Raw genomic sequence first — 72,089 nt, 5'->3', positions numbered from 1 at the left:
TATATATATATATATATATATATATATATATATATTATATATATATATATATATATAATATATACACACAGACATCGTACTCTGCACGTACAGCTTCTGCTAACCAATCACTCTTATCACGTGGCAATATCACAACACAATGACGTTACAATATTGAGTAGGTCAAACATCGTTATTTGGTACCCTAGAATATCCTTTTTTGAGGCCTCTACACAAAGTAAGCATACATCTCTTTATCAAACCTATCCTAGATTGCTTTCTCACGTTCATTTTCAAGGCTTTTTCAAGTTTTTTCCAGAACATCTCTTCTTCTTTGTCTGAACCGTTCTTAGGCCACTGGATGTAGTTGATTAGCCCCACAATTCGCTTGATCACTTTCGAATCGTTTACAAGTTTGATGTCCCCTTTCACAATCGGAATCAATCTCTGTCTTCTGTTGATCCAGTTGTCAAGGGCGATCCGTGCTTCATGCTCACACATTCCACTCTCAAGAAAATTTGGGGAAATCACAAGAATGGACGAGCGGCTTGTTTCGAAGCAGTCCTCGATGTTGTCAAAAATGGCTGATGAATAACATACAAAAACACAAGAGGAATTACGAATCATAACGTGACCTTTAACCAATTTTAAAAGATGTGTGTATGATCGAGCAGAAAATTTTCGAAGGTAAATGTATTTGCGCGCTGGGATGCAACCTGTCTTTTTCTCATCCACGGAAAAATGTACCCCGTTTATTATTTATAGTAACAGAGATAAAATTAGTATTTGTGTCAAAATAAATTCATCTATTACAAACGGTGAAATATGCAGTAGGATTAGTCTCAGAGAGTCGCTGAACATACCTTTGCCACCTATAAAGTCTCGGTGATGCAACAACAGTCTGTATGTCCCATTTCCTTCGAGATGCTCTGCTATAGTTTCGGCGAAGTCTACATCTCTACTGCTGAACAATACAAAGGCGTCGCAGTCCTTGCCATCTGTTAAAATATTGGCCATTACACTTAGGTTTCTAAGGGCTTTACGCATGCTCATGGATTCACCTTTAAATGGTAGTGGGACCTGTACCCTTTTAAACACGGATCCCTATTCATTATTGACAATTTGTTTACCTATTTTCCAGCGATTTGAAGACAAAGAGAGACTATGGACTCTGCCCATCGCGCAATTATGCTTCATTCTAATAATTCAAATGATTTGGGGTTTTGCCTACTCTCATCATCTTATTCTTCAGTTCAAGTAGTCTCTACCATAAGTGTACGATCACAATGTCGACAAACTTGTTGCAGTATAATACGCAAATATGTCGCGAATTAGGCTGGGCAATATCGGTAAAGAACCTCTTACCATTACTATAGTCAGCATCCATATCACCTGTTAATACTGTGTACAGTTGGAGCCTGTATCGGTATCCAAGACAGAAAAATAATGGAAGAAGAACAAACATACATGTGCAAAGAACTAGTATCCCGATGATAAGACTAGTTCGTGACGGGCTTCCATCTGTCAAGAAGAAACACATTATATGATAGAAATAAGAATTAATGAACTATTGGTAATTATATTTGCAGCTTCATCGAGGGTAAAGAAATAAGTAAATAAATAAAAAAATAAAAAAATGAACAATAAGAAATAAATAATAGATAAATAAATTAGTAAACAATAATAAATGAACTATTGATGATTATATTTGCAGCTTCATCGAGGGTAAATAAATAAATAATTGATAAATAAATTAGTAAATAAATAAATGAATAATAAATAGGTAAATAAATAACTTAAGAAATCCACACTTTACATGTTATAAAATGGTAATACATACATAGGACGTTGACTTTAAACGTACAATATGCAGTATTTTTAGCCGAGTCTAATGCTGTGTATTGTACCACTGTTGTCCCTATTTGGAAAACATCGCCTGGTGTGTAGTTGCTGTATAGAGTCACATTTTCCGAGTTGTCCTTCACTGTTGGTACTATCCATGTCACGTTAGTTGCCTTCAAGTTCCCGTCATCCTTTACGAAATTCGTCATATCTTGCGGGCATTCTTTGAAAATTGGTGGCGTTGTGTCTGAATGAATAACGAAACATATTTGCGTAGTCGGATGCTAGCTATGTCCTCAATTCTTATCAGTCTGACGATTTTAGAATGTATAAAAAATGTAAAACCTTGATATTTGTAAATGTGAAAGAAATATCTTCGACGTATAACAGAGCATAATCGGTAGTTTATTTAAACAGTGCATATTTTAACAACGGAACCTTCAATGAACTCGGAAAATAAATCTCAGCCAGCTATAGAGCTGTTAACTATGCAAATGAATAAGAAGCGCTTCCTACCGTACCTATTTCACAGTGTTTCCCAGAAAAGCCTGGATAGCAGACACAACCTCGGTATCGATGACAAGAGGCAGACCATGCAGGTGCACAGTCACACGAAATGTTGCAGTATTGTCCGAAAACATTTTCAGGGCACTCTGTTGAAAAATGGTGTGATTATTCTTCTGTTAAAATGTGAAAATCACCATTTTTGATGCCTTCCAAAGACCTGAATGCGTGTACGAGTCACAAGAACAGTAAAGCAAATATTTTCTAGCAAGTGCACCTCAAACAACTAAATAAAAAGGGAATAACTTGTCAAGTGTTTCGTACAGCTTAATTATAACCTTAGCACACTGGTTTTACTTAACATCCTCAAGGCAGTAAACCGTTTGCCCTTCCGACTTTGGGCAGCTAGTTACCTGCCCTTGGGCATATAGTCCCCTGCTCGGGCTGTAATATATGTTTCATAATAGTTTTGTAGGATATGAGACACATACTTGTCGTAACGGTTGCAGTGGCAACAAATAAGTTGTTGTATTCATCTGTTGCTTCACATTTATAGTGACCAGCCGTCTTCTCAGTGACACCCCTCTCTGTTTGCAGGATAGATATCCTAGGAAAAAAATTGCATGTGCGTATGAAAAGGTCAAGTCAGTTGATTGTATCACGTGACAAGCAAGCAGCAAATGTTGAAGATTATCATAATTAGTCCAATGTAGAATTGAAGAATCATATTAGAGAGTTACCGTATAAACAGATAAAAGTGTAGAAAAAATATTATCATTGCAACCATTAGTAAATGAGTTCTAAACAGATCCATGCAGATAAATGTACAAATAAATGAATTGATAATTTAAAAAATCAAACCGGAGAATCCACGGCAAAAAATTAAAATTACTTAAAATCCGTTGCCCTGTCATCTTTGCCGGTATAATGAGTCCCACAATAGTTACATAAACCAGCTAAGACTTAATCTAAACACCTCTGCTAAAGTCTTACATCAGTAGAATTCAAACGTACATACCCGAGCATACGTTCTTCCACATTGAATCCATCCTTTGTAAAGTTTAGAGTGTGATGATTTAAGTATTCTCCATTAAGCGACCACGAGATCCTGGACTTCCACTCGTCGTTTTCACTTGGCAATATGATGTTATGAGTTGTACACGTTAAAATTAGGAGTGAACCATACACAAGTTGCTGTTGTTTGGGATGAATCTCGATGCAAGATGTGGCTATATAAAAAAACAAATAACTAACTAACGAACAGTATATATATATATATATATATATATATATATATATATATATATATATATATATATATATATATATATATATATATATCAAACACCTAATACCTGATCATGAGGGCTATAACGCCCGTCTATTACCCCGAGGGGCCGTGTGTTACCAGAACACATTGCTATTCCCGAGGCCGTAGGCCGAGGAGTATAGCGATGTGTTTCTGGTAACACACGGCCACGAGGGGGAATGAACGGGCTCTATAGCCCGAAAAAAGACCAGGTTATAGGTGTTTTATAACACACCACACGCTCATGTTGTATTATGTTATAGTTGTTAATGTGTTTTGATATTTTGCACCGCAACAATCCATTGTCACTGTGACAAGTTTACTTGGCGATATTTCCACAGTGCTTACATTTGTACATGCTACCACTTTCTTTCAAAAAAATATCCTAAGCATACCTAGCAACAATCCTTGATTGCTCTTGAATCTTTTGTCGGAGAGCTGTTCAAGTCAAACGCTGTTGGAATGTTGGAAAATGTTGGAAAATCTGTTTTAGAGAGAGGCTCGTCGCTCATCCCGGACGCACATTACGTTCTACACACCTGCCATTGTCGCAAAGTAGCAGACGACACTACGGTCACGTGACCGGACACTTTTCCAAATTTGGTCTGAACAGAGTGTATTTCTTTCCAGTCACAAAATTACCCGCCACATGTTCATAAAACAATCAAATAAAGTATCCTTTCTCTTTAACCGTTTAAAACCAGAAGACAAATAATTCTTGAAAATGCACTTGCCCTCTGCTATGTAGATATGTACATGCATGTATGTGTTGATGGGAGGATGGATGCTTCTCGGTATGTTCTCGTACACTGGTACATGTATGAGAGAGAGAGAGAGAGAGAGAGAGAGAGAGACAGAGAGACAGAGAGACAGACAGACAGACAGACAGACAGACAGACAGACAAAGGGAGACAAAGAGCGAGAGAGTCAGTATGTCTGGCCTATCTGTCCGTCTGTCTGCAGGCCTTTCTGTCTTTGCTTACTTACGGATATCACAAGCAGGTCCTTGCCATCCGGATTTGCACTTACAAGCGCCATTGAAAACATTGCATCTTGCATCATTTTTGCAAATGCAAGGTTTGTTGCAGCGAAAGCCATACTTTCCGTCTGGACAACCTAAAAAATAATAAAATGTATTGTGTGTAATCATTTTTACTACATTTTACGATTTGACCTCAAAGTTAACGTTATTAGCGTGTATGGCCGAATGTTTTATGCATTTCAATATTTTTCAAAATTTTTGAAATTTTGGCCTTGAGATTGACAAAATACTTAAGCTTGAAAATGCTTCGATGATTCTAAATACAGAATAAAATGAAGGGCTCGAACAGAAAAGAGATGACATGAAAGTTGCTGTCAGTTTATAACTATAGTGATTTTTCTTACCTATGTAGTCTATCCATCCCTCACCGGAGGATACTTGTTGTTTTCTAACTTGCAATGTCCACTTTATTGGCACTGAAAGTAATTTTGTGTTGATGTTGTTGAACACTGTTTTTAACAATGCATACGGTCCACTATGCGTCACGTGGATTGGGTTGAACCATTCCTCGTCATACAAGGAATCAGATGGAAACTGTGCCTGTAAAGACAACATATCATTTAAAAACACGATTGGAACTAATTTGGGATAATTTGATGGTGAAGTAATGCAGATTTAATCTACAAATGTAATCTCATCTGCTTTTCTTTTTACATTATACACTTGTTTTTTATGACTAATTTGCAATATTGCAATATTCAGCTAAATGGCACCTAACACTTTTGAGAAATTTGAAAAATTTTAAAATCCAATTATCCTGAATTAGTTCGAAAAGTGTTTTAATATATTGCCACAATTTAGATACCTCATGTGGCAAGTCTATATGGTATGACAAAAGAATATTGTAAACATTTGTGAGTCCCAATATCGATCCTTGAGGTGCATTCTACCTTTTAACGATGACTATACTTAGAGGAGAGAACTTTGAATTAAAAACGCATATATTTGCATGGACAGGAAACATATATCTCAAGTTATTGAACGTCGTAATCTTTGCTGTAGCTGACTTAAAATATTTTGTAATTCTCAAAATTAAAATCACGTACTTCATCTTAGTTGCAAGCATGCATACAAACTGACAATTCTTTTCAGGCTATGAAGTAATTCAAACATACATTAGAGCGTATGATAAAAGAATACCTTTTCATGATAAAGGCTGAACGCTACTTCAAGGTTGCCAACGCCTAATACCTTCAATTCGTAATCAGATCCTCTAAGGTCGAGATTTAAGGACGAATACCAGACATGGATGGGGCAATATATAGTCAGCTTACCTTGAAATTAAAACAACAAAAAACGAAAAAAAAACAAAAACAAAAGGATTACAGCACTTTGCTACACAGTTTTCTAAATTAAGTTGTTGTAATGACTTTACTCATCTGACTTTTCTAAACAACGGGGGTTTGCAAAATCTTGATATTTTTCGATGTTTTTTAAATGATGTTAACACTCACGTTGTAAGTCGACAAATAGAACTACTTTTCCTTACATACATAAACTTGTGGTAGAACGCATTTTGAGTTCTCTCTCGGCGTGGTTGTAAGATTCTTTTGGACGCCAACGAATCCCCTTTGGACCGGTAAGGGGAAATGGAAATTCCTATTACTATTACAGTCAGACATCCAAATACTTTAGAAAACCTAGGAAAGTATGTTTTTCATTCTTTCAAAAAGCGCCAGAATCTTCTTGATGAACATAGTTAATGTTTTTGATAAAAGAAAAAAAATGATTTTTGTTTATGTGAGATATCATCTCAAGTGACTATATGTTCTTTTATAAACTGTAAAGATACATTGTACATAAAGGCAAATTGCCTGTAGGAGTGAATAAATATCAGTTACAAAAAAAAGAATCCCCTTTGGACCGGTGAGTACAAACTTTTTTCCAGTCACATGATTTGACTTTTCTGCCACGTTTTCCCTCTCTGCTGTTTCCAATTATTCACCGCAAATTTTGTTTATCGTTATTGTGAGCTGTGGACTGTGGTATTTTGCACAGTGACTGCTGATTCCAATTTTTATTGACTCATTGATTTAGCGTATATGCCTTAATTTCACAGCCTTCAGGCTAGCTTACCAATCGCTTAGCGTTAATTTCTCGGGCATACGCTCCAATGTAGGTTCACCACGATCAACTCACCATATGCATCGTATTGTTATGATATCGATCAGCCAACAGACTTGAGGCAAGTCTGCACTACTTTTCTAAATGAGTCGAAGTCACTATTGCAGCATTGACTAAATTCAATGAATATCCACTGCATCAAACCTGTATAATTATGTGAATATTTACAAGGAGCATACGGTGATTCAATCAATTTGTATTCTTATTGCTTCAGTCCGCATTTGAAAAGTTGCAATATTGTAAAAACTTACATTGATCATTATTGATGTCTCCCTTGAATTCGCCTCATAAAAATGCGGAATTACGACCTCTAACGGCACCTTTGAATGCCCATAAAAGAAGGCAATAAATGTAGGTATTTCCTGGTAAAAACAAAAACAAATCATTAATTATATGATCTGTTATGAGAGAGAGAGAGAGAGAGAGAGAGAGAGAGAGAGAGAGAGAGAGAGAGAGAGAGGTTACCCGATATGGCCTGTTTCTGTTTTGTTTCAACGTCACATACCCATGCCCCGAATTTAACAAATGATGGGAAAACCTTCAATTCCGGGGGGTACCTTTTATTCCGCCACCCGCATATGTTTTGAAAAATTGTACTATCAATGCATGCTTCATTGGTAACAATACGAAGCCTTGCCACACACGTCAACATCAAGCGCGACAATTGTTCCTAGTGTCGATGAACACCAAGAAAATGATCATTGGAGACAAAAAAAGGTTAGCTTTAAAGGACAATTTAATGGTGCAATATGTTATTACACACATAACCAATCTCTACTCTTGGGCGTCGGCTTCGAAAATAAGTCGATGTCGATTTCACACGACCGTAATATAGAGGGAGAGAGGCGGCCATTTTGTTTGTTTAAATTGAGATTTGCAATATGAACAGGTGTCGTTTGTGCGATGCCACTGTCACTCTATGCGCTGATTATCTGTTGGAGTAGACTGCATGACGTGCCGTTTGGATGGTTGGAATATACGGTTGAATGTTTGCTATAGCTTGTTAAAAATGACAAGAACATCATTTGAATAACCAAGGGATTGCATCACAAGATTTAACTTCATATTGAGTCACCAGACGTAATCTTGTTCGATTCTCGAATCCCTTCAATTTTTTGTCGGGAACATTGCATCGTGAGACTCCATCCAAACTTTTGGTCGGGAACATCGCATCCTATAGAGAGAGAGAAGGCGGCCATTCTGTAAGTAGTTTACTTGGTCTACTTTCAAGTTGCAAATGTAGCATGAGTTTGGAAACTCTCTCCGAAACTATTGACTATTCTTCCTTGCTGTTCTCCCTAAAATTGTAATTCCATCGGTGGCGAGTAGTGGGAAAGGCAGGCATCAGAAGATATGTTAGCTTAATTCTTCCCTCCATTTCGCTCCACCGGGTTAAGTTCTTGACAAACTGTGAGCACGGAGACAGCCAAATTCATGCAAAACACATTCCCACCCTATAGCGTCCTAGCAAGATACATCGAACTTTTACTGTCGTAAGGTCCACCTCTGTAGTCTACGGACTGCATATTTATGCCTTCAGAAGGCGCATCTCTATATCAACCTGCCCCCCCCCCCTTCTTCGCTTGTCTAATCGAGAACGCGATGCATTAGTGTTAGTTACAGGCCCATAATCAGGCCGTAGCCAATGTTAACATCTGGTCCGGTAGACTTGCGTGTATTTTGAAGTACGCGAGATCCTTGTATTTCAGTCAATTGTGCACTGTTCACGGCAGCAGGAAATCTTTCACTTTCATGTTTGCCGTTAGGTATAAATCCTCTCTGCCATCCAGTAGTATAGCGTTATCAAACTGCGAGCAAAACCGTTCCACTTCGCTTGGTTACATTGTGTCGGAGATATACAAGTATGTGTTCATACTGGTGGCGTGGCCGATGCACAGTGACATGCACATGCATCATACCACGTGGCAAATTGATATGCACCTGGATCAGTGCAGTCAGTTTGTTGCCCAATGAGAAAGCTGTATTAAACTATCTATTGTGTCAGAATTTCACTCCCTAATGACACCAGGTGTTTTAAGGCGCAATGCAAATTAATCACTCTGATAGCACCGCACAACTAGGTCATGATAGATTTTCAAATATCCTCTTTTTTCGTAGTATAAGTAGGTAACTGTACAGGTTCTTTTGTGTTTACAATTCTAAACCGCACGGCTTTAGCTGGCAAGTTTGTAAACCGCACTCGGCCTTCGGCCTCGTGCGGTTTACAACATGCCAGCTAAAGCCGTGAGGTTTAGAATTGTAAACCCACTCGAACCCGTACAATTACCAATACTTATGTTGAGTCATCTACATCATCAGATGGCTGAATACCTTTATCATTGCGCTTAGCCAATCAGTGACAAGTAGTCGTTTTATTTTGCCAAAGAGGGAAGAAAGGTCGTAGAAGCGCGACATTGCCGCACCGTGTTCAAGTTGTACGGGAATCAGCAGGGGTTTTCTTTATGCATGTGGGGAGCTTGGAAGTTTTCAAGTTTGCTGGAAGGTGAAGTTTCAATTGTAGCAGACAGCAGGTGGGGACAAATGTCACGTTCCCTCCAAACTTATTTTAAAAAATCCTTTTAACATAGAATATTTACATCTCGTATAGAAAACTAGGTCTCTTACGATACTATGACTTAAAAGAATGTCCAGTTGGTTACCTCTGAAAGGACTGCATTATAGATGAAGAAATACTTAAATAGAACTTCAATTTCTGTTTTCATACGCTCCTCGTTCAGACATGCACTCATAGCCTTCTCCGTACAATTTACAGTCCCATACTTCTGGAATGTTTACAGAATGATACAAGCTCTGGGAGGTACATATACAGTGGAGATAGGCTCTTTTAGGCAAAACATTTATTTGATGATTCCGAATTGGAAATATAACAACCTGTCATGCCACAAAGATAGGCTTCCGTAGAAGAGATTGTATATTCACATTCACATATATTCACATGAGTATGTACTTCTATATGACGTTTGTTTTTGTATGTCTAAAGGTAACACTCACTCCCAAGAGGCATTGGAATTTTGTCAGGGAATTTTCTACATGATCACAAATTATTCACATCGATTTCAGAACTCATCGATAAGTCAACAATTGAGGTTATTACAGACTCATTTCACATTTATTTTAGTCACATAAGCTTATTCATCGTCCGCTTGAACAGCTGGGAGGAGCAGATTTGGCAAAATGATACTTAAATTATATTGCATTCTTTTAAGATGAAAGATTTGAGAATGCTTACCACTTTTCGCAGCCCTCTCGTCGGCATCTCACACGTTTCATTGTAATATGGTGGCCATCCGTCGACTTCTTCAAGTATTATTGTTACAGTGCACAGCGACTGGCTTGTGTTCTGATCATTCCGTGGCATAGGTATAAGTGAAAAAGTAAACGGGGTATATGAAAGGTATTCGGTCACCTGTTTTTTAATAGCCAATCAAGATTTTACGCGGATGGCCGCTTTTAAAAAGGGCGCCTCCACGCGACCAGCCATGGCATACTTAGCAGCGTCGTCTGCATGTTCTTGACGGGTCAAATATGGAGGACGGACAGCTACAGGTGTTACAGGGTAGTACGCTAAGCCCCGCCCCTTTACCATATATGGAATATGCAAATTTACGGTGACCGTGTACCCATAATATTAAGATACTAGCTACTCAATGTGCATCTTGTCGAAAATCTTGCAAACTAGTGTAAAAACGAATTTATTTGTGTTAAGGGTTATCGTGCATGCGCAATAGAGAGGTGCACATGGATCATGGATGTATTTTCTTCACGTGTGACTGCACGTCATGTACAGTAGCTTTTATATGTACGGTACACTGCTCAGCAAACTTTCGGACGTCAAGCGACACTTGTACTAGTGGGGGTGTGAAATTACGAGTAATAAATTTTTAATTTTCTGTTCATCATTTGGGGGAAAAAGCTTAGGCACTGTCACAGCAAGTACCCACACATCTGATTATTCCATAGATTCCACAGCATCATTAGCAGCACCAGCAATGACTTAGCTATGGTTTCAAAAGTGGAAGCTTCTAAAAATATTCTACCTTGGCAAGTCAGTCAATTTATTAAAAATGCAATGATGACATGATTTGTGGTAGCCATATGACGAAATTAACTCTTGTAACGTTTCCCAGATATTTTGTAGCAAAATCATGGACTGTACCGAAAGGGCACACATTGGCATGAATACGGGTACGCCACTACGGTGCCACCAAACAAAAGCCTACGTAGCCATAAGTGCAAAGCGTTGCTGTACGAGAGTATGATTTTCAAAATTAAAAAGTTATAAAAGGTATACCATTATCGACGATGAAAGCGTTTAGAACCTTCGTTCTGATTCAGGAGCCCAGCCAAATTGTGATGTGGTCGTGGATAATTCTTGAAAGCAGGGAAATTTAAGCACAGATTTTAATGAACTAATACAGTAACTCACCTGAACCGTCTCAATTAGGACGGTAAGAATGTATTTTCCATCTATATTACTGTCAAGGTATCCCACGACGGAAATGTCACCCGTGTCCGAGGCCACCTTGAATCGCTCATTCTATAATGACAGACAAGTAGCTGCCTTTGGTTAATAAATGATAATAGGAAGTGACGAAGGACACACATTGTGCGCTGTCTCTGTCTGTCTGTTTTATGTCACTCTTTGTTCTTTCTTGTTGTTTGGTATTTTTTTTCCCTTGTTAGCGAGATACCTGTGAGTTCACCCAAGTAATAAAATATATTCTTTGTTATCCAACTATCGGCAACAGAACACATATTTGTGTGACATTGTTTATATGTGCGCATTCATCCATGCGTGCATGATTATGTCTTTCTCTCTCTGTCTATCTGTCTGTCTGTCTATCTGTATGTATGTATGTATGTATGTATGTATGTATGTATGTATGTATGTATGTATGTATGTATGTATGTATGTATGTATGTATGTATGTATGTGTCTGAATTAAAGAGGTGTATAGTGTAGTAATACTTATGTAAAAATTATTAGTGAGATAAAATTTCCTTACCTTGTTTCCGTCTATTATTGATACATTTTCAAACGTAAGACGTGTTGGACTTGATGTCTCTGTAGGCATGGGCTTTCTTGAAGTTGCATTAGTTGTTTCGTTGCTCTGAATGAATTTTAAAGTAAGCAAATATGAATATACCTTAATAAGTTACTATATCTACGATATAAATAAAAACCTTCGGATCTATAAGTGTTTGATGGCAAATCCACACCTCACATAATAGAGTAACGTAATGACCGTGTCACTTCTCGTCTGCGACTCGTGATGACACGGTCATTACGTCACGACTATTTTCCGAGCTGAACGAAGAAAAATATTAGGGAATAATATACTTATCACATGCACAAGCCAAGAATTGGTTATCATTTACAAAGTAAAAGAACTTTTCAATGACGATTCCGCATTTAAACTTTTGAACAACTTTAGGAATAATATCAATACACCATGTGCAAGTTGTCGATCATTTCAAGTCGGTAGTCGTCCGTTGCGTGAGCTAGGAACACAGCGTTCACGTTCGTGTATGGAGCAAATGCCAGACGACCTCTCGGTCCACACGTACCTTCCGCAAGTTATACACCACTTCAAATATAGCACAGTCTTAGAAATTTACCACAGACAAAGATACGCTATTTTTCGGGAACAAAAATCGAGTGAATCTCGGCGGCGCGAACACTGTGTAACGTCGTGCCTGACCCTGGTTCAATGCTTATAGTCTGGTGCCGAAGCACAAAACCCAAAATTTTGGCCCCACAATAGTTCTTGGTGGTTTCTGTATTTTCAAAGCCTACTGAATCAGGATCTACATGATAGCACCCTGGAACCCTTGGGCATTTTAATAGATTCAAGATGGCCGCCAAGATGGCAGCCAAAACATATAATGGTAATATCTCAGCTCTATGAAATGTTATCAAAATGATTTTGGTGTCATTTGCCAGAAAACAGGGCCAAGGAATTCATTTCTACCATTCCTAACATGTGAAACTGTTAATTTGCATAAAAATCCAGATGGCTGCCAAAAGAACTCCAAAACAGGTAAAATGCCATATCTCAGCTCCATGAAAAGCTGTTGGAGTCATTGTCGTCCCCTTTGCCGGGTAAATGGGCTAAAGAACTAATATCTTTTATTGCCTGACATGTACAACCCTTAATTTGCATAAAAATCCAAGATGGCTGCCAAAATGACCTCCAAAACAGGTAAAATGCCATATCTCAGCTCCATGAGAAGCTGTTGGAGTCATTTTGGTATCCTTTGCCAGGTATATTGGGTCAAGCAATTCATATCTTTCATTGGCTGACATGTACAACCCTTAATTTGCATACAAATTTGCATAAAAATCCAAATACCTGTTTCAGTGTGTAAGGAGTCATATCTCAATACACTATGCCACTGATTATGGTGTCTTTCAGCATGTTTTACGTTTCAAAAAATTGGCATCTCTTCTTATATTTGCTATAAAATCAACCATGAAAATTTGAAATGAATACATACAATCCAAGATTGCTGCTAATTTGGTTTCCACAATAAACATCAAGGTATATCTTAGCTGAGATTGCATACTAGAGACTAGTACATTAACGGTTTATGCTGAAGGATAAGTTTCTTTCGTTATATTTAATGTGAAATATTTCATTTAAAGCCAAAATGACCACCCAATATCAACTATTGGCACACAAATTGATGCCACAAAAACATTGAGTCGTATCTTAACCAACCAAGCATTCTTGAGACCTGTTTTGTTGTGTTTTGTCAGGTTTTATTGGTCGCAGGGTTTTCATTGCTTGTTTTCTGAACTGGAAATAATCTTACTTCTAATGGAGGGATTTATCCCGCATTGCCGTTCTAATGGTTTCCTAAAACTTCACACCGTATTTTAATTTTTCAAGCATCTTTGACACAAGGTTGTAAGTGTTTTGGTCTGTTTGAGAGGTCATGGAATTCACATTTCCATTCTCATAAATTGTCAAACCAACCATTTAAATTAAATTATAATGAATTGTATCTTTCCATACAACATGAATGGTTATTTTATCGTTTGCCAATCAACCACAATAAATGAGCTTCACTTATTCGAGGCGAATTTGTTGAGAATGCATTCGCAGTTGCATAAAAGTGACTTGTTTGGTCATCTTTGAGCCAACCTGAGTCATCTGTCTTGGTTATCTTGCACCAACTTAGTCACTCAGATCATTTTCAGGAGGATCTTTAATATTCTGCCCTTTAAATATATGACCGCAAGTGGGTGTAGCAGAGGCCTTATATGAAATCAATACCTTTATCATTGCAGGCATGGTTTTCTGATTTGACAATGAAGATACTTGTCTCTTGCCACTTTTGACAACAAGGTTTCATGTCATCCGTCAGACGTTGTACCTTAAGCTTTACAACTGTCATGCTACAAACAAGCCTCTAGTTTCTGCTATAGTGTCATTCATAGGCAGCAGGAATACCAACCTCTGGCGTTTGACACAAATCAGAGCACTTTGAGCAGTTTTATTGCATTACAAACACCAATGTTAGCAATGTGTGAGTTGCATCTTTACCAATCAAGCATTCTTAAGACCTATTTTGATGAATATGGTCATGTTTGCGGAATTTGAATCTCTAGTTATCTGACCTGAAAAAACTTTCAAGAACATTACAAAAAAAGGAAGTTCATCTGATAATGCTTCTAATTTTGTCAAAAATATTACATCATGTCTCTATTTACAGAGTAGCTTGCGACACCATTTTTTGTCTTTGGATACATTTGAACGGTCAAATTGCATATAACTGTACAATCCAACATATATATCAAAAGTGAAGTCAAAACATCATCGATGCCCTAAAAAGGGTTGCAAAACAGGCAGTAGCCTTAAATGATCATCTTTGAGATTGATTCTTAATCTTTGCCGCATTTAGGTATCAAGGAACACATTTTTCCCATTAAATGAACTGTTTACGTACCATTTATCATTTGGTGGCACGTTTTATAATACTTATCTGTAACAATGTACCAAAATACTCATTTACAAGTCAGATTCTTGCACAACATCATCTTCATTGCTTTTGTTATTAGCAGGGTCATTTACATTGGCATTTGCTTGTTATAGTATACTCGCAGAAAATACAAATGTCACAGCCAGTTGAGTTAAAGACCGCCTGTAACTCCTGTGGAACATTGAGGGTCACCTGTACATCCATTAGGAATGGATTTATGGACTTCTGAAAGGGCTGGTTAGCTTTCACTAAAAGTTAAAGTGCAAAGTAATTTGACTGATTTTATCTTTCAGCCAACAAAAGTCACATAAATCCGTTTGAGACCTTTGTTCACTATACCGTTCCTTATTTATATGTATAAAGTTAAGTGAAGTAAAGTAAGCCTTTATTGAAGTCGTATCCCAATTGTGATCTTGATCATAAAGTACAATAAAGGTTTTGCAAAATCAACAACAGAAGAGTATTAAAAAGAGATATATGTGTGTGATTCTGAATATCTATATATGCGGATATTACATGTTCATCAATATTTACTTTTATATGTGTGTGCCAGTTGTTATGCTCGTTATTTTTAGAAGCTGTTTTAGTGTGTAGCGGCTCCAATTGCTAGTATGTAGGCCACTGCACCATAACAAGACACAGCATGGGCACCTAGCAGTTGTGGCTCTTTGTCTGCATACATTTTTGGTTGTTGGTATGTTTCTTATATAGTCCAATAAAAGCTTGTACAAGTCATCAAAACAGTACAGGTTAGTCTGCAATCCATCTATTGGAGAAGTGATGTGATAGGAAACACATCAGCACTGTTATGTACTTTTGGTTTCATTCCGAGACACAAGGAAAAATGCACATGCTCATCAGTATAGACCTTTTGATGTCAGGTAGTGGATTAGAACTAGTGATGAAGATTGCTTTCGGAGGAGCAAGGTGTATATATGTTTAATTATAAAAACAACAACAATTCAATTAAATATTGGGTAATTGTACTGCAATTAAACTGTTCAAAGTGCTTTGGATGGGTGTCAAGCGCAAAACATTGGTATTCTTGATGCCCCTACGGATGACCCTATCTCAGAATATATAAAATTGTTTGCAGCATGACGGTTACAAAGCTAAGGGTACAACTTCAGAGGAATAACATGAAATCTTGTCGTCAAAAGTAGCAAAAGACCAGAATCTTTATTGTTAAAAAAATATAATTGATGTGAATGGATGGTTTGACAATTTATATGAGCGAAAATGTGAATTCCATGACCTCTCAAACGGACCCAAGCACATACAACCTTGTGTCGAACATGCTGGAAAATTCAGATACGGTGTAATAATTTAGGAAACCATTATAGCGGCAATGCGGGATAAACCCTCCATTAGAAGTAAGATTTTTCCAGCGAAGGAAACAAGCAATGAAAAACCCTGTGACCAATAAAACCTGACCAAACATAACAAAATAGGTCTCAAGAATGCTTGGTTGGTTAAGATACGACTCAATGTTTTTGTGGCATCCATTGTGTGTGGCCATAGTTGATATTGGGTGGTCATTTTGGCTTTAAATGATGTACCTTGATATATGTGGTGGAAACCAGCTTAGCAGCCATCTTGGTTTGTATGCATCAATTTTAGATTTTCATGGTTGATTTTATAACAAATATACAAAAGAAACCAATTTTCGACCCGTAAAACATGCTGAAAGACACCAAAATCAGTGGCATAGTGTATTGAGATATGACTCCTTACACACTGAAACAGTATTTGGATTTTTATGTAAATTTATATGCAAATTAAGGGTTGTACATGTCAGCCAATGAAAAATATGAATTGCTTGACCCAATATACCTGGGAAAGGAGCCAAAATGACTCCAAAAGCTTCTCATTGAGCTGAGATAAGATGTTTTACCTATTTTTGGAGGTCATTTTGGCAGCCATCTTGGATATTAAGCAGATTAAGGGTTGTACATGTCAGGCAATGAAAGATATGAGTTCCTTAGCCCACTTACCTGGCAAAGGAGACCACAATGACTCAACAGCTTCTCATGGAGCTGTGATATGGAACTTGGCAGCCATCTTGGATATTTATGCAAATTAAGAGCTGAACATGTTGGGCAATAAAAGAAATGAATTCCTCGGCCCTGTTTACCTTGCAAATGACACCGAAATTACTTTGATAACATTTCATAGAGCTGAGATATTACCATTTACATGTTTTGGAGGCCATCTTGGCTGCCATCTTGAATATATTAAAATGCCCAAGGGTGCCAGGGTGGCTTCATGCAGATCCTGATTCAGTAGGCTTTGAAGATACAGAATTTACCAAGAACCATTGTGGGGCCGAAATTTTGGGTTCGACCAAAAATCAGGGTTTTGGGCACCAGACTATTATGGAACCCATGGTAACGGGACCAGCTTTGACTTCATTGTTTCCGCAAATAATTCACGCAATTCCTTAGGAATATACAGGCGGTACACTATTGTGTTTTCATTGCTCGGATTATTATTGTCGTAGTCTATGAAAATATCGATTTCATTACATGACTTTTGGAGGCCTGGACACCGCACTTGAGCCCTTGTTGCAGTGGAAGCTGTATGTCTACTGCATGAAAGCACACAGTGCGTCGAAAGTTCAGGTGTCGACGGGGTCTATTCGAATACAAACCCCCATATCGGCAAAAAAACTAAAACACAAGGACTCAAAATTTGCCTATTGGATGTATTTTGTCAGACTCTAAATCATGACTATTGTTTACGATATTTTCACGTCAGACACATTTTGATCGTGGGAGAAATACCGGCCGCCATGTTGTTTGTTTACATTGACGAGCACACCGAAGATCGATGCAAAAAAAGTTCCGACGGACCAAAATTGATGACATAGACGCGGGTTGTCGTGACGTAGAACGACCTGAGAATAAATCCCGTATTTTTTGTTCGGAGACGACAAACTTGTCTTGTGCATGTGATAAACGAATTTAGCTCTATGCCTTATTACTAACGATGATTTTTCTCACCTGACAATGGGGAAGGGTAAAGATAATGTCACCAACAGGAGTGTTCTGGAACAAAATTTAATCAAATGTTAGATATGGTAACTGGATATCTACGCACCAGAATTACAGTCGACTTAAGGATGTACGATCGGTAAAATTAAAAGTAATGTCATTTCTCTAAATTGTCAATTTTTAGATTCTCCTTTGTAAGTATTATCAAAATGTGTAATAAAATATAGGGGTCACCGCGCTCGTTTGTGAGATAAATGACCATGAATTTTGCCATTTGTGAGAAAAAATGCTGAGTCAGCATTTTTTCACCAATGCATTTTCTATGGACGAAATAATTCAATGCTGTTTATCTCAAAATTTAGCGCGGTGACCATATAATTTTATTTGATCAGTATTATTTATTTCTCTGGACAGAGCTTTGTGCAAATTTTCATGAAAATGACATTAGTAGAAATTGATTTTCCAGCAAATTTCAATGTAATCCTATGGGAAGTGACAAATTCCACGCGCGCGTACCGCTCGTACATCCTTAAGTGGGGCAAAGTGGTATGAAAGGAAAGTAACGGGGTTTGACTGGAAGAAACAGGACAGCATTAACAATGAGTGTGATTATCAAATTTGGAAAGGAAAGATTTAAACAATTTTACAGAACTGTAAAATGCATTATTTTACATCATAAGAAAGTTTTTGTCAAAAACGTTTTCTTGTAGAGAGTGAAATAAATTAATTGTCGGATGGTCCCGTAAAATAGCCGACAAATACTTCAGTATTGCAATCACTTATCTGAACGCTGATGGAAATGTCAGCTGCATAAAATAAAAGGGTGTGGTGTATAGTGTATGATATATCGTTGACAAAATTGTACGACCGGAAAACAATCTTTCTAATCGTATTTTCGTCTCCTTTCTAGTGCCTACAAAATGTACAATTATAAAAAAATGACAATATTTTTCTTTTGAGATAGTAATATCGATCGGATCCAATTTGAAGTCACGACCTATGTTAACTATTCACCTCGTGAAAACATCAGAGAGAAAGCTGTGCTTTGTATCATCGGGAATGATAAGGCAAGGGGGATTGTGCTCCTCTTACCACGTTTACCGGGGGAGGGGGGATTTTAGTTTATTGATGATGAAATGTATGGCTTGTATACTATCGGGAAGATGCATGATTCGTTGTTATTCCGATTACAGGACCATTCCTCACTTTCTGAGTGTTTGGCAAAGGCGAGATAGGGCTTGAACAAATTCGGGAATCCAGTAATCATGCAGCCCACATGAAACGCTGCTGTTGTCCCTTTCTCAAGATCTCTTATGAACAATTGAGTTACATTGTGCATTACTTACAAAGCAAGCGGCATGTATACGTGCTTAGAATGATGGAAAAGAAAACAGTTCATGTTTAAAACACTCGATTTCGTTTACTATCATACGCAGACCTTTAAGAGGCGCAAAATGTAAAGAAATTAATTTACCCTATCACGCTTATTTCAGTGATAGAACAGATGGAAAATGTATATAGAGAGGAATTTTGAATACATACTTACATACATACATACATACATACATACATACATACATACATACATACATACATACATGCGTATGTATGTATGTATGTATGTATGTATGTATGTATGTATGTATGTATGTATGTATGTATGTATGTATGTATTCAAAATTCCCCTCTATATACATTTTCCATCTGTTCTATAAATGAATTAAGCGTGATTGTGTAAATTAATTATTTTACATTTGGCGCCTCGTAGACCTTACCTCGGGAACAATGATTTCATATGAGCATTGGGACTGTGAATAATCGGCAACAACATTTGAATCAGTTTGGTTTCCTCTGAATTCGCATGTTATCTTGAAATCTAGAATTATAGCATAAATAGAAAATGAGTATCTTGACACTTTTAACTACGGACCAGTATTGCATCCTAGAAAACCTTGAACAGATCTGTTGGCGACAAGGATTGATACATCCAGCTAAATATAATCTAAATGTAAATGCCTGGGACAAAAGCTGCAGAAGCGATGTAAAGAGACTAAACGAGGAAAATCCTCGGTATTCTGTGGGTTAGCCGTTCTGAATACAAGCAACTAAGTTCCTTTTTGGTGCTTTAGTTCCTCTTTTTCTCAAAACGCACAAAAAATAGCTTACAAAGCAAAATTACAGTCTTACTAAACATGGTAGGAATCGAATAGTATTATCTAAAGACAAAATTCCAGTCAAACTTACCAATCATAAGCAGTAAGAATAACAGTCCCATCATATTTCGCAGCATTATGGCACTTTGACTGCAGCTTGGCTTGAAGTCGGGGCAAGGTACTGCGCATGCGTGTAATGTGTCGTCAGATCAACATCAGATCTTACAATGTAGAGAAGAGGCGGAAGTGAAAGCGTGTCAGAGTATTATAGTTTGCATTGTGCAGGATTTGTGCTCTTCACCACCGTATAAACTTGAGGTCTCCTCCCTTTATAATTTTTACTGGGCAAAGCGAATTTTGAACTTGTCCTCTGCAGTTAGGCACTACAACTGGGTCAACATGTGACGTGCCTTGAATACAAAGAAAGCGACATTTGTGTCATTCACACAAGCTGGGGAATCCCCGGGACTGTACCCACCATTGCTTTGCATGCAAGAGGATTCAGAGGTTAAGGTGCATCGCCATAAAAGTCATAATGTACAATGGCATTGCTGCGATAATGATGATTTACGTTCGAATGAGAGCCGCTTGGCGAGGGGTCCTTTTGTGTAGATCTCTCTAGTAGCCTGACACGAGATCCCTATTAGCATCGACAACAAATAAACAATCAAAGCAATCGCAAGCAGAAGCGGTGGTTGGATTACTGTAACTATCATTAGCTTATGTCCGAACATTTCTTACGAACCAGATTCCCTGGTCAACAATTGATTTGACAAGGCTGCTGGAGCGCGGGGGGGGGGGGGGGTTTGAATCTAAAAAATGTTCTCTGGCTTGTTCTCTGGCTTGAGTAAAAATGGTAAATGACTTTCAATTATGTTGTATCATAGTATCTTCAATGTACAAAGCAAGTTTCAAGTTACATCAACATTAGTAGAGTAAATATATATATATATATATATATATATATATATATATATATATATATATATATCATATATTATATATATATATATATATATATATATATATATATATATATATATATATATATATATATATATATATATATATATATATATATATATATATCCCTAATTAGGAAAATCCATTAAATATACAAATTAGGAATTAGCTGATTTAAAAATGCTTAATGACTTTCAATAAAATTGTATCACAGTATTTTAATGTACATGGCAAGTTTCGTCAACTTAGGTGGAGTCAATCGAATGTATATCCGTAATAAGACAGTTCATTAAATGTGCAAATTGGTAAAATGCTTAATGATTTTCAATAATATTTTATCATAGAATCTTAAATGTCCAGAGCATGTCTTATCAACTATGGTCAAGATATAAGAGAAATGTATCCCTAATTAGGAAAGTCATTAAACATGCAAATTAGGAATTGACTGAAGTAAAATGCTTCATGATATTCAATAATGTTATATCATAGTATCTTTAATGTACATAGCGAATTTCGTCAACGTTGGTAAAGTCAATTCAGATGTATCCCTAAGTTCATTAAATATGCAAATTAAAAATTAGCTAAAGTAAAAATGCTGAATGATTTTAAATTATGCTATTTCGTAGTATATTTAATGTACATAGCACGTTTCATCAACTTTGGTCAAGTCAATTCAGATATATATGCCTAAATAGGAAAGTTCATTAAATATGCAAATTAGGAGTTCGCTGAGTAAAAATGCTAAATGACTTTCAATAATCTTAAATCATAGCATCTTTAATATACATACCAAGTTTCGTAAATTTTGATCGGGTCAATTCAGATATATGTATCCTCAATTAGGAAAGTTCATTAAATATGCAAATTAGCAATTACCTTTCGTGTCACTCCTTATACCTTTTACGGCGGATATATTCTGCTTTGATCAATATTGTAGCAAATCTAATCAAATCATGTGCAGTCGTTTTCAATGTAAATCAGTTTTTTCTCCTAAATCACTAATTATGCAAATTATCAAAAAGTATGCAAGCCATACCCGCCAAAAACAAATCAGTTCTTGCCATTTGCAAACTGTGACTTTCCATGGTATTTGATTCTGATCTGATGACTTGTTTTTGAGACATCGGGCCAACAGACAGTCAGACACACAGACACACATACATACGGACAGACAGACAGACATTGCTGCGACATTAGTTCACGTGTATGAGCACGTGAGCTAAAAAGGACTATTTAAAATTAATATTTCAGGGCTTTTTATATACCGGTGTACTCACACTATCTGGTTTTGTATCCTTTAATTGAATCGTTACTGTTATGATATTTATTTACTGTATCGACATCGATTGCAGCTTGTAATATATAATCATAGTATGTATGCACAGCCAATATTTATTTTGTATATACAATTCAATTACACATTGCAAGCTCTATTAAGATCTGAAATTTCAAGTTGAAGTTGACACAAAGAAAATAAATGCAATGTACCATTTTCCACAAAAACTTGACATGTAGGACTTCTTTCATGCAATATACTTCTAAAGTACTGATACTTTAAAGTGAAATTAGTTAAATTATGTTTTAAGCTGTATAAAAAGTTACAATTTACACAAAAAGTTGAAATGAACGTCCTTCAAGTATTGGTAGTTGTCATTACATTTTACATTTTCATGTTCCTTTTTCTAAAATTTTAATTTTTGTTCACTCTTTAAAATGTAAAATTTGCAAATTTAAACCCGGACAGATTTCAGAATATAAACTTCTCCGGGACAGGTTTTTAGAGTACGACCCTCCCCTATTCCTCAGGCCCACCCCTAATAATAAATGAAATCTTCCTCGCGTCGAATGTGAGTTTAAATATCGGTCAGAATCGTGAAAGATGGCGGTGCATGCATACAACATGGACATATCTGGTAAAGTAGCACTGGTTACAGGTGGCGCCAATGGCATTGGTAAAGCCATAGTAGAAATGCTGCTACGCAAGGAAGCGAAGGTAAGTGTATTTTTAATAATGAAGTCGCACTGTTCAATCAAGGTTCAAAGTTTAGCTTATGCAATTGCAGTGTCAAGTGAGGTCTCATTACCTACGGCCCATGACCTCACCAGATGGGGTGGCTCCGTAACGGGGAAGCGGATAGAGCTCCGTTTACTGGACAAATTAAAAGCGTGAAAGAGGGACAGGTCAATTACTTGCAAGTCAAGTCAAAGACTGACTGGATTAAAACTCGACCGTTTACTTCTGCACAGTGTCAAAACACTCTGTGAGCATGTAAAATATATATGTCTGTCTAACATTGTATTAGTCTGCGTATTTTTGTCAATCATATGAAAGAGGTGGAAATTCTGTGATACACCAATGGTCATGTATCCCTCGACTACTGTGACAATACTTACACCGTCAAAAATCAGACGATTGCGAATTAGTACTAAATCAACGGCAACGAGAGGTCATAAGTTCTAGGGTCACTAGTGATAAACTACCCAGTTGGCCTTTTGTTAGTAAACAACGGCGTTCCATCAATAAGAGAGAGAGAGAGAGAGAGAGAGAGAGAGAGAGAGAGAGAGAGAGAGAGAGAGAGAGAGAGAGAGAGAGAGAGAGAGAGAGAGAGAGAGAGAGAGAGAGAGAGAGAGAGAGAGAGACAGACAGATAGACAGACAGACAGACAGACAGAAACCGACAGACAGACAGACAGACAGACAGACAGACAGACTGGCCTATCTGTTCGACTGTACATGTCAGATTGCAGGCCATCCGGGTTCGCACTTAAAGGCTCCATTAAAATCATTGCATCTTGCATCGTTTTCGCAAATGCACAGTTTGTTGCAATGAAAGTCGACTATTTTGACAATACCTACACTATCAAAGCCCAGACGATTGCAAATTATTACTTAATCACTGGCAACGAGAGGTCATTTGCTGTAGGGTCACTGTGATAAACTAAGTTGACCTTAGTAAACTGCGGAGTACTCATACCGTTGAACCAACATTCAGTGTGGCGTATCACCGATGTGTGTGTGAGAGAGAGAGAGAGAGAGAGAGAGAGAGAGAGAGAGAGAGAGTTTTGTCTACATTTGGTAATTCAGATGTGAAAATGTGATAAGGAAATATGTTCTAGAGGGATTGATAATCAGCAGCCTAAATAATACATTTTCCGAATCAAAAAATATAAACAGAAACCGTTCATTTGAAACTGTGCAATTTTGGAGTAGATGGCAGGGGCACTACAAGAGGCACTACGTAGACGGATAGGTGTAAAAACATTAGGGCATGCGTTCTTTGCGATTCAAAATGCGTTTGTATAACATGTACGATGTGCGATATCAACTGGAGCATCCTAATTTCTGTCTATTAGAAATGTAACTGTTTTCTCACCTTGAGTTCCGGAATAATATTGTTTTGTAACATGCCCCATGTACACCATACTGTTCTTGTCAGTCTGTCTAAACATTAGATCACTTTGACTCTGTATAAGTAGGAGAGTATTTTTTCTCTAAAGAAATGGAGAGAGAATTATGGTGACACAATGAAATAACCCACGACCGGGAATCTTCATGCTGCTGGCCTTAGCCTGAGTCTGGTGCTGTAGACTAGACAATTAAGTCCTGACACTTCAAGTATATACACGTCGTAGTCCTTGCGCCGTTCTTAAAAAAGCTTGGTGTCGTAACGATCGGAGCACTACAGCGGCAGCAGGAAGAACAATAAAAAATTTTCACTCCATTATCCCTCATAACATGTTGGAGAATCCGGGTGACTAATCTTTATTATGTTTTATCGTATAATTTTCTTTGTTTCTTTCATTTCCATGGTGTATTTTATGTTACACATCGTTGTTTACTTGTGTCCATAGATATGCAAATCGACCTTTGTACGATATCCAATTGCTTGACTTTCACTTAAAACCCTTATAAGCTTTTTTTCTTAAACATTCATTTTTGCTTCGCTCAAAAGTTTTTAAGAAGTGCATCGTCCAACATAAAGATGCTATTTCACGAACTTCAGATCACGCATTTTGGTTACAAATGAGGAATCTTCGATAACCATATTTTGCGAAGATGTTTTGGAACACCGGTGATTGGTCTGTATTTCCTTTGTTATGCTAAAGCCGGCGTGTTTTTCTTGTTAGTGTAATTTATTATACAGCCAAGGGCAGATAATGTGATGGTTAAAAAGGAGACTCCAAAACGGCTACACGCTATTTTATTAATTACACGAGGCCATCGCTGCAAAATGTTTACCCCATACACGTAAGGATTAATTTGGTTAATAGTGATCGATCATGCATATTATAATTTAAGTCACATTTGTTTCAAACTTTATTTAATAGAAATATAGTTTTGTCTAAATCCTCAACTGTGAAGACTGACGTACTATTTTGGAAACGAGTTGGTTTTCTGTATAAAAAATCGTTCCATATCATAATCCTAAATGAGGGGAACAGTAAAATGTCAAAATTCCGCCATATAAAGACCTGTCATCTGAAAATTCTCAAAAGACTACATCTGCACAAGACGCAAAGGTTCAGTGCATTCCCAAATACGTATAAAAATTATTCAAATTGGCGCTAACATCAATGTCGGGTTTTCCTCTTTTGATTTCAATGACGACTAAATGACGTACACACATGACTTTGAAAGTAATAAGTATACATGTTGAGAGCACTTAATGCAAAGCCAGACAATAGTCAATGGTTCTACTCCGGAATAAAAAGGACGCGATGCGTTCTACAGACTCAGTACGCCCAAATAATCACGTGATGCCGGTACAAACAAACCCACATGTGTACAAGCGCGTATGGAAATACACGTACGTCTATGCGCGTTTGCGCACATGGCTTTGTTTGTACCGCGGTCGATTCGAATTCCGGGTTTGGACTATTGGCCCTCTTGCTTTGTCCATTTACAGTTGGAGTCTTTCTATTAGAAATGTAATTTTCTATTTTATTTTTTAATTTACTAATTAAGATAGTATTTTTTATTTGTAATTTCTAATGTAATTGTTAAGTATCTCTTTGATGTTTTCTCAGCTTTAGAGTTGAGGGACAATAGTGTTGGTGTTGTAACATACCTCGGGGGCTAGTATACCTTTTAGTCTGTGTAACGATTCAATCAATTCGACTCTGTATAAGTAGGAAAGAATAGTTTCTCTTAAGAGAGGGAGATAGTATTAAGGTGACACGATAGACGGTACAAGGCTAGAAGTCTTCTTCAGGCCGCCGACCTGAGCCGGAGTCTGCTTCTGTCGACTAGACAATTAAGTCCTGACACTTCAAGTACATCCATGTCGTAGACCTGTGCGGTCTTCAAAAATATCGATATCTTAATGACTTTACAGCTGCAGCAAGAAGGACAATAAAGTATTTTCTCTCCATCTTTACTTGTTAGTGAAAGAAATAACACTATACCATTGACGTCTGATCTTATGTGTAAATAAGAGTTAATAATAAATAATGAGATGACACGTAGTTTTGACAGATTGTTACAACAAGCCTAGTACTCAGACTACGTTTCCAGAACGAAGACCAACTCTTACAGTGCACACACATTTAAAACTAAATGACAATGTGTCAAACGTTATGACTGACGCTATTAACGGTGAACATGTGCATTTTATTAAGACAATGTTTTCTTCAAAAAACTGTATGGTACAATGACCGTCACCATAACCCAGTACAGCTTAATTTTCTTTTAAACAGGAAGTTACAGGACCGTGGGCGCTCAATAGGGACGGATTACTGACGACTGATGACGCAACCATTTGCAAAGATTGGGCGGGAGTTTTTTAATTCGCATACCGTCGCTTTGACTGTATGATTAATTTGAATAATCATGATGGGCTCTTTCGTGACATATGCAAAGAGGGGTCAGATGGTCATACAGGGAACACATTTTGAAACATATGCGTTCTCCGACATAAAACGGAACATTTTTCAGTTTATTTTCGACTCAAGTATAGTCGCTATGTATTCACAGACATCTTATGCAAGATTCAAGGACAATGAACGCCAGAAACATGGGGAAATTATGGGATTTGGGACCAAACACGGCACGCCCAATCATTAGCATGGTTCTTTTACATTAACATAGATTTACGATAATCCGGCTTTTATAGGGGAAGTTCCTGCTAATTATTTTTATAGTAAGGAAGTTTTGTATTGGTAACTGAATGGTTAAAAGTTTGCTTTAGGAAAGTTTGAGTAAAAGTTTAAATCCTTCAGTTTCTAGGTGCCAGCCACCTAATGGACATATTATCTCTCTGTAGGGCGTTGGCATCGTGGACATCGATCCTATCAACGGACAAGAGGTCGCAGCCTCGCTTCAGAAGACTTTTGGGGATGAAAGGGTCGTTTTTGTGAAGTGTGACGTCACCAGTAACGAACAACTAAAATGTGAGTTTGAAGACCTCAGTTGAATTACTCCTCTTTTTTTTCCTCTTTTTTCTGAAGTTACATATAGGTTCCACATAGCTGCAGTATTATATTACATGTTTCTGGACTTAAATATTTCTTTATACCCTTGCAATGTTGCCAACGCTGAAATGATTTTATGAGCATTACCTCGTATATAATCATTTTGATTTTTACAGTAAATATTGGAACGAAATTAATGTTTTTTTACCCCACTACAGCTGCCTTCGAGGACATAAAAAAGAAATTTGGCAGACTCGATATTGTATGCAACAATGCCGGTATCTGCAATGAACACGAACCCGTCAAGACGATTGCTACCAACCTGGTAATTATCAGTTAACTCCCCCCCCCCCCCGATTTGTTCCAGTTGAGCGTTCGTTCCATGGCTTGAGTACCATTCTGGAACCTCAAACTGTTTGCAATAAAATTCCCTTGCAATCTTTACGTTAGAATGACTTAATTTTTTTAAAACCATAATTAACCGCAGCAATAGCATAGACAAACCTTCAGTCTGTAATAAATGGGGCACACATCCCTATAGATGGCGCTGTTACAGAGCATTTTTGTCGAATGGCTTGTTCAAGAAGGTTTTAGGGCAGGATGTTAGAATTGTATGAGAAAAAGAGAAATGTTTCAGAAGATTTATTCAAGGAAAACAATCATCAGATTAACAGAAAGCGAGGCAGTAGCTTCTCCCCTCAAATGTACATGCTTAGAATTACCTCATTCACAATTAAACATCAACGACAGATATAACAAACTTATTGCTGGGTTTTGCTCCTGACACAATTATTCAAAATATAGAATCAGCATAAATGGAACCAGTCAAACTTATGTCAAAACTTTACAATACGACAACCTAAAAAATAATCGAAAACATGCAAGTGGTAACATTTATTCTCGCACATTTGTGAGAGAAATTCCCTAAATCTTCGTTTCGTATGAAATTCTCCTGCCAACTCTTGCCAAGTGGAGATCGTCATGTCTTTATGTTTTTGTGATTGTGCCTCCAAAGCCGTAGTCAATTTGAAAGTTTATCGTTGTTCGTGAAACTAACTTGTCCCATATACCAAAATGGCCAAATGTTTATGAACCGAATGTTGTTGCGGCAATTATAGTACTGCTTTCCAATACATGTTACTTGTAATTTAGATGCTCCAACAGATCATAAAATCTATTTACAAGCCAACTGACCTAAATTACCAATATTGATGAGATTTAATAATTAAATTTACATTTGGAATGTTGGCAAGTTGAACTGTAAGTTTTTCCATATACCTTGTTCATATTATCTATACCAGTGCAATGTCCGATCATATTGCTGTCGATGGAATTTAAATATGGACAAGGATTAATATGTCACTAACGACGTTGCGTTGTTTTACAAGGCTAACACTTTGTATCTAAAGATACTCACAGAAATATCAAAATATTGAAACTTGAAACATTGCAGCTATTGTCCCTCTATTGTTTAATCTTTTAATCCTCAATAATCTGGAGTTCAATTTTATTGAAGATTTGGAAAAGATATTTTAATTAGAAATATTACAAAAGCTACAAATACCTTTCAGATCCCGGTGATCACCGGAACCTATTGGCAGTGGAACTCATGGGACACAAAATGGTGGAAATGGAGGTGTCGTCATCAACACCGGATCTGTTTACGGTAAGAATATTAATACCAAATCCTCACATATGTAATAAAATATACACCATAAAATATACACCATAGCTTTAAATCTTTATTTTTAAGTAATATTGTCTGGAGTGTAATAACCGAGGAGGTGACGACTAAAAAAAACCTTAAACGTCGTTTGTCACAATTCATCGACCATTTATCTCTTTTCTGAACCATGTGTCAGAAGAAATTACATTTTTGACCTGTTTTGCTCTTTTCAGGTATCATTGCCCATAAAAAGCTTCCTGTCTACTCTGCTTCAAAATATGGAGTCGTTGGATTCACAAGGGCTGTTGCTGTATGTAACTTTTTGAATGTATTATATCGCGTTTCTACATTCTTGTATGTCATTTTTAATTTGTTTACATTCCCTCCAGATCAGTAAAGATCATGTGGTCTCCTTACGTTCTTAAATGCAGAGGTGAATTGCATGATAACGCTTTCGTGTGAAAGCAGATGATGCAGAAAAGGCAGTGTCCACAAGTAAACGTACAGTGACAGCAAACGAACCGTGACCAAAAGGCATCAAGCTTGTTTTTGTTCGTGAGAGGACTATGTTAGTGTGGTGTAGGTCTTCTATTTACCTTTGAAAGCATATCTTAGAATAACAGTTTGCTTCAAAACTTCAAATCTCACAAAAATTGGTTATCGATGAAAGTGTGTTTGATTAGTCTTCGACGGCCCATGAAACATTTCAATGAAAGTCTGTGATGGTCAATTGACTTTTACTCAATTAAATCATTTCTTGAGGTCCCCTGAGTACATTAACAAAAGATTTTTCCGTCCTTACTTCGAGAGGTCTGTCTGTACAGTTATTTTCTGAAACTTACAGAGTAACATCAATGTTCGTGATAACATTTCTTTTAAATGTCGATTCTCCGTGCATGCTAACAAAAAAGGAGAGGGAAAACCTGTATTTAAGCATCAACGTCGTTGTTTCAGCTTGAAGCTGGTGGAGTCACACAAACTGGTAGAAGCCACAAAAGCTGCTAGGGCATGAAGCTGTGGTCAAAGTATAAAATGAAATTTCCCCTATTGAGTTAACGCATTGTAGGCATCCATTTTCTAAATTTGATACCGAGTATCTTTAATTCCGAAACTTTCAGATTAATCGCTGATTTTTCAATAAAGTTTCATGCTAGACTGTTTTAGACTAGTTTTTGTTAAGAGATTTTTCAGTTACAAACTTAATGTCGATAATCATAAAATATACCGCAGGATGGTTCATTAAATATTTTCATTGATCTAAAATCCTATAATAGATAGAAAAGTTAACGATAATGCCATTTTGGCAGCTACCAGACATTTGCTAATGGAGTGAAGCTGGTTTGACAGACTATTCAATAGTGAGACTATCATATTACGGTTATTATCAACATTTTAAATCCAAGACTAACTTTAGAATGGCGTTAAAGGTAGTTTGTTACTCGAAAATGAAAGACTTAGACTTTTCTTACAAGCTATCTTCAAAAAACTTAAACAATTCTCTTTCAAGAGACACAAGGTGTACCCGTGTTTGAAATCCAAAATGGCTGCGTTCACTTTGATTTGCTAACGCTATTGGAAAAATAGAATGTCTGATTTTCACAAAGATAAGAGGATGGGAATTTTTTCTCACTCCAAGATCCTCAGAAGGAGTTTAAACGAACGGAGATCAGAAAAGTACACTCAAATTTGAGAGGTCGAAGCACAATCTACCTTAATGACTTGGAAGAAACTATTCGATTCTTTTGCTGTTCTGGAAACTGTCATGTATGGGATTTAATGAATCCCTCATTTGGGTTATACGTAACTCAAAATCTCGAGTTTACTATTATCATCTCCTAGATTACACTTGTAAGTAAATTTTAAGGGGGCGCTGCACCCAACACAGCGTATCTTGCCAAAAAGGACTTTTTGGAAATATTCATTCCACTTTAATTTTTTGTTAACCAAAGATAAAAATATTGGTTTGATTCACCTTTTAGTCTGTCAGGCAGTCGTAAATTGCATGAGAAGTGTTAATTTATGCAAATGTTTGCAAATCACCCGATTTCCTTGCTATTCGTTTCTTTCCATTTTAAGATTTTCAAAGAATTGAACTCTAGTCTGCCAAGGTAAAATTTCTGAAACTTTAAGATTATGTTCTTTAAATGCTATATAACAAATCGACTATTTATTTGGCAATGACATACGTACATTTTGAATAGGAGACATAATAGTTTTGCTAATCATGTTTTAAATCACTTTTTGTGTATCAGACTTTCAACCCATGCAATTTAGACTGAGGATAGGTAATTCAAAGTAAAATAGTCGGCTTTTTCCTTCATATACTCTTGTTGCAAGTGATATATAATTGCATTTCAAAATATTGGATAAAGTTCAATTAATTTTATCATTAATACCAAAATTTAGGTTTCTTACACCAAATATCATTCTTCGAGTAAACTAGATTCTCTGCTTTCTGAAAATGTATAGCATGAGGGGTTTGCTTGCAATCTTTGATAAGAAATATTCTTTGAAAAAACTGTGTTGACAACGTGCCTCTCCACCTTAAATTGAGTCAGCAAATCAGCCACTCCAAGAATTAGGCAAGGGTTACATCTTTTTTTAGAGTCACGGCGTCAAACACTTTTGTTCTGTAGCTCTATACAGCTAGCCATTAAAGTGTTGCATGAAGTGTTCTATAACATGAAAAGTACAGTTGTGTTGAATGGCAGATGTACAAGAATACACGTAACTATCTCAATCCTCTTTAGACCTTGAACGAAATCGATTATCTGCGACAAGTAAAGATGTTTACGAGGGAGGGAAAATGTCATTTTCGATTCTTTATAACCTTGGAAACGGTGACATTTGCTCGTATTTTGTGAAGGCCCAAACAATACTAATTTCTTGTTATACTTTTTTAAACTTTCACATCTGTTTACAGAAAGAACCAAATGTAGAGGAAAATGGCGTACGGGTATCGGCAGTATGTCCAGGGTTGGTTGACACTGGAATGGTTTCCAAGTTTAAAGAACAGCTTCAGGGGAAACCTTTCTCCAGTGAGTTCTTGACGTCGTTTTCTATCCGCAGAAACGCAGAAATTGTCAATGTATCAAGGGAGCTATGACCATAAAAGTTTGATTGTTTCAAAGGTTTCAAATGAAAAGATTCAAAGGACTTTTTTGAACAAGAAAGTGCCATAGTATTTGAACAAAGAAGGATAAGCTATGCAAAGTGCGAGACATCGGCAGTTGTTGAAATGCCTTCTAGCATTTCACAGAGAGCTAATTGTGTTATCTATATACATTTTGTGAAACCACTTGGGAAAAAAACACTTGTTAATCTTCGACCGCAACAGCACTAATAAGAAACTATCAGTAGACAATGCTAATCAGTCCCTGTTACAAAACAGTTTACTATCATTGTATTCTTCTGCACTTCAGTAATGTGCATGCTCACTTTTTCTCGGTATTTTTTGTGTACTATTAAACCCTATTACCTGGTTATGAGGGCTTTAACGCCTGTCTATAACCCCGAGGGGCCGTGCATTACCAGAAACACATCGTTATTCCCCAAGGCCGTAGGCCGAGGGGTATAGCGATGTGTTTCTTATAACGCAAAGCAACGAAGGGTAATAAACGGGCACTGTAGCTTGAATAAAGACCAGGTTATAGGTGTTTTATAACACACCACACGCTCATGTTGTATTATTTTATAGTTTTAATGTGCTTTGATATTTGCACAGCAGCAATCCATTATAAGTTTACTTTGCGATATTTCCACGGCGGTTCACGTTACAGAAGTACATTGTACCACTTTCTTCAAAAACATTATTTTAAGCAAACCTAGCAACATCCTTGGTTGCACTTAAACCTTTTCGTCGATGACATGTTGGAATGGAAAATCCATCTGTTTTAGAGAGAGGCTCGTCGCTCATCCCGGGCGCACATCACGTTCTATTCACCCGCCATTGTTTGAAAGCTTCAGATGACACTACGGTCACGTGACCAGGCACTTTTCAAAATTTAGTTAAAACTTTCCCTAGGGAATAGCTTTTTAAACAATACCCTCTGACGTCCTTTTTGGGGACTAGACGCATCTATTTTCGCGTCACGTGTGACGCATGCTGGCGAATCGCGACACGGAATGAGCATGTGGCCTGTTATAAACACAAGTCCAAGTGTACGAGACCGACTGTCACATTTAATTACTTGCAGACATGCCAATTTGTTATGATATAAACAACACTTCAAAATTTTGATGACTCTTTGTACAAACTCTTATTCCTTATAAATTTATTCATCTCGAAGTATGCAGATGTCCTCGTTTGAAATTACAGGGCTCTATGCTAAAGAATCATTGACATCTCGTGGTCAATTAATGTCAAGTACGGCTAGTTATCAATCGGGTTCGAACTCACAACATAGGGCATCCAGCCGCCTAGTGGAAAGGCAACAGACAAAACCGTTCGGCTAAATCCCCACTCTCAAAAAAGTGGGGTTCAATACCCGACTAAGTTGTTACTATATATATATATATATATATATATATATATATATATATATATATATATATATATATATATATATATATATATATATATATATATATATATATATATATATATATTATATATATATGCATTTAATATGCATGTATGCATGCATGCATGCATGCATACGTGCACACATACATACATACATACATACATACATACATACATACATACATACATACATACATACATACATACATATAGATATAGATATACATGTATATATATGTAATACGTAAAACATACATATATACATACATACATACATACATACATACATACATACATACATACATACATACATACATACATACATACATTCATACATACATACATACATACATACATACATACATACATACATACATACATACATACATACATACATACATACATACATACATACATACATACATACATACATACATACATACATACATACATACATACATACTACATACATATATACATACGTTGGTACGAAAGTACGTTGGTAGGGAGGTATGTACGCAAATACGTATATATTCATTACCGTTTGTGGAAGCTATTATATCATGAATCTCTCATCTGATCTGCACATTTCCGGATAGACCTTGCAATCTCTTGTTGATAGCACCAGCCATAAACTTTAATAAAGGAAGGGGGCGTGTAAAATGTACAATATGTTATTTGTACTTTTCTTATTTCAGACCATCCTACATTGCCGAAGTAGTCGTGAAACTAATCGAGGAGGCAAGGTATAACAGTTGTGTATGCGTAGCGTCCGGGGACAATACGATGACAGCTGTAGAAGAGCCAGACATACCATACGGCAGGATGCTGAACTGGTTTTCTTAATACCGCCATTTTTATCGCTTGCAATTATTATGGCAATTGTAATCTATGTCTCTTAATGTTTTTGTGGTATCGCTTTGCGATATCTTCAGTAAAATATTAAAATCTTCTGCGCTAATTTTCACTTAAAATCAATGACCTGAATCAACATAACCCTAAGCCTCACCCGAGGCGAAAAGTATAACAGTATCAAGTATGATCAGACTAAGAATAATCTAAAATTCTTCGAGTACATCTGCGTTACGTCACACAACCTTGTCCTCAGTCGGCGGTTCTGCGAAGCGAATACATCGTGAATTTACATATTCGACCCAATGTTTGTCGTTGTTGAAGGTTCTACAGGTCGTTATCATTGTTGTCGTAAAAAAAGTAGAAAGTTACCCACTGTGATGGTCTGTGATGTGATTGTATTAGGAAGTAGAGCTTTTGTGATGTAGTTCTTGCCTTTAGAGGTGTAAGAGGTGACGATAATGATAATAGTGATGATGACAAAGAGAGGGGGATAAGAAGAAGAAAGAGAAGGGAAAGATAATCTTATAATGACCATGACGACGACGACACAGAATACGATAATGATGAGGCTATTTTCCGAGATGTTTAGGTTTGTTAATAAAACGCTATATGAATCATATGTTATCATTTTGTGTTGTTTTTTGATGGTGATGACGACGGCGACGAGACGACGACGACGACGACGACGATGATGATGATGATGATGATGATGATGATGATGATGATGATAATAACGATGACAATGATGATGATGATGATGATGATGATGATGATGATGATGATGATGATAATGATTGGACAGGTGAAGGTATCGATAACATTAAGTTGCGTGATCAAACCGGTCATAAAACCAAATTGTCTTCCTGTCGCATCGATGTGTCGTAGGAAAGTCACTCAGCATACCTGCAATATAGAGTTGCAGCTTTTTTATCTTATCTGACACGTCTTCCCATTCGCTAACAAACTCTGTCACTAAAGCTGTGTACACCTCTATAGGCAGAACAAGAAATTGGCCACAGAGTTTTGATCTTGCAGTTGCTTATTAAAAAGCCAAAGTGTCCCGACGGAAAGGGTTAAAATAAAATAAAGAGAAATTTGTATTCTAATATTATAAAAATACAGTTCATTTCTTTTAGCGACAATTTTTGACCAGTGCGTTTCTGTAACCATTTAATGTCATTTCTGACGCTTGTATTTCAGGAAATCAGCGCATGTTTGTGATACAGAATTATATAAGCAGAGATTGTTAATGCTACTGCATGCATGAAGATTATATATATATATATATATCTCAGAGAAATGTGTGAAAATGAGTGACATGAAGTTCAATCAGGAGAAGTAATTAGGTGTCATATTCGGCATGGTTACTCTTTGAAGTTCAGCATAAACGACACCAGCCCTTGGAACAGAAAGGTCGGTATAGTGTACGTATAGCAAAGATAGATGGGGTTAAATGAGTTTATGGCATCATCCAAATATCTAATACGCTGTATTTGTTTTTTTTCTTTACCTGGATTGAAGGAAAATTTCATGGGAATTTTCTGCGGAATCAAAGTTCGTGATCGAATCGATGATAATTACTCCTTGGAACGAACCTTCGCCAATGTAGGCGCGAGGTCATTTCCCGCAAAAAAATTTACTCCAACACATACCGTCAGGGCCTGAATATTCTGTCTCAGGAGAAAAGAGAAAAATAATTATACGGCATAAAATGAATATTTTAAATGGCTGGATTAAGACAGAAACAATAAATCAACAAATGAACGAACGGCCGCGCATGTCTGCCATATATATATATATATATATATATATATATATATATATATATATATATATATATATATATATATATATATATATATATATATATATATATATATATATATATATATATATGGATAGGTATCATATGCTAATTGCCAGAACTGATCAGATTTTGTTTAGTGTGGCTTGCATATTAATGTCGAAGTTGTGCAATATCATTGTTTTCATATAATGGTTCCCTATTGAAACAGTAATGTCAGTGTCGACATATATCAAGAAATACTGCACAAAATTTCAGAAACTTTTCACAGATGACAATCACAGAACATTATATATGATGATGCTGTAAGTATCATGTCAATTATCTGCTCATTTGCATATTTAATGAACATTTGTAACTAGTGACATAGCTCTGAAATTCCTTCACCAAATTTCATTATATCTGCAACAAATATTGATTTTATATATATCTTATTGTACTGAGAAGCATTGGGCAGTGTCAAGTTAATTTAGGTCATTTGTATATTTTATTTCAGTTTTGCAATTAGTCATATAACTCTGAAATAACTGCACTAAATTTGATGAAATCTCCAGCTATTACTGATATAACAGACATCTGACTGTGCTGTAAAGCATTTAGTAGTGTGAAGTTGACTAAGGGTTCATTTACATATCAAATGAAGTTTATTAAGTGTAGGTGTATTAGGTGTATAACTCTGAAATTACGGCACCAAAGTTTGTGAAACCTCCTAAAGATATTGATCTAATAAATATGTTATTGTGCTATGAAACATGGAACAGTGTCAAGTTAATCAAAGTTTCATTTGCATATTAAATGAACTTTATACTTAGTGATATTACTCTAAAGTTACAGCATTAAATTAAATGAAATAATAATAATAATAATAATCTTTATTGCCAGTCGATAAAAGAATCGATAGGAATGTGCCTTGGCGTTGCTAAAATCACTTACAAAAAAACTATCAACATATAAAAGGCATAGCACACTACCACGTACAAATCTAAAATACAGACTTTTAAAAGTTACTACAATCGCACAAAATTCATAAAAACTCAGAATGACATCATTAAAACAATATCTCAAATACGACAGTTTTTAACAGCTTTTGGAAAGAAGCTGTGTAAAAACCGATTAGTTCTACATTGAAAGACCTGAAATGTTTCCCCGAGGGAAGCAGTTTGAAAAAGTGATGTGCCGGATGAGTTATATCATTGATGATTTTCTTTGATCTGCGTAGAAGGCGAACAGAATAAAGTGACTCGACTGACGGTAGTTCACAACCAATAATTTTTGAAGCAGTCTTCACTATTCTTTCAAGACTATTCCTATCCTTCTGTTCTGCATTACCGTACCAGACAGTAATAGAAAATGAAAGAATAGTCTCAATAGTTGCTCTGTAAAAACGAATAAGTACATCCTGACTTAACCCAAATTTCTTAAGCTGTCTTAAGAAATATAGACGTTGTTGCGCTTTCACCACCATGGCATTTATGTGGGTGTCCCATCTCAATGTATTCGTAATTTTTGAGCCTAAAAAGGTAAAAAACTCCACCAATTCTACAAGTTGTTCTTTAATTTCAAGTGAAACTATAGAGCCCGGATTTCTACGAAAGTCGATAATCATTTCTTTGGTTTTCTTGATATTTAGCTCAAGATTGTTATCTGAGCACCAGTCGACCAACCAGGCAACCTCAGAGCGATAGATGGTTTCATTGCCATTTATGATGAGCCCTATAGCTGTAGTGTCATCTGCAAATTTTAGAAACTTTACAGAATCATCATGGGAAACACAATCATTAGTAAACAAAGAGTACAACATCGGTGATAAGACACAGCCTTGAGGTGCACCGGTACTAAGAATAATGGAGTTTGAAATTTTGTCACCAAATTTAACACTTTGTGGTCTCTTCAACAAAAAGTCGAGGAGCCAATGACACAAGGACATATTTAGATTGAATGCTTTGAGTTTCTCAAACAGCTTCTTTGGAACGATCGGATTAAAAGCTGAGCTGTAGTCAATAAAAAGAATTCGTGCGTATGTACCAGGGGATTCCAGATGTTGAAGAATAAAATGCAAACCAAGAGCAACAGCATCATCAGCTGACCTATTTGCCTTATATGCAAATTGGAATGGATCTAGAAATGGACCAGTGACAGATTTAAGATATCTTAATACAAAACGTTCAAAAACTTTCATAATAACAGAAGTCAGGGCTACAGGTCTATAATCGTTCAGACATGAAATTTTCGTTTTCTTTGGGACTGGCACGATTATTGATGATTTGAAACAAGCGGGTACTTTACACTCTTGTACACAGATGGCTGATAAAAGTTGCCATTAACGTATCCATGACCCCCTTTACTTTTCATTACTTCTAGTCACTCAGCAGCCTCTAGGATTTGCAGTTGAATCATATTTTTTCAGATTCAAGAGTTGCGGTACAGTACGTTGTTAGCACTTTTTAGACTACTACTGTTCACACCGTGAATCTTGGCACTATTGACCCTGTTGCCTTTCATGCAAACGTATGGTGACACACTGAAGTGGTGATGATTTATATCGTTGGGTGTACTTCAGGACAGGGTCAACACACTCTGTGGAAATCTGATATCCAATCGTCTGCTATTTGAATCTCTGTACCTCTTTCGAACATATCAGGCTGCATTCACATACCCATCTGGAGAGAAGTATAACAAACTCAAACAAACTCAAAATGCGTTCAAACCTTCCGTCTGACTCTGCTATAATTTTGAAGTCCCTCCCCAAAGGAAGGCAAAATGTGGCTAATACATTGTTTTGTCCAAATTTATAAAATCACTATGCTTGAGAGTCTAAACTATTAACATTTTTCCACTAAAAACAAGCTATATCTCTACCTAAGTGCATGCGTATACAGAAAATTTGATTTTTGTATTTTATCGATAATGTTGATTCACTATACATACTCTCTAAGAAAAGTATGAACAATTTTTTTCAATATAAAACCAGCAATATCTGTGCATTTATAGACGTTGGATAATTGACATAAATGTATTATTAGTGCACATGTGTACAATAAATTTCAACAGAAATTTTATGAAGCACGATGTCAGTTAACTGTGGGCAAAATAAGTTTTTATTATTAAGCAACTAAAAGTTTGGAACTCGTTACCCACAGAAATTAAATCCGCAAGAAACATTAACAAGGTTTAAAATTATATTAAAACAGTTTGTCAAGTGAGATATTCCGTTATATTTTATCTTTTCCTTTTCGATACATTTACTAGTCATTGTCTGATATATGTGGAATTTGGAAGAACCTTATGTGGATTGTCTCTTTATTGCCTTCTTCCGAATCCGTGGTTCACTTCAATTTACTTGGTATCTATTTCATATACTGTAAGTATTGTAAGCCTTTGTTTACTGTAAGTTTCGTGAGCCCCGAAGAATATTACCTTTAAGTAAATCCGTCGCTCATAAAAAGTGCAAATAAATGAATAAATAAATTTAATTTTGGAATTTCACCAAAAATGTTGATTCACTATACACACAGTCTCTGACAAAACTTTACTGTGAATATGTTTTCCGATATGAAAGTAGCAATATCAGTGCTTTTACAGACGTGTGATAATATATATAAATGTAGTCGATTAGAATAGGGTCGTTAAAGGTAGTAGGGGACTCGATCCCAGGGATCGAGTTTGTTCTTGTCTGTAAGAGGATTATGAAGGTGTCATAGCCTTTTATTTCCATTGAAATTGCAATCTAGTAGGTAAATTTTATGGCAAGAAAATCTGATGCCTAAACCATGCCTTTTAGTGCACATTATGTGTACAAGAACTTTGACTTTGGAATTCCATTAAAGATGTTCATCCACGATACATGTAAGTCTATGACAAATATGTGATGATGACGTCTGTTCCTGGTCGTAAGCAGATTATAGTGTACTGTGTTTCTGTTGAAGACATTTCTAGGACGAATTTGCTTTTAAATCAAGCACCAATGTGATCATTTATCCAGACCCTTTTAACAAGTTTTGGTGTTGGGGGAATACAGAATAATATTATTGGAAACAGTCATATACCGGATTGTTATGACGCCCCCTAAGTTCGAACCCTGAGGGACTTTGGTCCTAGCATTTGAAAAGTCGCGACACCTTTATCATGGCAAGCGTGAAGGAAAACCTACGTAATCATTATAATACTCACATTACCTGGACCAAGCCTTCGTTTTATCAGAAACTTCTCGAAGGGAAAATCCATTGTATTTGAGTTTAGCGTCAATCATGGTTGTAGCTAGCATACTAGCCAAAAGGAAAGTGGAAAAGTTCAATCACGCTTACAAAACACAAGCACCCCTGCATGTTAATATCAGTCTTGCCAAACACACAAGCATTGCTATGTATGTGCATCATTTTGAGCGCGACGTTCTGTATTTAAATCCAATAATTGCGACAAACACTATGTTTATTTAGAAAGTTACTACTGTCGTGAATCGTAAACGAGTCTATATCTAATACGTTGTTACTCTGAATCGGAAACGAGTCTACATGCAAAATTGTCATGCGTGCCTAGACTGAAAACGACTTTATGTATATCTTTTAAGTTGTTTCTCTGATTCGAACGAGTCTGTGTGCAATTGCAAGTCCTGTCTTTGAATCTAAGATAAAAGCGGATCTGTCTTCATTTCACCATATAGTCCTATCTCAGATCAAAAATAAGTCAAACATTTGTTAGCCGGTCTGTTTATACACTGTATATGTACATTTGAAAAAGCAGCTTGAAAATACGCCATACATTATTATATGCTGTCGGCATTCTTAATAATTTTACGCACGTGAGCACCATGGTCTTTTTAATGTTTATTTCTGATGTCAGTCAATGTGTAAATCTTCAAAAGTAGTACAGTACATATATATATATATATATATATATATATATATATATATATATATATATATATATATATATATATATTTAGTACATATATATATATATATATATATATATATATATATATATATATATATATATATATATATATATATATAAACAAAGAATCTGTCAGTGTGTACGTTGTCCATGTGTTATATATTTATAATAAGTGTTACTGTGTGAAGTAATTGTTTTTCATTCGTCCCCTCGTACTTGTACATCCATGCGTGTTGTTGTACATACATATTTGTAAACTTTACCCATCTTATTTTACTGTACACATATAAAAACGTGTTTAAATGTGTAAATTAATTCATTCACATTTGTTGCCTCATACAATGACACTCATCATCTGCCCTATACAAAAATCAATTGTAATGCAATTGTACTCTTTGTGTAACGCTGACAAACCCATAGGTCGAGGTCACCAAGCCATGCTTTGTAACATCTGATGTTTGCATGTGGTTCTGCCCGCCAGTGACCCTTACACATCTTTGTGAAACCAAACTGTTAAGAGAAGACCATTGATGATTACAAATGATATTCTGCGCCGCATATGGTTGCTATACTTTAGTCGTACACCCTTGCACGACAGACCGATAGTCACGCTGATGTAAGCAATATTCATGTCCGATGTTGTCCTCCATTTTGATAACTTTCACCACAATGCTACATGACATGTAAACTTTCTAGACTGCCTTTGCACGAGAGACAGACAAATCGACAGGCGGACATAGACAAAGACAGACAGAGATAGCGCGAGGGAGATAGTCAGAGATTGAAAAACACAAAGAAAGAATCTAGGATTCACACAAGTCAAATTGAGATGTATGCCTTCAACAAGGGAATACACGAGAATAGGAATCTTATTCGAGGGAAAGGGGAGGGGAGGGGGGCTTTCATCATTGATCAAGTTTCGTCTCATTGCCTGACCCGACATGATCTAAGCTTCAATGGGGCTAAACCATTTGATTCTGGGGTACAGTATACTATTTCATCACTTTTCCATTCTGCTGGGGCAGTTTGTGAATGCATCGAACTTTGATTTACTTTTAATTTCTTGGTTTATTTGTTTTATATTAGGAAATGTCATAAACACCCTTCCTTGAGTTCATCGTTCGGCTAATCGATAAATGACAATATTTCATAGTCCTGCTAATCACTCAGACTGCCGAAAAATCTACAGAAAGATACTTCAAAGATTTTTTGTGTGCATGGTAGCTTTATACGATTCCCAAAAAGTCTGACAGTCCGCCAGAATCAGCTCCCCTCAGCTACTGGGGTAATGTCCTTGTACCTCGATTCACATTTAGAATGGACTTTACATCATGAATTCAAATATAGGTCACAAACGGCAGGGTGCAAGATGGCGGTGAACGCGAACAACATGGACATATCTGGTAAAGTAGCACTGGTCACAGGTGGTGCCAACGGTATTGGTAAAGCCATAGTTGAGATACTTTTACGCAAGGAAGCAAAGGTTAGACTATCTTTAATTATGAAGTTAAACTGCTCAATCAAGGTTTAAAATTTTGGCTTTGCAATTGCAGAGTCTTGTGAGGTCAAATAACCACTATGGACATACCAGGTGAGTAACTCCGGAACGGGCTGAGCGGGACAGAGCTCTGTTTTCTTCACTAATCAAAAGCGCGATTGAGAAACAGGTCAACAACTGGACCGCGAAGTCAGACTGTCTGGGGTCAAACTTACTTACCGTTTAGTTCTGAACAGAGCAAAAACACTATGTTAGTATTTGTATATCTGACACGATCGGAATTAATAGTTCCAATCGTGTTATCTCTCAGTCATGCGAAGAAGATAGGAACTGGGTTATACCTCCTGGGTCATGTTTTGATGTATCTGTCGACTACTGTGACAATACTTACACTGTCAAAGAGCAGACCATTGCGATTAGGGACTGGTCAGTTTCTTCAGCCTGGGGGGGCGGTGGATTCATGGGGGGGTTCACCCTGTTTTTGACTTTGGTGATAGGGGGGGGGGGTCACCATGTTTTTGAAATGCCCAATGGGGGGGGGGGCAGTGTGTTTTTGAATTTTGACACAGGCTCATCATTGCCTATATGCTAATGTCAGCCACAAATTTCATCATTCAGTTGTATTTTTCAGCGCGCCCTTCGGGTGCGTAACTTTAATAATCAGATATATTTTTCAGCACACCCAACTTCAACATATCAAGCATACATACATCAGAGATATCTGTATGTTCAATATTTTTTAGCGTGCTCTTCAAGCTCATTACTTAAGTATATCAGACATTTTTCAGCATGCCCTTCAGGTACATGACTTATATATATAAGGCATATATATCAGAGATATCAGGATGTTTCATATTTTTCGGAGCGCCCTTCGGGCGCCATACTTTAATAAATCAGAGATATCTTGATGTTTGCTAAGTGAAAGTGTACCATTTTGAAATCTGCATTTCATATGAAAAGGATGACAAATTCCTGATACATTTCTGTTCTCTCTATGAGAATTCAGTATGAGAAAGCAACATGCACAAATATTTCACAATATATATTTGATACAAGACTTATTTTAGAGATAGAAAAATGACAAGATATCTTTCCTTCTCATTGATGCAATTATTTTCCTTTGTGTCACAGGCTTTCTGTAGAAGATGCTTTTTAATGAACAAAATAACAGTTTAAAAAATGCAGTTTTTGTCATTATTAGCTGTGCTTTTATGGTTTCAATGTTACAAGAGAAGGTCCTCTCAGACACTGTACACATCAGATTTGGCTAAAAAAGCTCTCTATGGCTCCTCAGGAGATTTAATTGTATGGTTGGCAAGTCTTAACACCAATCAAGAGTTTGATGATTGACATCCATTTCTGTACAACAGTTCAGGACATCTGGTTAAGCATAGAAAGTGTGAAATACATTCACAGCTCATTCAAAATACAGCTCATTCAAATGTACTGTATTCAAACTTTAAGATTGACACTTTGAAATTCCTATCTTACAACTGACATGTTAACAATTTCATTAAAACATAGAATGACTATTTAAAATATAAATATATATAAAATGTAAATATAATATATATATATATATATATATATATATATATATATATATATATATATATATATATATATATATATATAAATTTATGTCCACCTTTTGTTTTACCAATGTCGGCGAGGGGGGGGGGGGGTCACCCTGTTTTCGAAATTTGGAATAGGGGAGGTCACCCTGTTTTCAAAATTTGGAATAGGGGGGTCAGCCACTTTTTGACGTCGGCAAAAAATAATCCACCGACCCCCCCCCCCCCAGGCCGAAGAAACTGACCAGTCCCTTAGGAAGCAAATCACTGGCAACGAGAGGTCATTTGCTTAGAGGTCACCAGTGATAAACTGTACTGGGTGAATATATATATATATATATATATATATATATATATATATATATATATATATATATATATATATTGAGTATATATATTGAGTATATATATATCAAATTTATAGACACAATTATTATTGAAATATAAACATTTGAATAACAATGTTGAACTCTGTTGATATCGTTTGCAATGAATGCTGTACTACTAGCGACATAATAATGATCGTATTGATCAGCTGATACCATGGCATGCAGCTCGCTGATCATGCTGATGTCGATGCATGAACATTCCGTTTTCTTCATCTCTGGCATTTCACCGTGTCGGCTTTTTGAATGGCATGATATTTAAAGGTGATGTTTCAAGTTCGATATAGACGGTAGGGATGCAGTTACTTTTCATTTCCTTCGAAAATACATCGTTTTTCAATTCAAAATGAACCGTGAAAGTGCTGGTCATTTTTTGTGCTGAACGTGCGTGTTCAGTGCAGTGCACTGTGCAGTGTGGAGTGCATGTAATATGTACAGAGTCAGGGCCGATCATGCTGGACGACGCTCACTGGCTTCAAACTCAGTTTAAATTTCCTTTTTTATTCGTTTTCTACAACTACAAATTCACTGGCATTGCCAAAACTATAAAATAATAGCAATAATGCACCCCCTCCCGGCCCATAATGGACTCAAGCAAACTTTGCACTCCATAATGTACTCGGCTTCGCCTCGTACAAAGTTTCGTGCAAAGTTTGCTTTCGTCCATTATGGGCCGGGAGGGGGTGCATTATTGTTTAAATAATATTATATTTATGGGACCATTGGCTGTACCTTTTGACAATTTTTAGTGATTTTAATTCTGAATATTTATGACAGAAATGACCAGACTTCAGTTTGTCATTATAGCATACAAATGTATGAAAAAGACCTCAAAGCAGATCCAATATTCAGTATCATCCGCGACAAATAAATTGCCGCTACATGAATCGTAATCTTAGTCCTTTTTGCATATACGTATGCAATGCTATTTCAACAAGTTTAACTCGGCATTGCAACTTACCAATAGCCTGTTCAACGTCATGGTGGACCGCTACAGAGGAAAATGGGAGTGAAAAGATCAGAGAGTACAGGACACGGTGGTTGATATTAGCGAACAAAAAATAAAGGAGAAGCATTATCATAAATTACAGCTGCTCTTCCTTAATGGAGAATCAAGTTTAACACAGTGACTTTTTATCCGTTGTAAGTTAGGTATAAAAGTTTACTTTCAGTGAGAATGCAATACTTACATTCTCTGAAACTATTGCCCTCGAACTAATTTCAAAGTATTGAATATGAATTGTTCTACTTTGGTTATCCATGTAAACTTTAAATGCAGGATCGAAAACTTTATAGAATAAACAATCACTTGTAGTAATATCAACAAAGCACAATCACACCTTTATCAAAACCATGGACAGAGCAAAGAAAGTTGCGTTTTTGCTTGGTTCCCATCACATCTCCTAAGAAGCCATAGAAACAAGTTTGACAAGTTCTGGCAAACTCTGATGTGAACAGTGTCTGAGAGGACCTTTTCTTTTATCGTTGAAACAAATAAAAGTACAACAAATAATGACAAAAATGCCCCTTTTATATTGATAGTTAACAAAAGGCAGTTTGTGTGATTGATTTTTGTCGTTTCCGTAAACGATTTCGTAAACGATTTTAACCAATGGAAAATAAAACTATTTGAAAACCTGTAACAGTAAGGAATATAGTTGCATCCATGAGACAGAAAAATATCTTGTTATTTGTCTCTTTCTAAAACATGTTACTGTTACAGTATCAATATATTGTCAAATATTTGACACGAAGCATGTTGCTCTCTAATACAAGTTTTGTTTTGCTTTGTATAAGAATGACTGATTTCATAATGATTAACATGCTTTGCAAAACAGACTTGCAAATTGCAAGCATCCAGATATCTCTGATAATATATCTCCGATGTATTAAACTTACCTGCCTGAAGGGCGCGCCGAAAACTGCAACTGAATGATGATATTCATGGCTTGTATGGTGCCTCTTATGCAATTATGAGCCCTTGTAAGTGCAAACAAATTGCAACTACATGTACTAAAAACATGTCAAACATTATGACTTGCACTTTATACAGTCAGATGTTTGGTAAGAAGTGTTTCCTTCAACTTATAAATGCCGTCACCATAACCCAGTACAGCTACAGTTGTTTATTTATATGTATAGTAAAAGTAATAATGACCACAATACAGCGACTGGTAATATAATAAACACTTTTACATGAGTACCATATCCCTATGGTCCACCACTTATGGGGCTCATTTTGAGCCTTATATACGGGTAAACAAAATTTTTGCAGGCTTAGTTTTGTTAAAATCAGGAATTCTATTTTCTCAAATAGAGATAACACAAGATCGACGGCCATTTTGAATTTCAAGCAAAGTTAAATATTCGGTAATTTGTTTCACTAGTTCCAACATTTATACGGCGACCCCCGATTTTTTTTTATTTTTAAAGAGAATGGTTGAAAATTTGCTTTAAGAAAATTTCAGCAAAAGTTGTTCAATTTCAAGGGGCGAAATGCCTTATGAACATATTCGATTCTCTCTCTAGGGAGTCGGCATCGTGGACATCGATCCGATCAACGGACGAGAGGTCGCAGCCTCGCTTCAGAAGACTTTTGGAGATGAAAGGGTCGCTTTTGTGAAGTGTGACGTCACAAGTAACGAACAACTAAAATGTGAGTTTGAAGACCTGGGTTGAGTTACTTCCCTTTCGTTTGAAGTTACATTTGTTTTATATAGCTCCAAAGTTTTTGAAATGTTTTTTTTTCCTTACAATTTTGCCAACTTTTTAACGGTTATATAGCTTAATCACTATGTGAATCCTGGAATGAAAAAAATGACGTGTCTTTTTTACCCCTTTACAGCTGCCTTCGAGGATATAAAAGAGAAATTTGGCCGACTGGACATTGTATGCAACAATGCAGGTATCTGCAATGAATACGAACCCGTCAAGACGATTGCTACCAACCTGGTAATTATCAGTCATTCCCCCACCTAAGGTTTGTTTGATTATAGGGCGCCACGGTTTGCGTGACAAGTATATTGGTCGCACTTTAGAGCCGACGAAAAAAAAACTGTCGTTTACTGTGAATGTCTTATTTGTTTTCTTCATCGTTTTGAAGCTATCAATTTATGAAATGGCGAATCTCAAACTGTGTACAAAAAAAATCCTGTGCAATCTTTAGGTTTGAATGCTGTTTTATGTTTGAACGCATAATCAACAACAGCGCTAACACGGGTCAACAAACCATGTCAGCCTGTCATAAGGTGAAGAACCTTCCCTGTGCCCTTTAGCGGGCGCTGTTGAGAGCAATTTTGCCGAACACCATTGTTCAAGACTTTTTTAGGGGAGGATTAGAATTGTATGGAAAAGAAAAAACGTGGCAGAAGATTTATTGAAAGTAATAGTAGATCATGACAGGAACAGTAATGCTAGGTAGTTGTTTCGTTCCTCAAAATGTTTATTTGTGGCTGAGTCACCTCATTCACAATCACTTAAAAATCAAATGACAGATATAACACACCTACGGCGGGATGTCGCTCCTGGTACTTGTATTCAAAATTTACAATCGGCATCAACGGGACGAGTCAAACTCAAGCAAAAATTTACAATACGAGAAGCTTCAACATAATCGAAAACGCTCAAGTTGAAACGTTATTCCCGTACGTTTACCAAGAAAATACCCATTAGTAACTTTTCCGGTTTGGTATGAAATTAATTTACCAACTTTTGTGAATTTGCGATTGTCATTTTTATGTTTTTTTCTGATAGCATTTTCTAGCTAAAAATACTGAAAAGTTTACGTTCTTCTTGAAGTTAGCTTTTCCATATTCCAAAGTTACCCGTTCTACCAGGGTTTTATGAACCGAACTTTAACATTGTTTCCGCCGCCCGATATTTTTGTAAAATTCTTACAATATTTGTTTACTTGCGGGGAGAGTGATGTGCAATTATAATAAAATTACCTTCTATAAATGCTAAATAATGATTTTCAAATAGATCTTTAAATATATATTCGCATCTCTTGAGATGTGGAAAAGCTACAAACACAAAACTTACACTTTCAGATCCCGGTGATCATTGGAACCTACTTGGCAGTGGAATTCATAGGAACACAAAATGGCGGGAATGGTGGTGTCGTCATTAACACAGGGTCCATTACAGGTAAGAATATTTAATATCAACCCCTTCTCTATGTATTTAAGCAATAAAGCACACCCAGCGATGGTATACCACAAGACTTTGACAAGTTCACGACTTATATGCACGAGAGATAGCGAGTGCATATATGAAGTGAACTGGTCGAAATCGAGTGGTACACCGTCACTAGGTGTGTTTTATTGCTATTAAATCATGAGAGTATATTGAAATTCTGGCGTGGAATGTCTAAAAGGAATTTTGCTCAAGCTGAGAGCTCGCGCGTATGCCAGCCGTTGTATATCGCCAATATACCATGGTTCTTTCCGCGTCTCGACCAATCAGATCGCTGTATTTGCACCATCAATATATTGGTATGATATAATATTTATTATATCATACCAGTATATTGATCACGCGAAAAAACCGTGGTATATTGGCGATATACCACGGCTGGCATGCGCACTAGCTCTCGGCTTTAGGAAAAGTCCTTTTATGACGTTCCATGCCAGAATTTCAATATACTGTTATGATATAATAGCAATAAATCACACCCAGCGACGGTATACCACTCGATTTTGACCAGTTCACTTCAGATATGCATTCGCTATCGCTTGTGCTTATATGTCGTGAACTGGTCAAAATCTCGTGGTATACCGTCGCTGGGTGTGATTTATTGCTTAAATACAATAGCGCTATCAAATGTATCTATTTAAGTGATAGTATCCGGAGTGTAATAACCGAGGCGAGGGCGTGCACAAGTAAAGTTAAATCTAGTTTGTTATAATGCGTCGAAAATTCATCTATTTTCTCAATCATGTAACAGAAGAAATTGACATTGTTCACCTGTTTTGCTTTTTTTTTCAGGTATTATTGCCCATAAATACGTTCCTGTCTACACTGCTTCAAAACACGGAGTTGTTGGATTCACAAGGGCTGCTGCTGTATGTAACTTTTTTTGTGTGTTTATATGGTTTCCTCATTCTTGTTTGCCATTTTTAATTTGTTTACATCTCCTCCTATTCGTAATGATCACGTGATTTCCTTCTGTTTATAAATACTTCAAAAAGACAAGAGGGGATTTATCTGTGAGAAGATTAACTAAACAGTTCACAGTATTAAAAATAACGCTTTCGAGTGAAAGCAGGAGGCGCAGAAAGTACAAGTTCTATTGATAAACGTACATCGGAACAAAATAATCGCAACCCGAAGGCATCAAGCTTGTTTTTGGTCGTGAGAGGATTATGATGGTGTGGTGTACGTCTTCTCTTTTCCTTTCAAAGCATGTATTGGAATAATAGTTTGCTTCAAACCTCCAAATCTCTCAAACAACCTAGGTGTTGATGAAAGTGTGTTTGATTCGCCTTAATAGGCCAGAGAAATTTAAAAGTTGTTTTTAACTCAATTAACATAATTTCGTGAGGTCCTTAAATTCCAAAAGCGGGGAAGATTCAAATGAAGAAATTGATGGAAATTCTATTCACTCCAAGAGCTACGGAATGAGCTTACACAAATGGTAGATAAGAAATGTATTGTAAAAAAACTGAGTCTGAATATGTGTTCTCTGAAGCACACTTTTACCTCTATGACATTGAAGAAACTATTCGATTATTTTCGCTTTTGTTCTGTAGCTTTGTACAGATAAGTATGAAATTGTTGCATTAAATGGTCTGTAACAGTTGTGTTTAATGGCAGAAGTACTAGAATACACGTAACTATCTCAATCCTTTTTAAACCCGGAACAAATAAGATCGCCTGCGATGAACATTGAATACTGGACGTTTGCGAGGGAGGGAAAATAATTTGTTAGATTCGATACAACCATTGAAACGATGATATTTGGTCATATTTTAGACGGTCAAATAATACTTATTTCTTCTGTTATACATCTTTTTTCAAACATTTACGTCGGTTTACAGAAAGAGCCCAATGTAGAGAAAAATGGCGTACGGGTATCGGCTATATGTCCAGAGTGGGTTGACACTGCAATGATTGCCAATTTTGAAGATACTTGCAAATATACAACAGAAGCAGAACAGCTGAGGGCGGCCATGAACTTTATCCAGTGAGTTCTTGTTGTGTCGTTGTCTGTCCGCAGAAACGTATAGGAACTGTAAATGTATCGAGAGAGCTTTGGCTGTGTAGAGGTCTGGCTAGTCATATTCTCTGGCGTGGGCGGTTTCAGAGGAAAAGATTAATTTAAAGGACGTTTTGAACAAGAAACTACCATAGCACTTGTACAAAGAAAAAAATACTATGCCAAATGCGAGAGAGAAACGTCAGCAGTTGTAAAATGGCTTCTGGTGTTTTACAGAAAGCTGATTTTGTTATCTCGCCGAGATTTTTGTAAAAACACTCTGAAATCACACTTTGATCGTCTTCGATCGCAGAGGCAAATAACAGCCATGAGAAATTATCAGTTCTGACGATTCAAATAAGTCTCTTCTAGCCAATAGTATAATATCATTGTATTCTTCTTCACTTCAGTAATTTACATGCCCAATTTTTTCTCGGTATATTGTTGTGTATTATATGAGATAATCTAAGTGTATAAGAACGATATTTACGTACGTATAGACAGATGCGTAGATAGGTACATGGATACATAAATAGATAGATAGATGCGTAGATAGATAGATAGATAGATAGATAGATAGATAGATAGATAGATAGATAGATAGATAGATAGATAGATAGATAGATAGATAGATACATACATACATACATACATACATACATACATACATACATACATACATACGTTTGTACGAAAGTACGTTAGTACGGATCGGAGGTACGTACGCAAATACGCACGCTATCATATCATGAAGCTCTCATACGATATCCACTTTTCCGGATAGACCTTGTCATCTTTCCTATAAGCACAAGCCGACACCAGACTTACGCCATACTATTCTTCAAAATAAACGATAATAAAGCGAGTGGGAGCGTGTAAAATGTGCAATATGTTATTTGTACTTTTCTTATTTTAGACCATCCTACATCGCCGAAGTAGTCGTGAAACTAATCGAGGAGGCAAGGTATAACGGCTGTGTATGCTTGGCGTCCGGGGACAATACGATGACTGCTATAGAAGAACCAGACATACCATACGGCAGGATGCTGAAGTTGTCTTCTTAATACCACCATTTTTATCGCTTGCGATTATTATTAGCAATTGTAATCTATGTCTCTTAATGTTTTTGAGGTATCGCTTGGCGATGTCTTCAGTAAAATATCAATATTAAAATCAACTGTGCTTAATTTTTATTTAAAATCAATGACCGCAATCAACATAACCCTGAGCCTCACCCGAGGCGAAAAATATAAATTTTACAAAATTTTAATGCTCATTCGTTTTTTTGTATAAGTATCAAGTATTATCAGTCTAAAAATAATCCAAAAATCTTCAAGTACATCTTTGTAAAAGGAACGTCACACGACCTTGTCCTCAGTAGGCGGTTTTGCGAAGCAAATACATCGTGAATTTACATATTTGACCCAATGTTGTCGTTGTTGAAGGTCCTACAGGTCGTTATAATTGTTGTCGTTATTTTCGGAATGTTTAAAGTTGCCCACTGTGAAGGTCTTTGATGTGATTGTATTAGGAAGTAGAGCTGTTGTGATGTAGTTCTTGCCTGTAGAGGTGTACGAGGTAACGACAATGGTAGTAGTAATGATGACAAAGAGAGGGGGATAAATAGAAGAAAGAGAAGGAAAAGCGAATCTTATAATGACCATGACAACGACAACGTTGATGACGATAATGATGATGCTATTTTCCGAGGTGTTCAGGTTTTTTTTGTAAATACGCTATATGAATCACATGTTATCATTTTATTTTTTATGATGATGACGATGACGACGGCGACGAGACGTTGACGAGGACGACGACGAGGACGACGAAGACGTTGATGATGGTGGTGGTGGTGATGGTAGTGGTCGTGATGATGATGATGATGATGATGATGATGATGATGATGATTGGAAAAGTGAAGATTACGTAGCATTAAGTTGCGTCATTAAAACGGTCATAAGACCAAATTGTCTTCCTGCCACATCAATGCGTCAGAGGAGAGGAAATTATGAAATCGCCCAGCATACCTAAAATATTGAGTTGTAGCTTTTTCATCTTAGAGCCGTTAGCTGACACGTCTTCCTATTCGTTCACAAACGCTGACAATAAAGCTCTGACTGACAGTCGCGATGCGCAGAACAATTAATTGCCCACATAGTTCTTATCTTGCAGTTGCTTATTAAAAGGGTCAAGTTGTCTAGACTGAAAGGGTTAACATAAAGGAGACAAAAAGACATTTTTATTCGAATATTTCAAAAACAGTTCATTTCTTTTTGTGACAAGTTTTCGACCAGTGTGGTCAACACACAGGAGATGATATGGATGTATCTACAGAGTGTGTTCACTTATCTAGAATCAGTGAACAATTCAAAAAGCCGTATGTAACTGAAAATTAATTTGAAAAGGCTTTTGGAAAGACAAGAAGGGTGAACGGAAATGAAAAAGTTACATCCCAAAACGTTTTGCTGATACAGTGATAGATTTTTTTTCTTCCACATTAGCTTACCAGTTTTTTTTTCATAAGCCATCTAAGGCAGGATTTTTTTACCTTTGTAACTGCTGGGAATTTTGTTTCGAAAATCTTCCAGACTCCCTCAGGATATCAAATGGTCCACCCATAGGCCGTTTTGTCAATGATGTCAGCATACTTTAATCACATAAATGCTAATGATCAATTCACCCTCAAAAACGTCGTGAAAGTGAGACGCTCAATGCATTTCGATCTATGCATATCACATACTACGGCGCGCCAAATGTTTCAAAAATATTTATCGTCATAGAGTAAAAATAAACTGTCAAATTTTCTTTCTAAAAAAAGTCTTAAACGTGTATGAATAATAAAGAAAAAAGTTCTTTCGTCCATATCATTGCATTTTATTAATGTACCTTTTCATAAAAATAGCATTCATTTGAAAATACGTGTCATTAAATATTTGAATGTGCCTGTACAGATAAAGATGACGTGCAACCGTCTTTCTTGATTGAAATTGAAAAATTCGATGGCATTACGGAAGAAAATAAATGAGAAAAGTATTATTGCAAAAAAGTGCTTAATTGTAAAATATTCTTTAAACCGTAATGAGAAGATAAACTTTTCAAAATTTGGAAATACCACACTCCCATACTTATTGACGTACACATACAGTGTATTTGATATAAAGGTGCAATGAATGCTGATTATAAGGGAAAAAATAAAAAGAAAAAGAAAAAAAAATAAATCAAGCACACACAAAAAAATATTGAAATGATTAAAAACAAAACCACAAATAGTACTTGCACTACTACAAAAAACAAAACGAACCATCATTAGGTCTGACTAAAAAAGAAAGAGAATCACAATTGAAAAGTCGACCGAGATCGCGCCGGCGTTGAGGCTGTAAAGAAACCAAAACGAGGTCAGCTTGGAAAAAAACCAAAGCGAGGTTACAAAAAAAAAAAAAAAAAAAAAAAGAGGTTACCAAAAAAAAAAACTCAGTAGAAAAAAAAGAGGCCCGTTCGAGAAAAGAAAACAGAGTGGGACACCCCGCAGAAAAAGCCCAACATGAAAATTGAATAATTGTCAAAGTCATGATTGTTACAGTTTAATGCTCGAGGGTTTTGGATCATCACACTCGGATGTTGGACATGATATTTGGGGTATTTCAGCGATAACTCTGAGCTTCTAGTCTTCAATATCATCTCATGGACGTCCAAGTTACCGACACGTCCCATTCTATATTAAACAGTTACCAGTTTTGGTTAAAAGTGGACAAAACACTCGTGGTGGTTCGTCGGCTGCCAGCGGTCCCTCGCTCCAATGTACACTCGAGGTGGTAAGCCAGCGGCCGGCGGTCCCGTCGCTAGTACAGTAGGCCTACACGCCGGCAACAAGCGATCCCCTCGCTGTAAAGTGTAGGGCCGCATCTCCCAAATCATAGACAGTCTGTGCCCAAACCCCAACAAAACGATGGCTTGCCGCTAGCCCACGGTTACGTGTGGTTCGATACACAGCGGCCGCCGTGTGGGTATGCATAGTAAAATTGCATACCACGCAGCACGCTGGGCCTAGTTCTGCATGGCAGGGCTGTGTGTTACCGGCGTGACACGGCCTCCCGTATAACGCCGGTAACACGTACACAGCCCTGCCATGCAAAGCTAGCAGCGGCCGCTAAGTATCGAAACACACACGTATCCTGTGGGTTCATAGCCTCTAAACGGAGTATGGCAAAGGCAAAAATACTCGGGCTGAAACACTCCGTTTAAATTCGAGGCAACGTTTCACTAGTACCTGTAGAACGCGAACGCGCCCGACTTGACAAACACTGATCAAGCAGCCGCTATTTCTCTGTACACTGTAGCTCAACACAACCAGCAAAGGGAGTGTTAGGGCTAGGAACCGCAGCAAGGCCGGGCTGTGAATACTGCCAAGCCGGTAACTCACAGCCCTGCCCTGGCACCCAGAGCTATGTATAGGCTACTGCACAAATATCGTAGCTCCATATATTGGACTGTGTGGATATAAAGATTTCTGCAATGGGGATCGACATGTCGTGTATGTGCCGGTCTAGCCCTGCGGGTAGAGTGAGAGTGTCTGGCGATGCGAAAGGCGGACACTCTCGCCATACTCGTAGTCGTAAGGCTTGTACAGTTGCGTCGCTCGTCTTGTCGAACACGGAAAACGATGGACGTTCTCTCAACACGCGGCAGATTTCTTCAAAACTATTCATTTTATCATGATTTGGGTGATCTTTGAGGATAGACGAGGAATTACCAAATAACGAGGTGGTTTATTATCATGTATTGGAACCCGATGTATCGAACCACACGTATAAAGACTGTGTAGAAATCATGTAACGGCGATGACAGTGCGGCTCAGGTGGAAGGCCTGCAGTGGGCTCCCTGCCATACCGCGCTTATAAGGCATCAGATATATTCGCAGTGTTGCTATGAAGGGTCATGGGTTGTACGTCTCGCTCGTGATCTGACCTGTGGACTGCCTAAAATTGGCCCAGTTAACTTGACTCTCTGGAACTATTCACTGTTAACCTGGACGTTCTTTAGGTGATATTGCCCACTTCACTTCATCAAGTACGGTTTCAAATAGCTATGTGTGGCAGGGCCCAGCCAAAAATCACTGAAATGCTCAATTAATATTTCGTCAAACATTGGAGTATGTGGTGATCGGATTCCCCGCTGTTGGGGATTCATCGATCGAAGGAAACGTGAACCATGAGTTTTTTGAATAAATTAATTGTATTTTCACGCGTTTTTTTTTCTGTGGCGAGTGCTCGTTTTTTTTTTCTTTCTTTTTTTCTTTTTTTTTGGCTGTGGCGAGTGCTCATTTGTTTTCTTTTTCCACAGGCCCACGCGTTTTTTTGTATTTCCTGTGTTCATGGCATTTTTTATTTTTTTATTTTTATCTTATTTTATTTTATTTTATTTTATTTTATTTTTTGTAGATGATGTCCCTTTTGTATAGAGCCATCACTGCCGAATTTTTTCTCTGATTTTTCTCTTTACTGTCAAAGCGGCTAGTGGTTCATATTATATTTTTGATTATCTATAATACGTTTATTATGAGACCTAGTGCTTTTTAATTTTCTTAAGTACATAAATAATTTTATGTATGCATAACTTTTTTTTTGTCTGATTCTTTTATAATGATTTTCTGTATGTGGTTCACATTTTCATTTTTTGTAATATTTTTTGCGTGTGGTAGTAGTGGTTTTTAGTGATTTTCTTGTGAATTTTGTGGACGTACCACTGTATAACATATTTACTCTTTTTTGTAAAATCAGCACTCATTGCACCTTTTACGCGAACTATTATACGTGTATGTATGTCGATAAGTATGGATGTATGACTTTTTTCAAATCATTGAAAATTGTTTATTTCCTAATTACGCTTAAAGATTTTTTCTCAAGTTAAAATGAAGTATTAAATGACATTTCTGTCTTTTGTTTTTTAATTATACTTTTCTTACTTATTTTCTTCCTAATGACACCGAATTTTTATTTCAATCGAGAAAGACAGTTTATTTTTTGCACTGAATCGATAAATATTTTTGAAACGATTTGCCGCGCCGTACAACATACGTTGCCGGTTGAGTTGGTATGCTTTGAAATGGCCTGAACTCTCAACGATGCATCATTTCTCGATGGCCAAGCCTTTGCATGTCGCACTGCAAAAGGTCTAAAACCAGGCCAGTTCGATGCCTGACCTATCGACTTGCCCCATTAATCCTAGCTGTTGCTAGGGTGACCAATGTAAAAATGTGGCCTGTTCAACTTTGCGAGTCTGTAGATTTAAACTTTACAGAAGTGGACAAAATTGTTTAATGGATAAAATGTAAATTTACGCTGTTATATTATATATATATATATATATATATATATATATATATATATATATATATATATATATATATATGTGTGTGTGTGTGTGTGTGTGTGTGTGTGTGTGTGTGTAAATTATCATATAACATCACTTTAATGCATGTATTTCTTAAGGCACCGTGAACTGAGAGAAAATAGGGTTCTCAGCTGAGTGACAATAAGTTGAACTGCCCAACCCCTTATAATAAATGAAATCTCCCTTAAATCCATCGTGAGTTGAATAAAAGGTCACAATCGTACAAGATGGCGGTGAACGCAGACAAAATGGAGATATCTGGTAAAGTAGCACTTGTCACAGGTGGTGCCAATGGTATTGGTAAGGCTATAGTTGAAATACTACTGCGCAAGGAAGCGAAGGTGAGTGTTCACAACACGATTGGAACTAAATTGGGATAATGGATTGGCGCAATTTCTCAAAATTTTAGAAATTTGTCTAATTTACACCATATTTACTTACCATCTTTAAAATTTTATTCAAAATTTACAGTGCTGTTGAAATGTTATGAGTAAGAATCAGTGCATGACTGTATCTAATGCAATATTGTTCAAAACATTTGAACAATATTCATATTTGAATGAAAATATGCGAGCTTGTCTGGAGTTTCTTCATTACTGAAACACTAGTAATAATCTCAGTTTGTCACTTTTCCTCGAACAAAATGAAGCTTTTCGATTGATTTAGAGTTAAGTCAGTCAGGGTCATTTAAAATGTGCCCTGACTCAATTTAATGTTTTTGAAGCCTTAAATTCACGAAAAAGTCAGGGGCATTTCAAAAGTGCCCTGACTCAAAAGTCGTCAATTAGGGAAATTTTAAGCAATTGTCTCGATTCTTAAGAACATTTTCACAAAAATGAACTTTTTTTCATAAAAATGAATCCAATGAAAGGGTTATGCAAAAATCGTTGTATTTTCGTTGTTTTGTTCGATGAGAAAAATATTCCACATTTTACACTATTTTATCATTTTGTAAAATTTCAGCTGTAAAAATTTGGATTTCGTTACATTTTCCTAATAATTACTCTCATCCAATTTTCCCAAAATAGTTCCAATCGTGTTTCACTTAACTGCTCAATCACAGTTCAAAATTTAGTCTTTGCAAATGCAGTGCCATATGAGGTCACGTCACTCCATGGCCTTACCAGGTTGGGGTGGCTCCGCAGCGAATTAAAAGTGCGATTGAGAAACAGGTCAACTACTGGCAAGTGAAGCCAAAGACAGTCTGGGTTCAAACTTTCAGAGTTTCTTTCTGCAAAGGATCAAAACACTGTCAGCATCTCATATCTATAGTATCTGCCTGACCATTTGTCGGTCATTTTCTGTCAGTCGTTTTTGTTAATCATACGAAGGAAGTAGGAACTGCGTGATATCTCCATGGTCATGTTTTGATGTATCCATCCACTGCTGTGACAATACTTACACTTTCAAATACAAGACGATTGCGAATTAGAACTAATGGCAACGAGATATCTATTGCTGTTGGGTCACTGGTGATAAACTACCCTAGTTGACCTAAGCAAACAAGGGAGTACTCGTACCGGCGAACCAACCTTCAATTTTGCATTTCGTCAATGGGAGAGAGAGAGAGAGAGAGAGAGAGAGAGAGAGAGAGAGAGAGAGAGAGAGAGAGAGAGAGAGAGACTTTGATCTACATTTCAAAGTTACTGTGATTGAATAGAAAACTTCATTTGAAATAGTGCGATTTTGGAGTAGATGGCAGAGGCACTACAATAAGCACTACGTAAGCGGATAAGGTCAATCGATTAGGAGGGAGTACAGTATGCAGTACAGTAGGCATGCACTCATTTTGCGAATCAAAATGCGTTCGTATAACATGTACGATGTCAGATGCAACATCTTAATTTCTGTCTTTTAGAAATGTAACTGATAAGTACCTCCTTGGATTTTTCTCACCGTGAGTTCTAGAACAAAAGTGTTGAAGCATGCCTCGCGCGCTAGTGTCAGTCTGTCTGGTGATTTTAATTTATTAATTTCAATGATGACGCAATATATTAGTACACACATAACTTTTAAAGTAGTATGTATACATGAAAACACTTCATGCAAAGCTGAACAATAGTCAGCCCTCAGGCTCATGTTTTGTCAATTTATTGGTGGAGTTAGTCTGTCTATTTGAAATGTAATTGTAAAGTATATCTTTCATGTTTTCTTAGCTTGAGCCGTCGGTGATGTAACATATGCCTCATGTGGGATAATGTACCTTTCAGTCTATCTAAGGGGCCCTGGATAATTAAAACGCTCATGGTAAACGCAACTTCTGTATTTATAGGGGGAGGGGGTTTGGCTGTATTTCGATTACCGTGTGCAAAAATCGCACTTCAAGATGCAGATACAGAATGAGGCTTGGTTGGATTGTTGCACTTCCAAACTTTCGTTTAGGGGAGGGGGTGGAGGACAAAACACACTTACTTTCGTTTACCACGCGCATATTTTAATTACCCACGGCCCCTAACGATTCTATCAAATCGATTGTGTATTAGTAGGAAAGAATGTTTTCTCTCAAGAGAGGGAGATAGAATTAAGGTGACACGATAGACGGTACCATGGCCAGAAGTCTTTAGACCGCTAGTCTGAGCCCGAGTCTGATGCTGTCGACTGGACAATAAAGTCCTGACACTTCGAGTAAATCTCGATGTCTTAACGATCGAAGTAACTAAATTTACAGCTGTAGCAAGAAGGACAATAAAATATTTTCTCTCCATCTTTCCTTGTCGGTGAGAGAAATGGCACTACCGTTGATATCTTATTTTTATATGTGACTATGAATTAATAATAAACAGTTAGATGACACGTAGTTTTGACAGATTGTTACAACAAGCCTAGTACTCAGATTACGTTTCCAGAACTCAGACCAACTCTTCCAGTGCACACAGATTGAAACTTATGATAATATGTCAAACAGTATGACTGACACTATATACGGTGAAAATGTTTTCTTCACAAAAATATAGTAGTACAGTGGCCGTCACCGTAACCCAGTACAGCTAATGTTCTTTTAATTGCATATATATAGTAAGGAAGTACCGATTTTTGATTTTGAAAGAGAATGGTTGAAAATTTGCTTTAGGGAAGTTTTGGCAAAAGTTGAAGTCTTTCAATTTCGAGCTACCTTATGGACACATTTGTCTCTCTCTAGGGAGTTGGCATATTGGACATCGATTCGGTCAACGGACAAGAGGTCACAGCGTCGTTTCAGAAAACTTTTGGGGATGAAAGGGTCGTTTTTGTAAAGTGTGACGTCACCAGTAACGAACAACTAAAATGTGAGTTTGAAGACAATATATCTCTCCTTTCGTTTTGAAGTTATATATTGGTTCTACATAGCTTCAGTATTATATTAGATTTTTCTTGATTTTTTAAATATGTTTTTCCTTTCAATGTTGCCAATGTTGTGACGTTTTTTATTAGCTTTATCTCAAATATAGACTGAAAGATTCAGTCGTGTGCGGGCGCTACGGCGCGCTGCGACCTGTAAAGGGTCGTAGGTCGTAGTAAAGGGTCGTAGGTCGCTGTGCGCCGGGGCGCCAGCACACGACTGAATCTTGCAGTCTATCTCAAATACTAATCATTGCGATTTTAACAGTGAATACTGGAATGGAAACTCTGTCTTTTTTACCCCTCTACAGCCGCCTTCGAGGATATAAAAAAGAAATTTGGCAGACTTGACATCGTATGCAACAATGCAGGTATCTGTAATGAATACGACCCCGTCAAGACGATTGCTACCAACCTGGTAATTATCATTAACCTCCCGATTTGTTTGAGCATTGGGCCCTATGACTTGAGTACCATTTATTGGACACTTTACAGTCAACCACACAAGCTGTCGTTCTCTGTGAATTTCCTGTCGGTTTTCTTTACTCTTCTGACGTTAACAATGTATTAACTAATGGAACATCAAAAGGTTTACAGTAAAATTCCCCTGTAATATTTAAGTGAGAATGACATTTTAAAATGTGTTAACCCATTACAACCCAAAGCAATAACACAGACAAACCTCTTCAGCCTGTAATGAAATGAGCAGGTTAGAGAATAATTTTGCTGAATGGTATTGTTCAAGAAGATTTCAGGGGAGGATATTAGGATTGTATGGAAAAGAAAAACATTGCAGAAGATTTATTGAAGGAAATAATAATCAGAGGAACAGAAATACTAGGCGGTATAGCTTCTCCCCTAAAAATTTGGATGTGTAGAATTGTCTCATTCACAATTGAATATCAATGACAGATATAACAAATTTATTGCGGAGTTGCACTCCTCATACAATTATTCAAAATACGCAATCGGCAGTCAAACTAGTCAAACACATGTTCAAAATTTACACTACGAGAACTTAAAACAAAATCGAAAAGTTGCAGGTGGAAACATTTACTCTCGTACATTTGCCAGAAAAATGCACTAACTCTTCGTTTCGTATGAATTCACTTGCCAACTTTTATCAAGTGGTGATTGCCATGTCTGTGTATTTCTGATTGCGCCTCCTTACCTGTAATAAATTTGAAAAGTTTACGTCCTTCGCGAAGCTATGTTTCCCATATACCAATCCACGTTTCTGAACCCAATGTTGTCGCGGCTGTCCGACATTTAAAACAAAATCCTAATTTGTTAACTGGGGGGGGGGGGGATGTGGAATATATAAAAGAGCGTTCCAATAAACCATAAAATATCTATTAAAAAACAACTGACTTCCCTTTCCAATATGATAAAATTGAACATTACATTCACATCGGGCACGTTGGCAAGTTGATCAGTAAAACTTTCCATGTACTCTGTCAATATCACCTACACGAATGTAATGTCCGATCTTTTTGTTGTCAATGGAATTTAAATCTGGACAAGTATTTACCTATCAACAACAACGTTGCGTTGTTTTACAGGGCTATACATTGTATTTAAAAGATAGTTACGGAAACTTTATTGATCCAATGGTATCAAAATATTAACAACTTGAAACGTTACAGCCATTGTCACCAATTGTTAAATTGCGTGATCCTCTGGAGTGGTGGGAAAGATGTTTGGGAACGATATTTTTATCATAAATATTTGAAAAGCTACAAACATATAAAACTTTACCTTTCAGATCCCAGTGATCATTGGAACCTACTTGGCAGTGGGACTCATGGGAACACAAAACGGTGGGAGCGGTGGTGTCGTCATAAACACAGCATCTGACGGCGGTAAGAATATTTAACTAAAGGTAGAATACGCCTCCGGGGACAGATATTCGGAATCTTAAACCTTTTCAATTATTTTCTTATATAACTATTTTTTGGGTGTCATTTTACAGATCTTGGTGTAAGCAGAATCTTTACCGCTGAGTTTTTCGAAAATCGAAAAAGAATTATTTTTTTCCATATATTAACACAGGCATGGCGGCCATTTTGAGCGTCAAATATTATATATAGGAAAATCTTGGGTAGTTTGTTTCCCTAGTTGCACCAAAATTTGCACGGTGATCCCTGAGTTTTATTCTTGGTTATAAAAGAGAATAATCGAAAGATTTCTGGAGGAAAACTTAAGAAAAAAATTGTCTTCACTTTAATTTGGAGGCGCATACTACCTTAATACAAAGCCCTCATTTATATATCAAATAATATGATAGCACTGTAAATTGTATATATTCAGGTGATATCGCCTTGACCCGTAACTGAGACGATAGCGAGTACAAATAAAAATGTTAAATCTAGTTTGTATTGACAATCTATCTAGTGTCAATCATGTAACAGAAGAAATTGACATTTTTCACCTGTTTTGCTCTTTCCAGGTTTATTCGCCTATAAAAAAGTCCCTGTCTACACTGCTTCAAAGCACGGAGTTGTAGGATTCACAAGGGCTGTTGCGGTATGAAACCTTTTTAATGTGTTTATATCGAGTTCGCGTCATTCTTGTATGTCATTTTCATTTGTTGATATCGCCTCGTATTCCTAATGATCATGTGATCTTCTTGCCTTCGTATAAATACTTCAAAAAGACAAGAGGTGAATTATCTGTAAGAAGATTAGCTACACAGTGCATATAGTAATTACAAGATAACGCTTTTGTGTGAAACAGATGACGCAGAAAGTTCAAGTTCTATAGATAAACGTGCGTTCGGAACAAAACATTCGTGAACGAAAGCACAAAGCTTGTTTGGGTGGTGAGAGGATTATGTTTGTGTGATGTAGGTCTTCTGTTTTCCTTTGAAAGCATATCTTGGAATAATGGTTTGTTACAAAACTTTTTAAAAGTGGCTGTTGATGAAAGTCCTTGCGATCCGTCTTCGTTGGCCAGGGAAATATTCAAAGGAAAGTTTGTGACGGTCAACTGACTTTTACTCAATTAACATAATTTCGTCCCCAAAGTACATTGGCAGATGATTCACATGATAAGATGATGAAATTCTATCCCTGAAACACGTTCTACCTTTAAAGGTATACTGTCACCTGTTCCAATTTTACCACAGTTACCATGGAAAGAGAAAATCTAACCAATCACAGAATTTAAGCGGGTGGCCGCTTTTTAAAAACAGCGCCCTCACAAGGGCATTTTGAATGCCAAGGAACGCCCCTTTGACCATATATGGGCATATTTAGATTACAAGTGACTGTATACCTTTAATCAATGGAAGAAACTATTCGATTACTACCGCTGTTCCGAAGGCTCTTTTACACGGGATTGCACGAATCCCACAGTTGTGTGATAGGAAAGTGAGTTTACTATTGTCAACTTCTAGATTACACTTGCCTGTGTGAAATTTTAATTGAGTCAGCATATACGCGACTCCAGGATTTTGGGCAAATATCAGGTCTCTTTAAAATGTATATTGTCCTGGACATTTGCTCCGTAGCTTATAGAGCAAAGCAGTTGTGTTTTATGGCAGAAGTAGAAGAATACAAGTAACTATCTCATTCCCCTTTAAACCCGGAACAAATACGATCACCTGCGATAAACATGGATTAGGTGTTAACGAGGGAAGGAGAATGTCATTTTAGATTCTCATTGATCATAGAAACGGTGATATTTGCTTGTATTTTATATGAAGACAAAACAATACTTATTTCTTCTGTTAAACCGTTTTTTAAACATTTACGTTTGTTTACAGAAAGAGCCAAACGTAGAGGAAAATGGCGTACGAGTATCGGCTGTATGTCCACAGCGGGTTGACACTGCATTGTTTGCCAATTTAAAAGATACTTGCAAATATATAACAGAAGCAGGGCAGCTGCCCATGAATTTAATCCAGTGAGTTCTTATTGTTCTTGTCTTTCCGCAGAAAGCTAGGGAATATCAATGTACTGAGAGAGATATGTCCATATGAGGGTTTGACTAGTCATATTCTCTAGCCCAGGCGATTTCAGGGGAAAAAATATTCAATTGAAAGGTTCTCGACTTTTTTTGAGCACGAAATTGCCACAGTACTCATACAACGAAAGATAAACTATGCCAAATGCGCAAAGGAAACATCAGCCGCATGTGAAATGGCTTCTTTCGTTTTACAGAAAGCTATATACAGACTTTGTGACAAGGCGTTGAAATTACACTTTGATCACCTTCGACGGCAGAGGAGCGACAATAGTGAGGAGAAGCTATCGGTTCTGACGATTCAAATCAGTCTCTTTTAGAAAATAGAGTACTATCGTTTTATTCTTCTTCACATCAGTTATTTACATGCCAATCTTTTACTCGGTATATTGTTGTGTATTGTACACAAATATCCTAGCGGATTAGACCGATACATACATACATACATACATACATACATACATACATACATACATACATACATACATACATACATACATACATACATACATACATACATACATACATACATACATACATACATACATACATACATACATACATACATAGGTTCCTACGTACATTGGTACCTACGAACATACGTACATATGCAAATCGGTACATACATGCGTTTGTGCAAACATGAATATCTCATACTATCTATACCTTCCCGGATAGAGTTCGCCATCTTATCCTGTTGGCACTAGCCAACAATGGAATTCCACCATGACATGTCTTCTCCAATTTGAAAATTAAAGAAAGATGCAACGTCTAAAATAGATAATATGTGATTTGTATTTCACAATTCCAGACCATCCATCGTCGCCGAAGTGGTCGTAAAACTAATCGAAGAGGCAAGGTATAACGGCTGCGCATGCTTGGTATCCGAGGACAATACCATGACTGTTGTAGAAGAGCCAGACATACCTTACGACAAGAAGCTGAAGTTGTCTTCTTAAAATCGCCATTTTTGTCCCAGCTTCAAATTATTATTGACAATTGTAATCTCTGCCTCTTAGTGTTTTTGACGTGTCGCTTGGCGATGTGTCAAGTAATTAACATCGCAAATTTTTTCTTAATGTCAATGACCGCAATCAACGTTACCCTAAGCCTCTCTTACGGCGAAAAATATATACTTTACGAAATTTCAGTGCTCATCCGATTTTGTATGACTGCATCAAGCATTAGCAGCTTAAGACATAATCTAAATATCTTCGAGTACATCTTCGTGAAAGGAACGTCTCAGTACCTTGTCACCGCTCGGTCACAAATGGATGTGACTCAAATACAGTAGATGTTCATTACGGGAAAGCTCCATTAACTTAGGAATACCCTAGAGGATCAATTTCACAGACCTGCCTTTCCTACAATGGCACTACAATGGCACCAGCTGGATTAGATAAACATAACAATGGAACATTCACACCTTGGGGGATTAAAAGTCTTCTGTTTGTCACCCGAGCTGGTCAGGCAAGGACTCGGGTTTCAATTACCTTGCAAGTTAATGCAGTCTTCCCCTAACTTGAAGTTATGATTCGGTGCTGTGATTACACTCATTTATAGAGGCTGCTTGTTTCTGCCATCGACCAATGACATTGACTGCGAATAAACTATAAAGACAAGAGTACGGAAAAAATAATGCTTGTGCTGATAAATGAGTGCCAGCACACTGCAAGAAAAACATTTCTGTGATAAATGTTCAACTATTCCCGTGATATTGCTTCGACTAAATGTAATTAACTTTCGCTGAATTCTTATTTTCTGTAAAATGACCCGTGTTCTAATCACCGTTTGTGATTAATTGTGTTAATTTCTAAATGACACACGCCATTGGAAAAACAAAACATTTATAAAGGCGACTTAAGGAACTGCTTCATAACAGCTGTAGACTAAGTCTGGATTCATCAGGAAATATATTGTGCTTTGTATGCGAAAAGGCCAGATCAAGCTGGCGCTATTACTCATCCATACATCGCTGTCACAAAAGAGGTAAGAACGCCATTCCTGAACATAAGGAGGCAACGAATATCGACGGAAAGGCCATTAACGCCATCACAGACATATTTCTCCATGGAGGTATTGCATGTCGATTTCAAAAAAAACTAAAAAAATTGCACCATCCATCTAACAGTATACTAACAGTAGCAATGTAGGGTTCGTCGAAACTTCATCCTTGTGGGTCTCTCACCAAATAAAATATACAGCACCTAAAGGGCGTCATGGAAAATAACGATGTTATATCTTCTGTACATTCTACGTCATGACTATAGCTTGTGTTAATTGGTGTGGTCGGTCAATTAGACAATCTACCCCTCCAAAAATAAATAAATTGAGGATTCAGTTATATCAACACTTCAACCAATTAATTGTTAACCTTAAATAACCTTTATCAAGACTAACGTACGTTTGATAACAAATGGCCAGCATGTTTGACCGGAATTGCGACGAAAATTTGACCAGGGATACCGGACAGACAGTGGTCCCTGAACAGCGCACTTACAGCACGGTAATGCCTTTAAAAAAACATAAAGCAGAAATAGTAGAACGACGGTATCTGTCCAAAGTTTGCCATAAACTCATTTCACGACATGAATATTCGCATCTTTAGGTTTAATGTGTTTTTTAATATTTCCGATGAAGTTTAATTGATTGTGTACGAAGACAGTGTTCGGTAAGTAAGCAAGAAATTGAACACTTTTAATAATACAAAATACGTTGACATTCATTGCGTTTCTTTCACCTCTGTGAATGTCTATGATGTATCATATAGGTTGTAGCTCTAAATCAAAACGAGTCTGTGTGCAATTTCAGGTCTTCTTTATGGATCTGAGATTATAGCGGGACTGTGTTCATTATACTGTACCGGTCCTTTCTCTGATGAAAAGTGAGCCACACAACGGAAACGTTAACAATACTATGCACATTTGAAACAGAACTATGACCTTACATACATCAACATCATTTTATGCCCTCTGCCTTGTTTATCCGTTTACGCATGTGAACTACACCTCTTTGTCAATACCAAACTATCAGGAAGCAGACGGGTGCCATTGATGGTTAGAACTGATATGCTGCGCCACAAATGGTTTTACACTCTCAAGCAGGGATGGACGCACGAAAGACCGATAGTGACGGAAACTATTCATGTCCGATGGTGTCCTCCTTTTTGATTACTTTCATCACGATGCAATATGATATGTAAACTTATTTGCATGGGAAACAGACAAATCGACAGGCGGACACAGACAAAGAGAGACAGAGAGGAGCAGCGACAAGATGATGATAGTCAGAGATTGAGAAACTGAGAGAAAGAATTTGGGATTCACTCAAGTCAACTTGGGATGTGTGCCTTCAACAATACACTATATAGCTCCGTCAATTTTTTCAACAAATAACGAGAATAGTCCATTCAATTTCTTTTTTGTTTTGGGGGCTTTCGATGACCGTCCCATCAACTTGATGAACGTCAGCTTTATGAAGTCACAAATTGTGTACAAACAACGACTTATATTGCTGAACATTTTTTTAAATTTCTTTTTGGGGGATTTCAAGTAAAATTCTCCAATTTTGTCAATTTTTAAGCGTCGCGTTACTGTGTTACATGATATCAACTCTTCACGCGCACTCGTTCTGACACGTTTCTTTCAGAGTTTGTGTTGAGGCCAGGCTCCTAAACCCTCGTTACGTCTCGTCCTAAATAACGACATTGTCCACTTGTATTTAACCTAATCATATTATAATGGGGCTATAAACGGTAAGGTGCACTCAGGTATTGGTGTGGATATAAGCCCTCTGGGGTGAAGATTAGCATATTTGGTTGAAATAATCACCTCACTTACTCGGATTTCCGGATGTGCTAATTTTTACTCCAGAGGTCTCATATCCGCGACCAAATACCCTCACTTGCCGTTCATGGCCTCTAATTGAAAGTTGTCTTATTCGTAGTAGATTTATCAGTAAAATTTTCCAAAACGTGCGACAGTGCGCCAAAATCAACTCCCCTCAGCCACAGAGCTAATATACTTGAACCTATATCCAGATAGAATGGACTTTACAACCTTAGTTAATATCGCAAATCTAGGTCAAAAACAGCGTGAAAGATGGCGGTGCATGCATACAACATGGACATATCTGGTAAAGCAGCACTGGTCACAGGTGGCGCCAATGGTATTGGTAAAGCCATAGTGGAAATACTGCTACGTAAGGAAGCCAAGGTGAGTGTATCTTTAATTTGATGAAGTCGCACTATTCAATCAAGGCTTAAAATTAAGCATTTGCAATTGCAGTATAAAGTAAGCTCACATTACTCCATGGCCTTACCAAGTGGGTGTTGCTCCGTTTACTTCACTAATCAAAAAAACAACGACTAAGAAACAGGTGAACTACTGGCCAGCGAAGCTAGACTGTCTGGAGTCAAACTTACAACCATTTAGTTTTGAACAGGGTCAAAGCACTATGTTATCATCTAATATATACATGTCTGTCTAACCATTGTCTGTCAGTCTTCGTATATTTATCAATTGTACGAAGGAGGTAGGAACTGCGTGATATCGACTACTGGGACAATACTTACACGGTGAAAGGCCGCACGATTGTGAATTAGAACTAAATCACTAAAAAACGAGGTAATTTTCTCTAGGGGTCACCTGTGGTGAACAATGCGAGGTCACAGGTGATAACCCAAGGGACTGATCAGTTTATTCGGCCAGGAGGGTGGTGGTAGATTATTTTTCTTCGGACATCAAAAAGTAGCAGACCCCTTCCCTTTGAAAAAAAAACAACAAAAAACCAGGCTGACCCCTATTCAATCTTTCGAAAAAAGGCTGCCCCACGAGAGAGGTAAACGATAAGGTGAAATAACAATAATAATTAATATAAGTATTATATAGAAATAATAATAATAATAATAATACAAGGCAGTATTGCTGAAGGCAATGAGTACTTGGGCGTGATAGAGTAATTTTGAGGACAATATATACTAGTATTCAAATATGGTCTTGATTTCCTCCTGTCAATTAGGCATTTGATTAACTGGTTATTAACGAAGCAATGGCATGACAACGGCAAAATATGTCTAGCAACTTTTGTGGAGTTTGAGGCAGGGGTTTTTATTTATAGTGAAATTGCTTAAACTCCTTAAATATTCAAATTACAGCAAATTTCTTTTGTTCTCGATGGTAGATGTCTAATATTTAGATGGGCATATTTAGATTTCTACCCTATAGTTATCCCTATATACAAAAATCGGACATCCAGCTCTATTGGCTTGCTCAGAATTAGATATGCGAATAATTAATGAGGTACAATATGTGGTGTCATAAGGTGTCCCATCATACCAAATATGAAGGGTGTAGCACTTGTGGTTACTGAGTTGTGGACAAATATATATATTTGAGGTCAAAGGTCATTGAGGTCACGTGACATTTTGTCAAAATAATTGTATTGCTAAGTTATTCCTATATACCAAAAATCAGACCTCTAGCTCTATTGGCTCGCTCAAAATTAGATATGCGCATAATTAATAAGGTACAATATGTGGTGTCATTGGGTGTCTTATCATACCAAATATGAAGGATGTAGCACTTGTGGTTACTGAGTTGTGGACAAATATATATATTTGAGGTCAAAGGTCATTGAGGTCACGTCACATTTTGTCATATTAATTGTATTGCTAAGTTATTCCTATATACCAAAAATCAGACCTCTAGCTCTATTGGCTCGCTCAAAATAAGATATGCGCATAATTAATGAGGTACAATATGTGGCGTCATAAGGTGTCCCATCATACCAAATATGAAAGGTTTAGCACTTGTGGTTACTGAGTTATGGACAATAATGTATATTTGAGGTCAAAGGTCACCAAGGTCACATGATATTTTGTCAAAATGTCTGAGATATCTGCCTGAACCGATGGACTCACTGATGGACTCACGGACGGATATGACCCAATCTATAAGCCCCCTGGACTTTATCCGTGGGGACAAAAAACTGTGTCACTGCATCCTTTAGGCAATATGAATACGATGAGAAACTAAATTTTTATTTTTCTTGGCCTTATACATGAAAGTCTATGGAGAACTGCCTTATACATGGGAGTCTATGGAGGTGTAAACTAAAAAGTCCTCTAACACGGCCAAATTCGATCGCATTGTGAAACAAATCGACGTGCATCTGTATGGGGTTGGGTACTATTCTTGTGCAAAGTTTGAAAGAAATTGACCAGGGCATGTCTGAGATATCTGCGTGAACGGACGGACGGACGGACTGACATGACCAAACCTATAACTCCCCCAGGACTTCGTCCGTGGGCACTAAAAACAACGCAACAGTTATTACAGCTACACCGGCGGTAGGTTCATATCAGAGCCCCGTACGGTCTGCCGCCGTCGCTTGAAAACAATCTCATAAACCTGGCCATATGGGCAACTGTGTATGAGCAGCTGGATGCTTGCATGACTTCCCGGAGAAGGCGAGCTGTCACGTTCAAGCTCAGGATTATTTGTCGATCAAATTTCAGTAAATTTACCTTACCTAGATGAAATTTTGTCTATATGCTGAAATTTCGCCGAAGTTTGACAAAATTGCATCGATTTTCAGGTTCATATCCGACATTTTGAGTTTTGAGTGCAGACAGAAATAAGTTTTGAGGCAACATGGCTGCGACCCCATGTTGACCCCTAGCCCTGCGTACGATGCTATGTGCTACAGCTAACACACAGCATCGTACGCAGGGCTAGCGAGAGAGTTGCCGACATCGACGGTTATTTCCGAGAAGTGAATAAAAGACTGTCATTTTTGGAAGCGATCGAGTAGCTGAGGTAGGCTGGGATACGACTTGGGCCCAAGAACGCTGAATTTCGGCAGTAATTTGGCTTTTTACGTCAAGTCCCAAAATGGATTTGAAGTCACCGACCCTACGTACGCGTACGGGTCTTTGCAGGGCTGTGGTGAGCGGGGCGATTAGCTGTAGCGGAACACACAGCATCGTACGCAGAGCTAGTTGACCCCAAGTGAAAATGTGTTCGCGATCAAATCTTCCTATATTTTTTCAGAATTTTCGACAAAATCATTGCTTCTTACATCTTTTGTAAAATATAAAATATTAAAATAAAAAGGCGATGTGCCATGTCTCCAGATTTCTAAAATATCGTTCGTTGACCGTTCGACGGAATACTCATTTCGCAAACTTGTGACGCAGTTGAAATTCAATACTGACCGCCAAATAATCTTAATGAGACGAGATCATTCTAGACATCCTCCAAATTATCCAACCATTCGCGTTAGAGTTCAGCTCGCTTAGAGGATCATAACATTCTTTGGCTTTCGTTTAGATCGACCCTAATCTCTCCCATTTAGGAAATAAATACACAAGCTACCTTGACAAAACTTCGTGCACCATCCAGGACCAAACACACTACAAATCTGTGTTGACGTCATCATCTCCTTACATGGTAATCGGCATACCGTATTTTTTAGCAAAGGAGACACAGAATACGTCGGAGTATTCAGTTTTCAAAACGTATTACATTGTGTGATGTTGTCAAAAAAAGGTAATGTTACTGCAGTGGTATAAATTACAAAACACAAAAGTTCAAATCAGTTTATTTTGGACTGGCTTTACCCAACATTTCATATTGTTTCTTATGCCAGATTTGACCACGTGCTTACTGGCGACCCCTTTACATGCAAATT

The 72,089-nt window shown here is 37.1% G+C and overlaps 5 protein-coding genes across 5 annotated transcripts; 3 read left to right on the top strand and 2 right to left on the bottom strand.

Moving 5' to 3' along the window:
* Positions 1 to 58: 58 nt before the first annotated feature.
* LOC139138851 (toll-like receptor 4) lies at positions 59 to 5,949 on the bottom strand. Its single transcript, XM_070707408.1, has 11 exons — positions 5,817 to 5,949; positions 5,021 to 5,216; positions 4,622 to 4,750; positions 3,344 to 3,554; positions 2,817 to 2,932; positions 2,343 to 2,474; positions 1,820 to 2,068; positions 1,447 to 1,500; positions 1,345 to 1,371; positions 843 to 977; positions 59 to 563 (listed from the first exon to the last, which is right to left on the bottom strand). The coding sequence occupies exons 4-11, from the start codon at positions 3,349 to 3,351 to the stop codon at positions 163 to 165; spliced, it is 1,122 nt and encodes a 373-aa protein (XP_070563509.1). The 5' UTR covers positions 3,352 to 3,554; positions 4,622 to 4,750; positions 5,021 to 5,216; positions 5,817 to 5,949; the 3' UTR covers positions 59 to 162.
* A 5,088-nt stretch (positions 5,950 to 11,037) lies between these two features.
* On the bottom strand, positions 11,038 to 20,161 carry LOC139138036 (uncharacterized). Its single transcript, XM_070706257.1, has 6 exons — positions 20,045 to 20,161; positions 19,576 to 19,676; positions 17,810 to 17,854; positions 11,828 to 11,932; positions 11,248 to 11,358; positions 11,038 to 11,064 (listed from the first exon to the last, which is right to left on the bottom strand). Exons 1-6 carry the CDS (start codon positions 20,088 to 20,090, stop codon positions 11,038 to 11,040), a joined length of 435 nt encoding a protein of 144 aa, XP_070562358.1. The 5' UTR covers positions 20,091 to 20,161.
* A 2,617-nt stretch (positions 20,162 to 22,778) lies between these two features.
* Positions 22,779 to 27,666, top strand: LOC139138035 (15-hydroxyprostaglandin dehydrogenase [NAD(+)]-like). Its single transcript, XM_070706256.1, has 3 exons — positions 22,779 to 22,909; positions 27,179 to 27,305; positions 27,545 to 27,666. Exons 1-3 carry the CDS (start codon positions 22,796 to 22,798, stop codon positions 27,664 to 27,666), a joined length of 363 nt encoding a protein of 120 aa, XP_070562357.1. The 5' UTR covers positions 22,779 to 22,795.
* A 14,747-nt stretch (positions 27,667 to 42,413) lies between these two features.
* On the top strand, positions 42,414 to 53,444 carry LOC139138850 (15-hydroxyprostaglandin dehydrogenase [NAD(+)]-like). Its single transcript, XM_070707407.1, has 7 exons — positions 42,414 to 42,552; positions 47,057 to 47,183; positions 47,373 to 47,479; positions 48,577 to 48,673; positions 49,514 to 49,590; positions 50,566 to 50,711; positions 51,640 to 53,444. The coding sequence occupies exons 1-7, from the start codon at positions 42,439 to 42,441 to the stop codon at positions 51,785 to 51,787; spliced, it is 816 nt and encodes a 271-aa protein (XP_070563508.1). The 5' UTR covers positions 42,414 to 42,438; the 3' UTR covers positions 51,788 to 53,444.
* Positions 53,445 to 57,314: 3,870 nt separating this feature from the next.
* Positions 57,315 to 66,627, top strand: LOC139138849 (15-hydroxyprostaglandin dehydrogenase [NAD(+)]-like). The gene is made up of 7 exons (XM_070707406.1): positions 57,315 to 57,454; positions 60,253 to 60,379; positions 60,743 to 60,849; positions 62,197 to 62,293; positions 62,881 to 62,957; positions 64,198 to 64,337; positions 65,209 to 66,627. Exons 1-7 carry the CDS (start codon positions 57,341 to 57,343, stop codon positions 65,354 to 65,356), a joined length of 810 nt encoding a protein of 269 aa, XP_070563507.1. The 5' UTR covers positions 57,315 to 57,340; the 3' UTR covers positions 65,357 to 66,627.
* The last annotated feature ends 5,462 nt before the right edge of the window (positions 66,628 to 72,089 follow it).

The sequence above is a fragment of the Ptychodera flava genome, chromosome 8, assembly GCF_041260155.1.
Source record: "Ptychodera flava strain L36383 chromosome 8, AS_Pfla_20210202, whole genome shotgun sequence".
NCBI classification, from domain to species: Eukaryota; Metazoa; Hemichordata; class Enteropneusta; family Ptychoderidae; genus Ptychodera; species Ptychodera flava.
This window is presented reverse-complemented; position numbering and strand designations above follow the sequence as displayed.

Coding starts and splice junctions, on each gene's coding strand:
- LOC139138036 (XM_070706257.1), bottom strand. CDS start 20,090: ATGCTGCGAAATATGATGGGACTGTTATTCTTACTGCTTATGATTG. Junction 11,933..17,809: donor TTACCCTTCCCCATTGTCAG/GTGAGAAAAATC, acceptor AAATTCATTCAG/AGCAACGAAACAACTAATGC. Junction 11,065..11,247: donor TCCTAATTGAGACGGTTCAG/GTGAGTTACTGT, acceptor ACTCTCGTACAG/CAACGCTTTGCACTTATGGC.
- LOC139138035 (XM_070706256.1), top strand. CDS start 22,796: ATGGCGGTGCATGCATACAACATGGACATATCTGGTAAAGTAGCACTG. Junction 22,910..27,178: donor TGCTACGCAAGGAAGCGAAG/GTAAGTGTATTT, acceptor ATCTCTCTGTAG/GGCGTTGGCATCGTGGACAT. Junction 27,306..27,544: donor CAGTAACGAACAACTAAAAT/GTGAGTTTGAAG, acceptor ACCCCACTACAG/CTGCCTTCGAGGACATAAAA.
- LOC139138849 (XM_070707406.1), top strand. CDS start 57,341: ATGGCGGTGAACGCAGACAAAATGGAGATATCTGGTAAAGTAGCACTT. Junction 57,455..60,252: donor TACTGCGCAAGGAAGCGAAG/GTGAGTGTTCAC, acceptor GTCTCTCTCTAG/GGAGTTGGCATATTGGACAT. Junction 64,338..65,208: donor CTGCCCATGAATTTAATCCA/GTGAGTTCTTAT, acceptor TCACAATTCCAG/ACCATCCATCGTCGCCGAAG.
- LOC139138851 (XM_070707408.1), bottom strand. Junction 2,475..2,816: donor CACTGCAACCGTTACGACAA/GTATGTGTCTCA, acceptor ATTTTTCAACAG/AGTGCCCTGAAAATGTTTTC. Junction 1,372..1,446: donor GATACTAGTTCTTTGCACAT/GTATGTTTGTTC, acceptor CAGTATTAACAG/GTGATATGGATGCTGACTAT.
- LOC139138850 (XM_070707407.1), top strand. CDS start 42,439: ATGGCGGTGAACGCGAACAACATGGACATATCTGGTAAAGTAGCACTG. Junction 42,553..47,056: donor TTTTACGCAAGGAAGCAAAG/GTTAGACTATCT, acceptor TTCTCTCTCTAG/GGAGTCGGCATCGTGGACAT. Junction 48,674..49,513: donor TAACACAGGGTCCATTACAG/GTAAGAATATTT, acceptor TTTTTTTTTCAG/GTATTATTGCCCATAAATAC.